Consider the following 72,089-nt stretch of genomic DNA (forward strand, 5'->3'; position numbering starts at 1 on the left):
TCACGCATTGCACGTACGGAGATAGAGAAGAGAGCAATAAGTGCAAAAATAAAGTTTTGAAAAAACGGGCTCAGAAACGTATGACGGGAAAATTTCGTTGAAAGAGCCCTCGTTTTTTGTCAAATTGCCACTTATCATCCGAATCCCTCGCACATGCAACATCTCCATTATGGACGTGCGTCTGGCAACGCGGCAACTCGCGAGGGCCGAAACTTTGAGAGCCGGTCTGGGAAAGTCGTGGGAAGCCAGCGAAGCTCCAATCTTCAAACGGCTGATCCAATCCCCTCCAACTCGGAGCCTGATAAGAAAGTCCAAGTCCGCAACTTGCCCGTCCGCAGCCTTTAACCTGATCGAACTTAATCAACTCCGATGGCCGGATTTCTCCTGAATCTAAAGCGGTGCATGCTGCGCGGTGCAACGGTAAAACGTCGTATGCGCATTCAAACGTTGCCGAATTTCCTCCGGTAAACTTGAGTACCTTTATAGACAGAGTACGGTCATTCGTATCTTTTCACTACACAAAAACTGTGCCGCTTTTTGATTGGTCAACGAGTTTTTAGGCTTCATGATGCTCTTACTAGAGTCCCTTTATACTGAGAGTCAAGACAATGTGAATCCATTTCTGATTGGTTCCCGTATTTTAGGCCTTCACAGTGTCACAAACGGGAATAAAGATTACATTTTCACCGATTGCAAAGATTATAATCTGGAATGGACCAGGGAATTGCGGGTTCGGCAAGGAACAAACGGAATGAGAGCAGGAACGGAGAAAGGAATTTGAGAATGGACCGATCAAAGATTACAAAAAACGTTCAATTTCTGTAATCTTTATTCCCGTTTGTGACTCCATGAAGGGGTGTTGTCTCGACTCTCAGTATAAAAGGACTCTAGCTCTTACGGCCGTAAATAAACAAACAAGATGGCGGCTTACCGTAACATTGCTAAGAAGCTAAAATTTGACAAAAATTTCAATTATACGGCAGTAACAATTTAAACTAGCATATCTACGAATAACACATGAAAAACACAAGAAAACCCTATTAAATTGCCTTTCGCCTTTATCACAGGAGGATGTAAGATGTGCATAACCTCAAACTTGCTTGCTGATAACAGCCACCTTGTTTGTTTATTTACGGCCGTGAGAACGTCGTGTCAGCCTAGTTTCACGCAACCAATGAAAAACCGGCACAGAAATGGTCGTACTCTGTCTATAAAGGTACTCTACGGTAAACTATTTCTTATTTCTGAAGAGAGTTACTGACACTTTCCGTTGGGATTTCGAAATAATTTAGATCAAAATGCGGCCAAAGCTTCATAAAAAATTAGAGGAAGAATGTTCATAATATTTCTAGAAAATTTAAGGTTTGTTTGAGTAAATTTTGCAACATTCGAAAGTTCATGCGACAATCTTCTTCAGTACGAACAGAAGGTGCGCGAAAGTTTCACCGTTGGAAGTTTGGTCTTTTGTTTGGCTGAGGAATATGTCGTCCTCGCAATGTGTCGTTTCCTAGACCAAGCGACTTAAGTCCGTTCCCTAATTGCAAATTTGACTCAATTTTTCACGAGAACGTCAGTTGAGGGTTGTACTTAAATAATAATTCTTTCCCCACTCCCCCCCCCCCAAACAAAAATCAGTGGCGAGGCGTGAATGATCGGTTATCAATATCTGCCCATTAGAAACTGTGATAAAAAATCAATTATTGAAGTACTTGTTGCAAACACCCTGTCTATCGATACTTTTCCATAGGTTTAAATGGGGGATCGATCGATGCATCACAGAACACGCCACGCGATTGGAGAGCATGACTGAGCAATCTCTGTCCGAGATGTTGCTGATTTTTTCGAGCAATCAGATGAAGAGAATCAGTAAAACGTTTGGTTGGAGATGCTCAACGATGTTTTCATTTGGGAGAGGGAAGGGGAACTTTTTGCAGTATGACACCTAATTACGTTGAAATGTGATATGCGCATATGAAACAATACCAACAGATCTTATTTCGATGGCTAAAGTGCGAACATAGGCGGATCCAGCAAATTGGCAACATTGTTTTTCTCCATTTAAACCTACGGTAATATATCGATTCTTGGAGGGGCCAGGTGCTCAGACCAGAATCGATTATTCAACATAGGTTTAAATGGAGAGAATTCGGTGTTGAAAAATTTCTGGATCCGCCTGTGTGCGAAACCACGTATCTCCGTTTGCGACATTGTAGACATCTAGTCTTACTCTACTTTTTCTTCGGAGAACCAGTCAAAGTAATTTCTTGAAAACTTCCATGATTTTTCTGCCCTGTTAGGAAAATAGTTTATGTGAATTTCAAATTCCAAGTTCGACTTATTCTTCTTCGGATAATAAACCAGGAGCGGAGATTTTGAAACGCCGCACAGTAGATCCAGTCAATAGAAAAGGTCGGACAAAATTTGGAAACTTTTAACGCATATAACTCCGTTTATACAAAAATTTGAGGATCTGAAAGTGGCTTCATTGGTTTTCTCGTAAAATTTTCTTCTAGATGTACCCCTAAAAATTTGAAACGTGACGATTTAAACGTTCAAAGCAGTTTCAGTTAAAAATGACATGTCCGACCTCTCTCATCGACTCGATTCACTGAAAGCCGTAATGGAGGTACGCGCTTTATCCATCAATTTGTTCCGGTTTTTCATTTTGTAACTTACGGTGATTCAATGGAGGCCATTTTTTGCGTCAAAGCGATGTGCTATATATCGCATCGATTAGCTCCATAATTTTAGCTACTTGCCATTTGCTTCAAATTTTGAGATTGCACTTCTGTTGTCATGAGACTGAAGAACTCATGTACCAAATTTGACAAAGAAATTCAACGTATTAAATGTGTGTTTTTTTAAGAGGAAAAATATCGCATTCGATACTGATATCGAAACTGCACTCGAATGCGATATTTTCCCTCTAAAAAAAACCACGCCTATATCACGTTGAATATCTTTGTCAAATTTGGTACATGAGTTCTTAAGTCTCATGACAACAGAAGTGCGATCTCAAAATTCGAAAAAAACTATAAGTAGCGGAAATTATGGAACAAATCGATGCGATATATCGCACGTCACTCTGACGCAAAAAATGGCCTCCATCGAAACACCTTAAGAATACAGCGTCCAAAAAGTTTGCAAGGTGTTATGCGGTATCCGAAAGGCAACAATGCGCAGAGCAAGGAAATCGTTTCTATAGAAATTCAATAAATGTCTCGAGATTAAGAAAAAAGTTCTGCAAGAGCGAAGTTAAACAAGAGGAATCGGTCAATGCTTTATTACAGACGCTGTTGTCAGATTTAACGCTAACAATTTCCCATTTGCCGTTGGGGTGAGTAAAATCGCAGCATGAGGATGCACCTTCGCACATCAAAATTTCATGCGTCAGGGTAGAGCACTTACGTACGTTTGAAACTTTTAATTCAATCCGTGAGTAAGGCATTGATCCGTCCCATAGAGTACCAACAAACAGAGAGGAGGCACCGAAATACGGGCTCAATTTCTCTTCTCAAAATTTCACCAACGAGAGTTTACACTGGAAAAAAAAAACACATCGGATCTAGAGTCCAGACTCTTGAAAACATTGACAAGAAAAAGGACTCGACTATTTCGATAAAGAAAGTCTGAAAATTTCAAGAAAAAATATTCATGCACTGGAAAAAAACACATTGGATCTAGAGTCTAGACTCTTGAAAACATTGACAAGAGAAGGACTTATGATTCAAGCAGATTTAAGCTGAAATCAAAAGGAAATCCGCTAAAATTAAGAGGCTTGGTTCTTGATTTAAGCTTAAATCTTATTGAATCAAGAGTATTTTTTCTTGTCGATGTTTTTCAGAGTCTGGACTCTAGATCAAATGTGTTTTTTTTTCCAGTGAGCCGAATATTTTGTATGAATTTTGATAGGCGGAAAATAGATAGGCACGTGGTTTCACGCTTTAGCCGCATCGATATAAAAAATTAGGTACTACTCACCAACGAGAGTTTACACTGGAAAAAAAACACATCGGATCGAGAGTCCAGACTCTTGAAAACGTTGACAAGAAAAAGGACTCTTGATTCAATCAGATTTAAGCTTAAATCAAAAGGAAATCCGCTAAAATTAAGAGGCTTGGTTCTTGATTTAAGCTTAAATCTGATTGAATCAAGAGTATTTTTTCTTGTCGATGTTTTTCAAGGTCTGGACTCTAGATCCAATGTATTTTTTTTTTCCAGTGTAACGTAGAAGAATTTAAACTATAAGTGGCTGAGTTCTATCAACCGTAATCTGATTTGACAGGTTCGCATGAATCATGATTAAAACCTCCTCAAACAGGAAATCGACGCAGGAAAAAAAATCCAATAAAAAGACCACGCGTGGAAATTTCAAAAACACTATTTTGATCAGTAATCGAATGAAAACCGAAAGTACGACAGAAAGTTGCAACGTCGCAAACCAAATATGCAGTCCCCTAGTTTAACGATTGAAACGTCACTTGGCTCTTTCCTGAGACTCAGTTTAAATGAAATTTAGAGATTAACCAGTAAACGTCAGTGGTGCGCGAGGCGTGATAATCGACTATCGATATTATCCGATTAAAAGCCATGGTAAAGACTCGATTATTGTGGCGTTCGTTGCGGACGCCCTGAAAATTGATTTTTCAGAGGTTTGAATGGTATATCAATCGATACATTGCAATCGATATATCGTCGCGCCACTTTTAACCAGTCAGCGTCATCATGTTTTGTCGAGATTGTGCTAAGGTTTCTCCCATCTATTCCTACATTAAATTCTAGTCTCTATTTTCTATTATATTATATTCTTTAGGATAGAATATAATAGGAAACAGTGGAAAAAACAAAATTAATAAAACCCGAGACGTTTCGACTCAAGACTAAGTCATTTTCAGTCGGAAACAATAAATTTTTTTTTATTGTTTCCGACTGAAAATGACTCAGTTTTGAGTCAAACGTTTCGGGTTTTAGTAATTGTGAATTTTTAGCCGTTTTTCCTCCTTGTTTTTTTCCACTGTTTCCTATTATATTCTATTCTTTTCTTATACATAAATTCTATTTAAAGGAAAAGTCCCGGTCACAATGTTTTGAAACGAAAGCATGATCATTTTGCGATAAGAAAGAATCATGCATTATTTTAGTAATGCCCGAAAGCACTTTGAAGGTGTTGAATTTCCACTACCTAAAATTCATTACGTGTGAACTCAACTATTTCACAACAAATTGGCAGCAGAGTATTCCAGTTCTTCGAGGCGTCATAAGCTTTCCGAACTCCAACTGAACTGCCAAACGGAACCATGTACATTGAGACAAGAGCCCTGGGACCCATAAGAATGTATGCATAACAAGGCTCACGTCATGATGCACATAGTTCCGCCTGGCAGGAATGCGTCCAACTAGTCTGAGGAATGAAAAACTTTCCATGGTGGGGGTGGGGAAAAAGACGAGGTGTGAATCGATTTGATATTTTACGTGTGATTCCTGAGGATGCTGCCTTGCTGAGGAAAAATGCCGTATGAACCTTCAGAAATGCCACATCTCCTTCCAAAAATGCACGTATTTTCAGGATAATGTCGATATTTTTTCGACGGTTTTTCAGGGAATTTTGTTCGTTTTTGGATCTGGAGTGTCTTGCCGGAATCACATGCTGAATTTGGCAGCTGAATATGGAAGTCAAGAGGCATCGCTCAACGGATGAAATTTCGCAAATTCAAGTTTTTTTTTATCCAGATTTGTATCAAATGGACCGAGGAAAATGTCGATATTTTTTCGACGATTTTTCAGGGAATTTTGTTCGTTTTTGGATCTGGAGTGTCTAGCCGGAATCACACGCTGAATTCGGCAGCTGAATATGGAAGTCAACAGTCATCACTCAACGGCTGAAAATTCGCAAATTCGAGTTTTGTTTATCCAGATTTGCATCAAATGGACCGAGTTTATATGGAAGGAACCAACCTACATCAAGTTGAAACTGAGAAAAAGAGGTTCGAAGTTTTATTCCTCCATAAGACTCAATGTAGAAAGGAAACTTTCAGGCAGCTATTCACTAACGAATATTTTTTTTTTTTTTTTTTTTTTTTTTTTTTTTTTTTTTTTTTTACTTTGAATTTTAGGCAGTAGAAAATATACAACTGGACGCATTTCTGCCAAACGGAACTATAAGCATTACGGCGTCAGCCCTGTAACGTATAAATTCTTATGGGTCTCAGGGCTTATGTCTCGATGCACATAGCCCCATCTGGCAGAAATACGTCCAACTAGAGGAACTAAAAAACGTTCTTAACTTTTTCGAAAACGTGGGTTGGTTCCTTTTTTAATAATACGGTCTCAATCTATTCGAATAGTTGCCGAATAGTTGGCTATTTGGTTCCTTATATTTTCTCTTGTTCTGCACATTTTGTTTTTTCTGTTAGTTTTGGATTTCCTTTTTGGTTGGCGTTTTTAATTTTGGGTTGATTTAACTTTAATAGTAAATGTTTTTCTCATTTAGTTCCTTTGGGTACTCCCCTAATCTTAATTTCTTTTATAGTATTAATCGAGACAAAAGCAACAAACTACAACTAGTTGTCAGCTTTTTTTTTTGAAAAAAAGCTGTAAATAAAAATAAACTGCCAAAATCGAAATTAAGATTATTAATCTTATCAAAAACTTAAACCCAAGATACCAAAAATAGTTAATTACCAATCATTTAATTAGAAACCCAAGAAAGGGAGGAAATCCAGAAATTCTTAAACCATAAATAAAAATTATAACTTTTGTGGATAAATTTAAAGACCTAAATTTAAGTTGATTAACATAAAAAATGTTGTACTTTATCAAAACATTAATTAATCAACAAAGCATAGCTACATATCTTGCAAAATATATTAAATCTGTTGGTTCTGTTCGAATAGTTTTTTTTACAAATCCGACATTATCCGATGGTTGCTGAGCCTCGTTGCTGATTTCGAGCCTGACATCGGACCGATGACTTCCACATTCAAGCTACATTCAGCTCCCACATTCAGCGTGTGATTCCGGTGTCTTGAAATTTCACTGGAAAAAAAACACATTGGATCTAGAGTCCAGACTCTTGAAAACATTGACGAGGAAAAATACTATCTTGATTCTTAAATTTTGAAGGAGACTCGATTTCGACAATTTGACAGTTACTGTTCTCTTCCCTATCACGGCAGGACAACGGAGTTAGGCTCATAATGACTGATCATCAAAAAGTTTTAAGAAAAAAATTGGAACACTTACGAATTGATCTGAAAAGGTATACATGCCGATTTCGAGTGTTTTAAGGCAACTTACCTGAAACAGAAACAGATGAAACTATTAAGAAATTTCAATGATTCAGAGTAAGAGAAAGTAACCAACATTTCGGGTGATTTCGATTAAAAGAAATTAGACGAACTTTAAAGGCGACTCGATTTCGAAAATTTGACGCACTTACTGTTCTCTTCGCTAGAGTCCCTCCATACTGAGAGTCAAGACAACCCTCCTTCATGGAGTCACGAACGGGAACAAAGATTACACAAATTGAGAGTTTTTCGTAATCTTTGATTGGCTCATTCTCAAATTTCTTTCTCCGTTCCTTCTCCCATTCCGTTTGTTCCTTGTCGAACCCGTTATTCCCCGGTCAATTTTAGATTATAATCTTTCCAATCGGTGAAAATGTAATCTTTATTCCCGTTTGTGCACTGGAAAAAAAACAAATCGGATCTAGAGTCCAGACTCTTGAAAACATTGACAAGAAAAAATACTCTTGATTCAATCGGATTTTTGCTTGAATCAAAAGGAAATCCGCTTAAATTAAGAGGCTCGGTTCTTGATTTAAGCTAGATTCTGATTGAATCAAGAGTACTTTTTCTTGTCGATGTTTTTAAGAGTCTGGACTCTAGATCCAACGTGTTTTTTGTCCAGTGTTCAATGAAAACTAAGGCCGGAATTTTAAGACGTTACTCGAAACTTCCTCGACTCGAGATTTCCTTGAGTACGCTTTTCGAGTGTCCTCGAGAATTGACGGTATTTTAAGACGCGACTCGAAATTTCCTCGACTCGAAACGCGCTTCGAGTCACCTCCAAATTTCCTCAAGTGAATTTCGTTGAGTCAATCTCGAGATTTTCGTGAGTGAGGTACTGAGGTCCCTCAAGGGAGTTCTGAGGAAACTTGGTTGAAAGTGATTTGTTTTGTTATGAAAGTGAATTTGAATGAAGTGAATTTTTTTATGAATTTTATTGCTAAAATTTAATTTTACCCACTTTCCCTTGTTTACTTTAGATATGTATGCTATTTTTCCCTTCAAAGAAAAAAGTATACTGTTTTTCCTCTAGAACTTCTCCTTCTCAGTTGCAACTACCTTACAACTTCGGTGTTTTGAAACGGTAGCTGAAGGGCGATTTTTGGGGGTCACGGACATTGAATTTCAACATTTTATATTGTCATAGAGGGTTAATTTTTCAGAGTAAAAAAATCCTTAAATCCACCCCCGTGCGAAGAGCATCCCCTCCTTTCCCTCAAAGCTTCATCAAAGAAAGTGAACCTCAGAAAGAGCCACTGAAGAGTACAGCGCCACGGGTACTACGCATCCCAAGTAGCACAGTGCAACGAAAATATTGAAATTAAATTGCAGTTTGATTTCAATACAATTGTAATTTTTTTACCATTAAATTGCAACATTTTTACATCATTTAGTCGATTTATGCTGATTTTAAACAATCAACAAAATGAGTTCCATGTGTCAGAAAGATAGGCAATATGCGATGCATTGAAAAATTGCAACAAGTTTCAATAAACGGGACCCCTTCAAATAGGAGCTAGGCAACATACACAACACTCAGTGGAATTGCAATATTGTTACAATGTAATTGCTACTTATGGCAATCTGTGCACTTGGGATTTTGGTCATGCACTTTACGAAGCTACTTTCAAATTCAAAGTCCTCATCAAATAGTGATCCTAATGCAATTCCAAGGGCATTAATGGGTTTCATTTGACGTGGAGTTGATGTAATTGATGTTCAAAAAATATTTTTATGATAGTTTTAAAAGTTATTCCCGTTTTTTGTCATCTAAGACATTACATCGTTTGTTTCGGTGAAAAAACATTTGGTTCCCTAAGGTATTGTTTTTAATCAAAAATAATAACTTGCAAAAGTCTATCTTGGTTTTTAACCTAATTTACTTTAATTTAAACATGAATTTTCCACGAAATAAAGAAATAGCTTTCATCCTGAATTCATCTTCGTCCCCCGCCCTCCCTCCTACTCCTCCAAAAAAACCTGAAGAACCTGACACTGAATTTTCAGTTTTTCAGGGAGAAAAATGTTCGAGCAACTCATTATTCCCCCATTCTTTGCTAACACTCCTGTAGGTAACTCCCTAGAAAATCAACATAAAAATTGACAGATTGGATTAAAAATGGCCTCATTTACTTCTTCAGTAAAGTGAAGAAAAATAATGATAAATTTGGGGCCTCAGATTTCTAACAACTGAGCGCCGAGTCTCAGAGAAACATACAAACAATTTCCACTGGTTAGGCTTCCCGAGCAATGAATTCCTTAAAAAATAGAATTTATCAGGGCGATTTCTAGTGACGCCATGGGTGCCAGGTATTGCAAAAATAGTGAGAGCATAATTAAAAACATACAAAAGGACACGAGAAAACACATGAACATGCTCACTCTAACTTTTTGCACCTTGGCCTCTCCCTCCTTCCCCCCAAAAAATCATCATAAGAACTAGAGGAGAAATGAAGCACTGAGAAAAGATCAAGTTTGTCCCATCAACAAAAATAAAGCAATATTTGAGTGAGGAATTCCAATGTTTCTGAGAAGAGAGAATCAAATCAGTTAATTTATGAGCAGCTTCACCACTTCACTACAAATGTGGACACTTGGTGACGAAGTAATTTTAGCTAAGCATGTAGTCAAAACAAAATGGGCATTTCAGGTCAAGGTTAATAGCCGAACTTAACAGAAAAATACTGTGTGCTGAAGGAATGAAAGTTATAGAACATGATGTCATGAATACTCACAGAAAATCAAACTCTCTGCACTATATGGTAGAAGATTTGAAGGATGAGAGGGTACGTGGATGAGTGAATTCAGAGGCTGATGAGTTGCGTTGAAATTGACAGCTGTGGACAATCAATCCATGGTCTCCGCAAATTGTTGAATATCAAATCAGCGGAGAACCATGATCTTTGAATGAGACAGCCACTAGATACACAAACTGCTGAGGTAGGTTGCTCTCTTAAATGCTGGGCAATGGCCATCTTGGAAACTCTTGAGTCTGACACTTTGATGAGAATAGCATTCGAGCTGCCCATGTGCTGCAGTGTGTCGGGATAAGTGAATATTATGACTCAGTAGAGATTCCTTTGGTTCAGGATTAACTTAGGTAAATACCTGAGGGCCAGGAGACCGCACACATTGTAATTTCAAAGAATTATGAGCACTTGACATACCAACCCAAAGAAAAGCATCATGATAGCAAAGTCCTCTAGATTGGACAATCAGTTGCGCATCGCTGTTAGAGCTTGCTCATCGCATGTTGAGACGAATGTCATTATCTGATCAGCTCCAAGTCAGCAGCAATATAACAGGTTGATACATGCTTTCAGACAGCACCATTGGTGAGCAGTGACAAGAAAATACTAGACTTTTGTCTCAACATACACTCAGTGAGCTCTAAAACGCTTATTAGGTAGAATAAGATTGATAATCATGAGAGATACGAATCGCGTAATGTGGCCTATGCTTGTGCTTTCAGAGGCCAAGTAGAAAACTTCTATTAAATCATGTTCAGAAAATGGAAAATGAGGAAAAACCTGATCTCTAAAGTCACAAATCTGCTTCATAGGTACAGTGTTTAATGTTCAATGTTGACTCGATAGAACTTGTGTTTGTGAAAACCAGCTGACAACTTGACGAATCACAATCTTAACCAAAGGGCTTTGAAAGAAGATGCTTTTGAGTGAGGGTATGGTTTGTAATTTTTGATAAGTTACCTGAGAGAAACGGATATTCCTTTGCTATAAATCAGATGTAGACAATATAAATGAAATAATAAAGCACAGGGTTTCATAATTGGTACGTATTTGAGACGCTGACGCTTGGATAAGGGCTACACTATCAACTTTTCTCCGGAGAATAAATCACGCATTTCCGAGAAATTTCAAAGAGAATTCATGATGGAATACATGTATGATGAAAATAAGTACTGAGGAGAAAAGAAAGGTTCAATCACCGAGAAATTCACTTCCATTCAATCGCATGAATGTTAAGCATCTGTGGTGTGGGTTTAGCCGTGTTCTCAAAGACGATTAGGATCTATTGAACGCTTGAACTATGACACAAAGGGCTATATCACATAAAGAAACACAAAAACCACTAAGAAATCGAATTATTAACTTTGAAACAATTAATTAAAAGGATTACTGGTCTGGCACTGATAAACAAACAAACAAATACAATGAATGGCCGGGGCCGCCTTCTCACCAGTCACCATCTCACGAATGCATACTCAAGCGGATGAATCAGAAATTAACTCATGGCCCGGGAATTTATGAAAGTAGCCGCTAAAGTTTAATTTGACGCACTTTTCCATGACTATTATTCCAAATAAATTCCTAATCTGTTCTTTAATTGACGCTGAACGTCATTCTCTCACCTGGAAGCCATTTTTTTTTTTTGGACGACGGAGTTTCGAGTCGAGTAGATTTTCGAGTGGAGTAGATTTTCAAGTCGAGGAGTTTTTTCTCGAGTCGAGTGAGTTTCGAGTCGAGGCCGTTTTGGAGGTTCCTCGAGTCGAGTAAATCTCGAGTCGAGGAAGTTTCGAGTAACGTCTTAAAATTCCGGCCTAAGTACCTATAGAGGGAGAGTGCGGACATCGAATAAATGGAACTTCTTGGGCCCAGAAGGGCAGCCAACCTTCCAACACAAAATATGTCGCTGTCAGTATCCAGATTTTAGTATCAAACCTAGATGGCCTAGAGGGTTCGTAAAAGAGCGTTCTTCCGCAAAATTGAGAACACTTGTGCAGAAACTCAGTTGAATAAGTGCTTTACAAACGCCAAATCGTATCAACTGTATTTATAAATCACTCGTGATAATTTTAATTAACTCGAGGTTGGCTGCACCTTTGGGATCTAAAAGCTCCGTGTCCTCACCTCAAAATTACCGACACGCCCATGCTCCTCCCATATAGGTAGTCTCGGTGGAACAAGTAAACAGGCGAAGACAAATGGGACATTAGCGACTAAAACTAGCAAATATTAATGTTTGATTTGTCAAATGGACCAGAGTGGACGAGGTGCAGAAGGGAATATTTAATGATGGAGAACGTTGACAAAGAGTGGGAAAAACTTTCCGAGAAAATTTCCATGATCCTTCGATCCTACGATTGCAGGCTCGCGGTGTCCAAACACTAGTCAGATATTGCATTGGAAAAAAAAAAAAAAAAAAAACACATTGGATCTAGAGTCCAAACTCTTGAAAACATTGACAAAGTGAAATAATCGACACGGTGAAATAATCGACATGGTGAAATAATCGACATAGTGAAATAATCGACAAGTGAAATAATCGACATAGTGAAATAATCGACATAGTGAAATAGTCGACATAGTGAAATAATCGACATAGTGAAATAATCGACATAGTGAAATAGTCGACATAGTGAAATAATCGACATAGTGAAATAATCGACAATGTGAAATAATCGACAAGGTGAAATAATCTACATAGTGAAATAATCGACATAGTGAAATAGTCAACGTACTGAAATAATCTACATAGTGAAATAATCGACAAGTGAAATAATCGACATAGTGAAATAATCGACAGAGTGAAATAATCGACAAACTGAAATAATCGACACGGTGAAATAATCGACATAGTGAAATAATCGACACGGTGAAATAATCGACATAGTGAAATAATCGACACGGTGAAATAATCGACATAGTGAAATAATCGACATAGGGAAATAATCAACATAGTGACATAATCGACACGGTGAAATAATCGACACGGTGAAATAATCGACATAGTGAAATAATCGACATAGTGAAATAATCGACACGGTGAAATAATCGACATAGTGAAATAATCGACATAGTGAAATAATCGACTTAGTGAAATAATCGACAAAGTGAAATAATCGACAAGGTGAAATAATCGACACGGTGAAATAATCGACACGGTGAAATAATCGACATAGTGAAATAATCGACATAGTGAAATAATCGACACGGTGAAATAATCGACATAGTGAAATAATCGACATAGTGAAATAATCGACATAGTGAAATAATCGACTAGGTAAAATAATCGACAAGTGAAATAATCGACATATTGAAATAATCGACATAGTGAAATAATCGACATAGTGAAATAATCGACATAGTGAAATAATCGACAGAGTGAAATAATCGACAAAGTGAAATAATCGACACGGTGAAATAATCGACACGGTGAAATAATAGACATAGTGAAATAATCGACACGGTGAAATAATCGACATAGTGAAATAATCGACATAGGGAAATAATCGACATAGTGACATAATCGACACGGTGAAATAATCGACACGGTGAAATAATCGACACGGTGAAATAATCGACATAGTGAAATAATCGACATAGTGAAATAATCGACACGGTGAAATAATCGACATAGTGAAATAATCGACATAGTGAAATAATCGACTAGGTGAAATAATCGACTCTGTGAAATAACGGACACGGTGAAATAATCGACACGGTAAGTAAAAAGGACTCTTGCTTCAATCAGATTTAAGTTTAAATCAAAAGGAAATCCGCTCAAATAAAGAGGCTTTCTTATTGATTTAAGCAAAAATCCGATTGAATCAAGAGTATTTTTTCTTGTCGATGTTTGTAAGAGTCTGGACTCTAGATCCAATATGTTTTTTTTCCCAGTGTAGTCAGATATTGATGTAAATTTTTGGTTGTTCTGACACGTGAAAACACGAATGTTCAACGATTAAAGTGCGCAGTGATGTGGTTGCGCAACGCGAGAAGTATTTCTTCAGTCTTGTAGGCGCTTATATGCGTGTCACGTCAAATCAGGGTGGCATGAAACGTAAGAAAGGAATGAAAAGTTGCGAATATCAGTGAAATATTTCATATTTTTCAGGGGCTAGAGTATGCAACCTGCACTTAAACACACAAAAATAGAGGATAGTCACTGTGTTTACATTTTGCGAATCATGAAAAAAACCCGGTGTTTTTCGATATCATTCATAGGTTCTGAAATTTCATGAAATATTTCACGTGGAATTTCAAGATTGTATTTTTCATGGTAATTTGCCACCCTGCGTCAAATGCACTGTGTTGGGCGCAATGCGTGAAGTATTTCTACGATCTTGTAGGCGCTTTAGTATATATGAGTTTCACGCTGACCGCACTGCGATTGGCGCGATTATTCCAATTCGCGTTAGAGTAATCGCTCAGCCTTTAAGCTCTTGCGCTTAAGCCTCGTATATGCGGAGCTTTAGTCGAATACGTGTTTTACAAACGACGGTTCGTAACGATAATTGTGATGACGAATCACTCTGGATAGTTTTAATTCATAGGTTTTAATCCCTTTTGGGCCCTAAAAGCTACACGACCTACCCTCAAAATTACCGACTTGTTCGTACTCTCACTATTTAGGGCTCTAGTGAAAACTTTTCACAACTTCCTACAAATATGTATATTCCTTGAAAGAAAATTTGACAACATCTGAATGCTCATAAGACATTTTTCCCTGGCACTGCCGTATTAAGAAAAAACACCGTAAGAACCTTCAGGCGTTGCCACATTTCCACTTCTAAAACACAAATTTCCTGATAAACTTATAAATACTTTTCTTCCAATTTTTCAGATAATGTTGTTTGCAATGTCACACGGAGTTCCTGAAAATTTCAAGGAAGAATATTCATAACTTTTCTCAAAAATAAACATATTATTGAAGGAAAATTGGCAACTCTCGAATGTTCATACGGCGTTTTTCCTTAGCACGGCAGAACGCTATTTTCACCGACTGTTGCTCCAGTAAAATCTCACCCTCCGCTTTCCTGGAAAGACTTAAGCTGGCTGATCCTCAAAATTGCAATAGCACGGTTTTGCCTCGCCGCCTTTTTCGTTTTCACCGTTCGTGATATAAGTTCGCAAAATTGAACGATTCGTACCGGCTGCTTGTTACTACACGTCGCAAGTGTCGATGTCTTAGTGACAAATAGGGCTGCTGCAAACTTTTGATAGAGCTGCAGGGAAAGCTATTTATTTATTTAGTTTTTCACCGTCCTCGCCTCTATTTAAATTTACTCCGGCTGCAATTCATTTTTGCTTTTTTCCAGACAAAAGACCGTAACAAAATTCAACGTTGCAAAATTTCGACTCCCAAATTTTATTTTCACTACGAAACTTTCAAGCATTTCTGACTGAAAATGTCGCAATTCAACTGTGAAGGTCGGCAATCACATAATTCACATGACTCGGTTTGCAGCGTCGCAGACTTCCTGGTATACTTTATTTTTTAAACGGGAAACTACTCACCGGCAATTCTTTAGAACTGCCGTGAGTTTCCTTCTCTGTACGAAGAAAATTCTGAAAAAACTTCAAGGAATGATGTCAATTTGTTCTTCGTTAAAAAAAACAGCATAGAGACGGAAACTTTCAGACACCGCAAACGAGATATGTGATTGTGGACTTACGCCGTCAAACCGCTCTTTTGATTTTGAGAGAAATTCGTAGAAAAGTTTGCCAGTCACATTTTCGTAAAAAATCGACTTATTTGAGCCAATTTTGCTACCGTATAATGGAGTTAAATTCCTCCGTCAAGAAGAAATCGACGACACACACCTTTACAAAATGCAAAGTGCGAATATTCAGACTTAGAGTCTTGGTGCAAGAGCACAAAGCAAGTATGTAATCACCATTGGCGGCTCCAGGAAATTGGCAACATTGATTTTCTCCATTAACCTATGGAAATGTATCGATTCTTGGAGGGGGCAGGTGCTCGACAAGAATCGATAGTTTAACATGGGTTTAAATGGAGGAAATCCGGTGTTGCCAAACTGCTGGATCCGCCTCTGGTAATCACCGAGAAAACATTCCTTTCGCCATGTAGGATCTTTTTGCCGTAAAATTCCACCTAAAGCCCAATATATTTCCATTGAAACGCCAATCTGTAATTCGAAGGCAGATCAATTGGACTGCATTTTGCAATTTGGACCTATAAATTCTGGCTCATCTGAAAAAACACTTATGTGCATAGGGAAACTAATGGCACATACGTTGTTTTTAAACCGGGCCGGAATTTATAGGTCCAAATTGCAAAATGCAGTCCAATTGATACATCGCAAAGCACACTACGCCACTGGGAACGACTTAAAATTTTCGGTAGAATAATTCAGATGTTCGACTTCTTTTCAGTTCTAAATGCATGGGCAAAGTTTACTTAAAAATAGAAAATTAATCAAAATCGCAAATCGAGTGTTTGTTTTCTGCAGCTCATTTCAAAATCACCCTCTTCACTGCGAAGTTCCGGAAGAAGAGATTACAGCCTATTGAGTTAGTAAGTGCGCAAATTAATCATCCCAGTATCCGCTTTAAATTTATCCAACGTTGCCAGACCTATAAAATATTATTAAGTTGATGTCCCCTTGTTGGTTTCGACGGAGGAGTTGAATTGTTGATTAATTTCATTATATAGCGGCATCACTGCTATCAGGAAGTCAATATATGTCCCGTTTTTACTGATCACAATCCGAATTTTGTTTAATAGATTCGTGAAAAATTTACAATTTATCCTAAAAAACGACAAACGTGGATTTTCATGAATCACAGACGCGCATGCATAGACTTATGGAAAAGCTCTTGACTTTGTCAAAGTCCAAGTTGAATCAGACATTGAGTGGCTGATATCGTTTTGGCGTATCGGATATGAAGATCTGGAGGGGCTTGAAGATCGGTTTTCATCAATATAAGGTCCATAAACACAATTGGGGACAGTTTTATTCTCGTCCGCAACACAGTTGCTCCGTTGAGTTGGTGTGGCGATAGAGGTGCATTATCGTTGTTCTCTCTCAGTTCTTTCGCGTAAGCTTCACGTAAGTGTTTACAAAGATAAACCTAATTCAAAAGCTCAAATGGACAGCGTTGAACAGAAAGGAAAAAAGCCACATCAGCTATTGCCAAATTTAATTGGGCAATTTAATTTTTTACATGAGACGGTTGTGTAGATTTTCGTGCAAATAGTGGATTTTCTGCTTAGTATGAAGCGAATTCCTTAAAATTTTCAAAGGATTTCACACAAACGTTCTCTCGGAAAAAATTAAATTGCCCAATAATTAATTGGCAGTAGCTGATGTGACTTGGTTCCTTCTTATTAAAGGCGGTCCGAATAAAGTCTCGTATACCCCAGATCAAAAATGTGGTCATATTTCAACACAGTAAACTTTATATTCGCATACTGCACTAATTCTATGTTCTATGAAACTATTAGGAATTTCTAAGTAAAAGTTAAGTGATTTTTTTCACTGATTGCGCGCCAAAATTTCCCTTACGGAGTGACTTATACTATCACGAAGCGGGACTATACTCTTTTTGCGGAGTGTCATACGCTTTTATGGTGCTAATGGGCCTGTTGCATGCAAGAGATACAGCCGTGCGAATAGACTTTTTAGAGGTTAAATGACACGAAAATTACGATGGTCACATTAAAAAAGTCTGAAATACACTCCTTACTGCGCAATTTGTGTTGTTAGGAACGCGCTTTTTCAAATTTCCCGCGTCTGGGGGCAGTTTTCTAACGGAAACAATCAACGGCAACTCGCGGTTATTTCCGGTTAACTAAAACTGACAACATAACCTAAAAATCGGAGCTCGTGACATCGTGAAATGAAATGTAGAAGGATTGCGTTGGATATTTAAAAGTTGATCGATTTGGTTACCGCATAAAGCGTATATGGACCACAATATGAGATCACGTTGGGTTTGTAAACAAACTGAAGGAAAAAATAACAACAACAACAACAACGACTCGGCATCTTCCGGAAATCACCGAGCCCGCCGCTTGCTCGTTTCCGGTGATTAGAAAACTGCCCCCAGACGCGGGAAATTTGAAAAAGCGCGTTCCTAACAACGCAAATTGCGCAGTAAGGAGTGTATTTCAGACTTTTTTAATGTGACCATCGTAATTTTCGTGTCATGTAACCTCTAAAAAGTCTATTCGCGCGGCTGTATCTCTTGCATGCAACAGGCCCATTGGACCGCAACTAGCAGAAAGGAAACAGGACACATCAGCTTTTGTCAGAAACTGGGCACTTTAATTCTTGACAAGAGAACATTTGTGCGGACTCGTTTGAAAATTTTAAGGAATTCACTTCACACTGTGCAAAAAATTCACTGAAACTTGCATACAAATCCGCTAGACCCCTATCATGTAAAAAAATAAAATGCCCAATCAAATTTGGGAATTGCTGATGTAGCTTGGTTTTTTTCTGCTTAGCGCGGTCCCAAAATAAGATAAATAATAGAGATAAATAAAATTTTAATGATTTTATTAAATAAAAGCTTTATAAAATATAGCTTCTAACTATATGAAAGAAAATAGTTTACTGAAGTTATGGACTAAATAAAGTACAATTTGTGGCTCACACTATATCACCCATCGCATTCATATAACACGGGTTTTTGGACGATTTAATAGACTCCAGCACCGAATCTCACTCCGCTCTATTTAACATTATACGAAAACTTTTTCTTATTATAATTTATTACAAAATTTTTCCACGTTAAATCCTAGCGCAACGCAAAGAGGACTAATTCAACACCGACACCTTCCTTAACTATTGTAGTTTTAACTCCATCGCCTTGGTTTTCTTTCCAGGATCTCAATATGATGATCAAGCTGGCAGTAACATTTTTCGTTCTCGTCGCCGCGGCTCAGTGTGACGTCACGAAACATGCGGAAAATTACGCAAAACACAGCGCACACAAACACGAACCAATCGTTCCTCCCGCGGGTCTCATGCAGATGCAAGGAGTTCAGGGAAACAACCATTCTCTCATCTTGGGACAGAGGAGATACGGAGACAGGTATAAAGCGCGCATTACTCTCTTGGTTTGATGAACAATATTACTCGGTTTCGTCGCTTTTGAATAGCGTGTAGCAAAGAAACGTACCTTCGATTCACTTACCCTACTAACAGACCAAGATTCAAAATTTCCCGCTTACTTCAATTTTCCGCTAAATTTGGAATTCCCGCCATTGTTCATTGGCGGGAATTTCAAATTTTGCCCCCCTTTTTAAGCTTTCTGGTCTCCTCTAGTATAAAAAAACCTGGGACCTATTTTCAAATTCTGATTACAGCGAGCTCATTCAAGAACTATCACCTGTCGATAACCGCAAAAATCATGAAAATCGGCCCAGCAGAACGCTCAAACGAACTATGACAAAAAATAAAAAAATAGATTATTTAAATGGGAGAGTTTGCAACTTAAATATAAAGAAACCTGGGTTATACTTTCAAAATCTGAATAAAGCGGGCTCATCTAGAGACAATTGGACATATTTCTATCAAGCGGAACTACGCGCCAATTTGAGTTCCTTTTGAGGAGTTTAGAATCCCGGATAGCGTGCTCTGTCAAACGGACCTAAGCGCCATGGAAAAGCATTGCGAGTATAGGACGGAATAAGCCGGACGCCCGATTCCGCCGCCAATCCAAGCCCCCTTCTACCTTCCTCACCCTATGGCGCTTAGGTCCGTTTGATAGAGATACGTCCAGTTGTCTGTCGATAACCGCAAAAATCATGAAAATCGGCTCGGTAGAACGCTGGAACTAAGCGTTCCCAGACACGCAAATTTAGGAGGTCTCGGAGCTTATAGGATAGATTATCTGGAAAAGTTGTCGATTCCGGGATTGAAAGATAGCCGGAGCACCACACTATTGTGGTTTCGGATTCGGTGAAACTTTTCAGGGACTGCAGGAGTGAAACGCGACTGCCTTTGAAAGGGATCGACTAATCCTGGCGGGAGCGAAACTTTCCTCTCAAAGAGAGTGACCGAAGGAACCGCGTAGACACAATAAGAGGATGAGAACTTTGGCGAGCTTTATCTTCATGCAGTTCGCCCCATCCTTGCCTTAGCCTGATACACTCAGATGTATAAAAAAAACCCTTGATTTTAGAATTTTAAATCTTTAGAACCACTCCAGGGTGGCATGAAACGTAAGAGAGAAATGAAAAGAACTTTGGCGAACTTTATCTTCATGCAGTTTGCCCTATCCTTGCCTTAGCGTAATACACTCAGATGTATAGAAAAAACCCTTGATGTATTTTAGAATTTTAAATCTTTAGGACCACCTCAGGGAGGCATGATACGTAAGAAAGAAATGAAAAGAACTTTGGCGAGCTTCATCTTCATGCAGTTTGTCCCATCCTTCCCTTAGCCTAATACGCTCAGATGTATGGAAAAAACCATTGACGTATTTTAGAATTTTAAATCTCTAGGACCACCCCAGGGTGGCGTGAAACGTGAGAAAGATATAAAAATTTGGAAATTTCAGTGTAACATTTCATGTTTCACGAGGCTGTGAAATATTTCATATTTTCCAGGGGCTGGAGTATGCAGTCCGTACTCAGAAATATGAAAGTAGGAGAAAGGCAAAATTTTTACAATTTGCGGAACATTAAAGGAACCGGTATTTTTCAATATAGAGAGAGAATGAGTCGAAAGTGACTTTCAGTGGCGCGGCGTGTTTTACGATTCATAGATTGATCTGCCATTTAAACCTATGGAAAAGGATCAATAAACAGGGTGTTCGCACTGTGCGCTAGGAATGAAAATTTTAGTGCCGTGACCAGGATTCGAACCTGGGTTACTGCGGCCACAACGCAGGGTCCTAACCACTAGACGATCACGGCTTGATGTGTCCTCAGTGCGAGGTTTGAAAGAGTAAACAAAATTTGATATTTTTCACAGTCGGTGAACCGACTCCCACCAGTGGCGTGGCGTACTTTGCGATATATCGATTGATCTGTCATTTAAACCTATGGAAAAGGGTCGATTAACAGGGCGTTCGCAGCGAACACCTTGATAATCGATTCTTTACCACGGATTCAAATATAAGAATATAGATAATCGATCATTCACGCCACGCCACTGACTCCCACGGTCAGCTGATCACACTGGTCAAGAAATCAGCAGGCGGAACAAATCCCAGTCTAGCCAACATAGAAGAGTCGCCTCAGTCAGGCGTCTCAAGCGACAGTGTGAAAATGGACTAATTTCGTAATTAGGAACGAACAATTCCGGATTGTTTTGGAGACAACATATGCACCATTAGTTTCCCTACGCACAAAGTGCCTTTACGGATGAAACAGATATTTTAGTTCCTGATTGCAGAACGTAGTCCAGATGGCGTGCATGTCGTCGCTCCTTTGACGAAAGCGCGTATCTCCATTTCCGCGTAAGTCCTAAAACACACGGAGTTCTATAGAAAATAGGGCTCAACTCAAACAGCAGACACGTCCTTTTGTCAGAGGAGAAACGCTATGGAGTAACAAGCTTCCAGGAAGGAAAGAGCCTCTTACTACCGATAATTTTACATCACATTTCAGATAAGCCAGTTGTCTTGGAAAGGTATATTTTAGCACTCTGACTTAGAAATAATTGTTTTTTTTTCCATAGTTCACTAAAGCTATCTCCTGGGCCGATTTCAATTATTTTTGTGGTTATTGACGGATACTGACTTATAGAGCCTTCCCTCTACACATAGATCTTCACAGACGCAGGTGGTAATCCTCTGGAAGCTGGGTCGCGTGGTGACCAGAAAATTGGGAGGCAAAGTTATAGACAGAGAATACAAAGAGAAAAAGGAGCAATCTAATTGGCGGAACCGGGTGGATGCAATCGACAAATGGACTACATTTTGCAATTTGGAACTATAAATTCTAGCCCGGTTTAAAAACGACGTATGTGTCATTAGTTTCCCTGCACATAAGTGCTTTTCCAGAAGAGCCAGAATTTATAGTTGCATATTGCAAAATGCAGTCCAAATGAGGTTAGTAATGGGCCAACTGACGATGAACTACGAGAGACCCTGTAGTTAGTCCACCAGTGCCCTCTCAGTCCATACCAACTACTCGTTTCAACCAATAGGGTCACTCCATTTTCCCTGCGCGTCTATTATGTCTATATAGCTTTGTCTATCAATTTAAAAAATCAGCCTACACGAGGCAGGCGCTCTACGAATCAAAGTATGGCCCAGACTTCTCATTCCAGCATATTGGTGCGAGGGTAATATGGATCGACTTTAGCAAAAAGGAACCAACGCGATTACATGCAGTGTTTTCAAAATCGTAAAATTCTTATTTCCTTCAACAAATAACATTTACACAATTATTTCCCATTAAAATTAACAATTTTTTGGTGGGAAGCAAACACTTTCTACTATTTTGGGAGATTTTTTTGATAATTATGAAGAAGCAACATTTTTACAACACTGCAATCGTGCTGTTTCCTTTTTGCGAAATGCGATCCGTCACTGGAAAAAAACACATTGGATCTAGAGTCCAGACTCCTAAAAACGTCGACAAGAAACAGTACTCTTGATTCAATCAGAAGTTCAGAACCTAGCTTAAATCAAGAACCAAGCCTCTTAATTTAAGGGGATTTTGTTTTGATTCAAGCAAAAATCCGATTGAATCAAGAGTATTTTTTCTTGTCAATGTTTTCAAGAGTCTGGACTGTAGATCTCATGTGTTTTTTTTCCCCAGTGATATTGAAATGAGTACAAGAGAGGCTTTCCTCATTTTCACGACGGGTTTTTTGCTTACTTTGTTCCAGCCTGATCCATACAGACGTGGCTAAGAAGACCAGTAAGTGGTTCCGAATCGTGGAAACTGACATCAAATTCCCGTCCAACGGCGCCAAGAACACCAAGACCATCAACTACCTGCAGGTGCTCGATCGGAAGGCCAATGGCCACAGCGGCTGGCCGTATCTCACCCAAGGCGGCATCGGTTTCAAAAATGTCTCCCTTCATTTCACATCAGAACGCGGCCACGGATTTGACTTCCTAATTTACGTATACGGATATAATGGTTAATTGTCTAAGGTTGAAATAAAGGAATCACCTGAAAAGCGTGTTCGTTTTTTCCTTACATATTCGGACCTACACTGAAAGAAAAAACACATTGGATCTAGAGTCTAGACTCTTGAAAACATTGACAAGAAAAGGACTCGTGATTCAATCAGATTGAAGCTAAAATCAAAAGGAAATCCGCTCAAATTAAGAGGCTTGGTTCTTGATTGAAGCTTAAATCTGATTGAATCAAGAGTATTTTTTCTTGTCGATGTTTTAAAGAGTCTGGACTCTAGATCTTTTTCCAGTGTATACGATGCCATGCTGAAACGTCCTTCATGCCTTCAGATGTTGCAAAATTTGCTTTGATAAAACACGAATGTTTGGGAAAAACTTGTGGATATTTATTTCTCAAGTTTTCGGAGAAATTTGTTCGCATTTAGATAAAGAAAGTCTGAAAATTTCAAGGAAAAATATACATGAGCATCTTTCAAAATAAATATTTTTAGAAAGGAAATTTGGCAAATTTCGAAAGTTTCTGAAAGTTCTGAAAAGCGTGCTCGTTTTTTCCTCATACATTCGGACCTATACGATGCCATGCTGAAGAAAAACGCCCTTCATGCCTTCATATGTTACAAAATTTCCTTTGATAAAACACGAATGATTGGGGGAAAACTTGTGAATATTTATCTCTCAATTTCTCGGAGAAATTTGTTCGTATTTTGATAAAGAAAGTCTGAAAATGTCAAGGAAAAATATTCATGAGCATCATTCAAAATAAATATTTTCAGAAAGGAAATTTGGCAAATTTCGAAAGTTCACGGCATATTTCCTCAGCACGGTAGTATGCATTCTTTTTGTCATGATCCAATGTCCAATGTCAAACTTCGATTTTTCTAAAAAATTATCCCTCATTAAAGTGAGCATGGAGTCCAAGATCTTGGACGTGATGAGCAACCGAACATTATATGGACGTATTCATGCTAAAAGGACCTATGTAACACGCAATCCCTACGCACATAGTTCCTCTTAGCATAAAAACGTCCATATAGGTGATCATGGAGTCCAATATCATGGACGCGATGCTACATTACCGTGAAGAATGCGGCAAAGTCACTAACTAATTTTCGTCAAAATGGACCACTAGACAAGGTACGAATTTCAGCACTCTGATATATGATCCGTAACCAAAATTTCACGTAGAACACGATGCGCACAATGAAAATTGTCGAAATCAACTCCTCACAACGATATTTAATGATTCTTGATGCGTGAATTCAAACCACCCGCTCATGAAAACTCAATGCTTTACGTGATTCACATCGCGCGCTAAACGTTATCATGACAGTCTCTGCGCGATGTAAAAATCTGGCAACCTCAATCCTGACGCTTTGGCTCAGCTATAGCAAATTGCCTATAGTTCGAACAACACATGGTGGGAAATGAATATTGCTCGATTAAGAAACTTGCTGAGACCGTTGTCGTGCGCGATTTGACTCACGTAGAGCTTTGAGTTTCTTGTGAGCGGGCAGTTCAAATTCCTCGTAACCAATGTGAAATGAAAAGGTTAATATCTTCGTTAGGAGTTGGTTCCAGTAATTTTCGTTGCGCGAATCGTATTCTACGTGAAATTTTGGATAAGAAACATGTACCGGAATGCTTAAATTCGTACCTTGTCTAGTGATCCATTGTCAGTCAGGCGCTATTGTTCCTCAGCCCTTGATAAGGGATCCATAAAATCATCACCAAATTTACGCCCTACCCCCTTGAGAGGTGGCTTATCCCTCTCAGCTCCTCGCGAAATTTGATACCTAAGTTTTAACTTTATCTAGGGATCCATTTTCTAAAATATCTTTCACTTAGAATATTGCGCACTTGGGAGAGGAACTTGAAAGAAACGGAGCCGAGGTGGGAACCGGAGTAAGTTGGGAGTAATAGTAGGCTCCGACGCCGGTGTCATTCCTTCCTTCTCCATTATACTTTACTTTATTAATTTTTCGCCTCTCAAGGAGTGAGCTTCTCATTAACCCGGACTTGCCTCCGCCGTGTAATTATTCGCAGCTTTTGAAAGTTGCGGAAAAAGGCACAAAGTCGCTCCGAAGGAACTTTGAATCCTCGCGGGGTGACTGCCGTGCCGGGGAAAAGCGCCGCGCCGCATAATGTAGAGGTGCTGCCAAATTTTTGCAGGCCCCATTTTTTCAAGATTCATTTTTATGTTTCATTAACTGGACCGAGTTTATCAGAAAGGAACCAACCCACGTTAAGTTGAAACTGAGAAAAATTGATTTGAAGTTTTATTCCTCCAAGAGACTCCCTGTAGAAAATAAACTTTAACCCCTCTTTTCATAAACGAATTTTTTTTTCAACTTTGAGTTTTTGGCAGAAGACAATATATACGACTAGTTGAAATCAAAAACATTCTTAAGATGATTCGATGGACGCCATATTTTGTGTGAGAACGGCATGCGATATATCGCATCAATTGGTTCCATTTTTTCAGCTACTCGTCATTTTTCTCCAATTTTGAGATGGCAATTCCATTGTCAGGAGACTAAAGCACTCACTTACCAATTTTAACAAAGAAATTCAACGTAATAAAGGCGTGGTTTTTTTGGAGAGAAAATACCGCATTCGAGTGCAGTTTCGATTTCAGTGTCGAATGCGATGTTTTCTCTCTAAAAAAAAACCATGCCTTTAATACGTTGAATTTCTTTGATAAAATTGGTAAGTGAGTGCTTTAGTCTCCTGACAACAGAATTGCGATCTCAAAATTCGAGAAAAATGACGAGTAGCTGAAAAAATGGAACCAATTGATGCGATATATCGCATGCCGTTCCAACACAAAATATGGCGTCCATCGAATCAACTTAACGCTTCGGAATTTCCACTCTTGAGTCGTACTTTTTTTCCTAGAAAATTGTTTGGCGTTTTCAACTGCAAACTCTGATTCTGCTTTTCATTACATGAAATTAATGTTCTCCTAAAAATTAGAAAAGTTTTGGACAGCAACTACGCAGTCGTATTCTAAAACCAGTTCAATTGCTCTATGTAGTCAAGTTTGTAGCCTCAGAATGGAGTTACATTCCAAATATTTATGGCATTACAATACTAGCAGTTTCTTCTTGCAAAATTAAATCAAATTATTATGTACCTAATTTTTCATATCGATGCGGCTAAAGTGCGAAATCACGTATGTATTTTGCGGTGTTTCAAAATACCCGCAACCATTTCATTTTTTCGAGGAGAAACGAGTAAACTTCACATTTCAAAATTCATACAAAATATTCGGCTAACCGAGAGGATAAATCAAAGAAGTTTCCAAGCAATTACATTGACTAGATTTTCAAAGAAAATGTGAAGTATGAAAGGAAGTCTACAAACGCAGGTACGCGATTCTGCACTTGGGCCATTGATATACCGACCCCTTCCGGCCAAAGTATATCACAAGTTCCATGTACGCGATTCTGCACTTGGGCCATTGATATATACCGACCCCTTCCGGCCAAAGTATATCACAAGTTCCATGCGACGTTTAAACATTTCTACCGCCATTTTATTTTTTAACAGAGAAATTGGTGGTTGAATCAGCTTGAAAATTTCACTGAATTTTATCGGCAGCACGAAATACAATTCAGTAAAATTTCCGGGAAAGCATCAAGCAACAATTCCTCCGTAAAAAAAAAATCAATTTTATTGTATTCACGATTTCATTACATCCGTCTTATTTTCACTTCAAATAAAAATAATGATACATTTTCTCGGAAGATAAGATTTTGTTGGAGGAAATTAGGCAACGCATGGAGATCCATACGACGTTCTTTCTGAGCAAGGCGCACAGTGGATCGAGCCAATTGGAGAGGTTGGACGTGGCATTTTTGACTAAAACTGAAATTTTAATGTTTATTCCGGAACAATTTAAATTTCAAGAGTTGTTTAAAGAAGAAAATAGAGATGTTGCAAATGTGAGGAATTTGCGATTAGACTGTTGATTCTTACGTATATAAAAGTTTGCGAGAAACACGATGGTGCCACTGGTTTTCTCTGAAATCAACTCCCAAGCTCAAAAAAGCTCTCAAGTTAAGGCCAAAATGGAGGGGATATCCCACGCTATCCTGAGAGTCCACCTCTAAATCAAGACAAACTCTCCATGCAAAGAAAGGGTGCAAATACATTAGCAGGGTTGCCATTTTTTTTAGTTTAAGATTCCCCGAATAAAGTGGCAGCCCTGTCAATGTATTTGCTCCCTATCTTTGCATAGAGAGTTTGTCTCGATGTAGAGGTGGACTCTCAGGATAGCGTAGGATATCCCCTCCATTTTGGCCTCAATTTGAGAGCTCTTTTTGAGCTTGGGAGTTGATTTCAGAGAAAACCAGTGGCACCATCGTGTTTCTCGCAAACTTTTACGTAAAAATCAACAGTCTAATCGCAAATTCCTCACACATGCAACATCTCCATTTCACGAGGAAACCAATGTAACCACTTTCAAAGCATCAAAGTTGTATAAAAACGGAGTAACAAGCGTTAAAAGTTTCCGAATTCTGTCCGACCTCTCCTACAGACCCGATCCACCGTGCGGCGAAAAGAGGACGTCGCAGATTTTCATGCCGGATCCCACCCGTTCCATCTTTTTCTTCGTTCTTTCTTTTTTTTCGCTTTTCTCCCGGTTGTTCAAGTCACTCTTTAGGAATGAATAATAAGCCGGATGCAAATTGGAGTGAAAATGAAATTTATAAAGGCAGATTAGGGTCCAGAGGGAGGAATTAGGAGGCGGAGGGAGGGGAGGAGAGGAGAACGCGTGAAAAAAGACAACAAGAAGCTTTTTTCGTACCGCGAGGTGAGCAAAAGATGACATCATTGAGATACAATAAAAAATATACAAAGCTTATGAAAACAATTTGTTCGTTCCGAGAGACGAAACCTTAATTCCGAGACCTATTCGTGAGAGAGCGGAGAGCTCGACTCTTGTTTCATTCGAAACTTTTAGTTCTTCATATAATTTAATGAATGACTTGTATTCATGACTTGCTTTTCGCTCTAATTTTAAAGTATGAATAATAATCGGTTAAAAGGGTTTCGTTGAAATCGAAACTGAGACCTAATTTAGATAATAATGCAAGAAGTTATCGTGAGTTTATTTCTATTATTTCGGATCTGGGAATCTTCATAAAATCGAGCATAGACCATGTTTAAGTATTCCAAGCATCCTTTTGGGTTGTAAAAACAATTCTTTTACCATAGGTTATAACTACGGCAAAATTAAAAAAAAAGAACTACACTGGAAAAAAAAAACACATTGGATCTACACCGAAAAAAATAATATGCTGTTTTAGCATCTAGGATGTCAAAAATGTGTCTGGTGATCCCAAGATGCTGCCTTTACTGCCCCCGCAGTTGAATTTGCATTCACAGGATGTAAAATTAACTGCGGGGGCAGTAAAGGCAGCATCTTGGGATCACCAGACACATTTTTGACATCCTAGATGCTAAAACAGCATATTATTTTTTTCGGTGTAGAGTCCAGACTCTTGAAATCATTGACAAGAAAAAATACTCTTGATTCAATCAGATTTAAGCTTAAATCAAAAGGAAATCCGTTCAAATTAAGAGGCTTGGTTCTTGATTTAAGCAAAAATCCGATTGAATCAAGAGTATTTTTTCTTTATCCAGTGTGTTCTTGTTTTCCAGTGTAGTACTCGATGGCGGCATTTCAAGTTCTTAGCTCATATTTTAAATATTTAGGAGGGCATTGCCCTTAATTTTTGCATGAATTTATTGGATGATATTCTTGAAAGGGCACAGAAAACCATGAGAAATGAAACGGTGGTTTTCCACTGGAAATTTTAAGAGGAAATAGGACGGATACGATACGCCTATGACTAGTAAACCAAAAAATACGATCCGTGCATTAGTTATCTATTTGGAGATTGGGTATTTTTATGTATCTCATCTTGCCTCTCAGTGAATAATGTCAAAAAGTCAGCCAATGCTTCATGCTCCATGTTCAGCACCGTTCCTATTTTCGGAGTTTATATGTTTGATCGCATCTGTCACTAAATAGAGAAGTCTTCTGATCCGCGAAAAAGTTAGGGGAAGTAGATCTACCGTAGATTTTTAGCACTGATTTCAAATATTACCTCAATTTTTCTTTCAGTTTGGTTCGATCGGAGATATTGACATTTTCTTAAAAAATCGGGGGTTTCCGAAGAAAAAAGGTTCCAATAAATTGATGAATGATAGAAAAAAGGTTCCCGTTTCAGCAGTAAAACATGCATACAATACCAGCATCTATTAAGGGTTTCTTCGCTCTCTCTCGTAACGGATTTTTCCGGTAGTCGCATAGTTTAATCCACACCATAGGTACCATACCGATCGCAAAATTATTCGAATTTGATGTTCAGGAGAACCAAGGGATACTATTTTATTTGGTGGCTGATTAGGTGGTTCCAACCTATTTTTTCTGCTAAAGCGGGAAATAACTGTAGTTTTTCCAAGCAACCGACTCTCTTTTTTTAAAAAATAAGAAAATCAAATTTTCTTGAGAAAAAAAAGTTTTCCGAGCAAAAAAAGGCAGTGCACAGGGAAAGACCAATTAAGATGCCTGTCGAAAAATATGTCCCGTCCGTTTACTTCTTTCAGAACCAAAGACACGAATAAGTTTCGGGTGGGTCAATCCATTTTTTCACCCGAGACAACAAGGACAATTTTCAGACAAGTCTTATATCAATTCATACTTGTGTATTATTTGTGACTGAATTCGCAAAATACCTTCATTCTTGTTTGCCGTGCATCAGTGTTCAGCAAAATCAAAGATTCATCGTAATAGTCCAAACTTAGAGGACAATTTTGAAATTTCAGGGCAAAATCAAACTGACTGCCTTAAACTGAGGTCATTTTTTTTAATTAAAACTGAAAATCTACAAAAAACTTATTTCTAAGTTTCTGAAAAACAAATAATATATAGAAATATAGAATAATAGAAATAATCTAGAAATTCTCACTGAAGTTCATTGGCGGAACAGTATGTCCGTGCCGCCCCCCACCCCCACCCCCTACGCATGTACATAGAAAACTCCACTGAAAATATGTACTTAAAAAATGTCGTCCAATTTAACAGAATTGCGATCTCAAAATTGGAGAAAAATGACGAGTAGCTGAAAAAATGGAACCAATTGATGCAATATATCGCATACCGTTCTGACACGAATTATGGCGTCCATCGAATCACCTTAAAAGTTTTACCTTTTTAGGTGCGTGACGGCAGCATTGGTTACAAAAAAAATCGAAGACGTCATAGATGCGATATTATATAATGAACATACTACACAGGCGAAATGTCAAGCCTCGTTGTGAATCATGCTCGGTAGCAATAGACGAAAAGTTCTCGAATGTGTTGAAGTGCAAGTTGAATCAGCGATTGTCGAGTGCCTGATATCATCTTGACGTATCAGACGTGAGGATCTTGGGAGGTTTTGTAGAGCGATTTCGATCAATAAAAGACCCGATCAATACAGCAGAGGTCAGTACTGTTTCCATTCTCAGAATAGTTACAACGTTACAGTGATCATACTAATTGTTCCTAACTTAATTTCCTATCAGCTTCTTTCCGGCTTTTTAGCGCCATCTTTCTTTGTAAGTAATCATAATGATGGGCCTCATTGGAAAAAAAAAAAAACAACACATTGGATCGAGAGTCCAGACTCTTGAAAACATTGACAAGAAAAATACTCTTGATTCAATCGGATTTTTGCTTGAATCAAAACGGAATCCGCTTAAATTAAGAGGCTTGGTTCTTGATTTAAGCTAGATTCTGATTGAATCAAGAGTACTTTTTCTTGTCGATGTTTTTAAGAGTCTGGACTCTCGATCCAATGTGTTTTTTCCCAGTGGATCATGAGCCAACTGATCAATTTATATCTAACTAACAAATAGGTTCTTGACGATTTTTGTCTTAAAAAAAAAAAAAAAAAAAAAAAAACTTGTATATTTTCCTCCGTTCTTTAATTTTAGTTTCATAAATGATATTGACTTCACTTGATCAATTTGAAATTAAAATTTGACTGCCAATCGGCTTTTAAACTGCCTGATCTCACGCTAAAGGCCGTCATTTTTGACGAAAGTGTTGACGCGGTCAAAATTGGTAATAAATTGTTTCATCAAAATAATAAAAATATTTTAAAATTGTACCAATAATGTAAATTGTGTTCTGAAATCGTTAGAGAGAGGGGTTTTAAAGATTTACTACATTGAAGTTTTGAATTCCAAACCAAAAATTGTAGGAACTTGTCAAAGGGAATATTCATCAGCTTATATGTCGCATTATTTTGTTATGATTATACGTATCTTCCAAATTTATGCAAAAAAAAAATCATTTTCAGAGTTTCCTCGAGGCCTGAATGACTTCAGTTGCCTGCCTCTGTCCTCTGTGCAAAATTTCTTAAAGACAGACTCGTTGTGTGAATTGTCTCCCTAAATAAACTCAATAAGATCACGTGAAACCATCCAGTTCGAAAATGTAATTAACTAGATTAACTCTTACTTCATAAGCATGGTTTTTTTTCCAGGATCTCAAGTAATCTCAAAATGATAACGAAACTAGCATTGGCATTAGCGTTGACTCTCGTAGCCGCAGTTCAATCTGACGTCACAAAACATGCAGAGGACCACAACATAGACACAGCCTACAAATATGAGCCAATCGTTCATCAGCATGCAGGACTCAAGCATATGGAGGAGGTCCAAGGCAAAAACCATTCTCTGATTTTGGGACAGCGGCGATACGGAGACAGGTATTGCGCATTTATCACTGTATTTTTCCTCAAAATTAGTGTAAACAGGCTTGTTATTATGATAAAAACGGATTAAACTAGGTATTTACTCCAAACAGTGCACGATTCAAAGACTTTAGCGCAAAGAACGGACGGATTTCATACAAAAAGAGTCAAATATTCTAGACGGTGCGGTGTAAAGTTACGGTGATTTGATGGACGCCATATTTCGTGTCAGAGTGGCATGCGATATGTCGCATCGATTAATTCCATATTTTCCGCTACTTGCCATCGTCATCAAATTTCGGGATCGCTTTTCTGTTGTCGCGGGACTAAAGAATTCACTTACCAAATTTGACAAAAAAAACTCAAAACAATAAAGGTAGGGTTTTTATAGAGGGAGTACATCACATTCGAGTGCAGTTTCGATACCAGTATCGAATGCGATACTTCTCCCCTGAAAAAAAACCCTCCCCTTATTACGTTTGGTTGGTTTGTCAATTTTGGTGAGTGAATTCTTCAGTCTCGTAAGAACAGAAACGCGATTTCGAGATTCGATAAAAATGACAAGAAGCTGGAAACAAGAAACGAATCAATGCGATACATCGCACGTCGTTGTAACACAAAATAGGTATGGCGCCTATCGAATCACCGTAAGCGTTTTTGGTCAAAATCTTAAAATTAAAAATTTTGACTCGACAGAAGTTACTCGACTGACAATGTCTCCACTGTCATGCACGCAGAGAACAAACAGTGCTTTTACAGTGCTCATACTTAGACACCGGCGCGGCGTCCACCGAATTGTCAATGTCTAGTCGTGGTTACAATTGGACGCATTTCTATCAAACGGAACTATGTGCATTATGAAGTGAGCCCTGTTATGCATATATTCTTGGGGGTCTCAGGGCTCATGCCTGAATGCACATAGTTCCGTTTGACAGAAATACGTCCAATTGGACGTATTTCTGTCATATGGGACTAGGCGCCAATTTGAGTTCCTTTTGAGGAATTTAGAATGCCGGATACCGCGTTCTGTCAAACGGAACTAAGCGCCATCGAAAAGCATTGCGAGTATACAGGACGGAAAGAGCCAGACGCCCGGTTCCGCCGCCAATTCAAGCCCCCCTCTACCTCAACCTTCACCTAATATGCAGTTTTGTGTGTGTCTTGATTATTTTCATTTTTCGAGTTTGTGCGTTTCCTTTCTCACTGATTCAATTGGACAAAAATAAAATCTGCTCATTGGACATATAAGTATGTATGGGTCAAAGTAATAAGGAGGACTAAAAAAGGTAGGACAAATTTTCTTTTGGACCAAACTAACTACTGGACAAAAATGTATAATGGACCAAAAAAAATTGGACACAAAAACATTGGACAAAGATTCTTATAACCATCCAAGCCCCCCTCTACCTTCCTCACCCTATGGCGCTTAGTTCCGTTTGACAGAAATACGTCCAATTTTACTTTCTTCGTGGTAACACATCTTTCCGTCCCAGGAGCTATATGTGCTAACTGGGACGCCATTGTAAATCGAAATTATTGGTACCGAAAAAGTAAAAAAAGAAAAGCAGGTAAATCCTGGCATACATGAGCATTATCAGAGCTATGTCAACGAATCTATTTTTTTCCTGGTGTTATGTCGGAATAAGTTCTCTTTTCCAAGTCACATCGATGACCATAGTGCATAAACACGTATCGACGGTGAAACTACCAAACCACGTATCTCGGTTTGCGACGTCGCAGACTTCCTGTCATACTTTATTTTTTAAATGAAAAACTACTTAACATCCAGTCTTGAAAATTTCTGTGATTTTTCCTCTTTGTGCGGAGAAAATTCCGTGAAAATTTCAAGGAATGATATTAATTTGGTCTACTTCAAAAAAACAAAATGTGAGCGTAGATTTTTAAACACCGCAAACGAGATACAAGGTTTGGTAGTTTCACCGTCGGTATGTCCTTTTGCAATGTTGCAGACTCCCTGCCATACTAAACTTGACACTTTTTTAGAGAAACTAGTCAACGTAACTTCTTGGAAACTTCCTTGACCTTTTTTTCTCTGTTCGGAGAACATGCTAAAAAAATTTCAAGCTATAAAATTTAAAATAAAATTGCTAAAAATTTGAAAACTCAATATTTCCTTACTTAATTATTTGCCCGAGTGACGTTTTGGAGGGTTCGCTGCCCTCCCTCTTTAGCGGCGATAGTGCGACTAAAGTTTTTAAATTTTTAGCGATTTTATTTTTAATTTAAGTCTACTTTTCTTTTACTTGGCCTTGCTTTCATTATCATTTCGACTATAAAGTTGGCTTGTTTATCTTCGAAAAAATAAATTCGTGGTTAAAATGTTGAAACACCGCAAAAATGATACGTGCTTATCGTATTGGTATAAAGGATTCGAAAGGTTGTGACTTAAGGTGATTCGATAGACTCCGTATTTTGTGTCAGAACGGCATGCGATACATAGCATCAATTGGTTCCATTTTTTCAGCTATTCGTCATTTATCTCTAATTTTGAGATCGCAATTCTGTTGTCAGGAGACTATTAAAGCACTCACCAATTTTAACAAAGAAATTCAACGCGACAAAGGCGTGTTTTTTTTAGAGAGAAAATATCGCATTAGAGTCCAGTTTCGATATCAGTATCGAATGCGATTTTTTCTCTCTAAAAAAAACCACGCCATTCTTACGTTGAATTTCTTTGTTAAAAGTGATGAGTGAGTGCTTTGCTCTCCTAACAACAGAATTGCGATCTCAAAATTGGAGAAAAATGACGAGTAGCTGAAAAAATGGAACCAATTGATGCGATATATCGCATGCCATTCTGACACAAAATATGGCGTCCATCGAACCACCTTAAGTCTACTTTCCTTCTTTTTGGCCTTGCTTTCATTATCATTTCAACTATAAAGTTGGCTTCACCCGAGAAAAAAAACATTGGATCTAGAGCCCAGGCTCTTAAAAACATCGACGAGAAAAAGTACTCTTGATTCAATCGGAATCTAGCTTAAATCAAGAACCAAGCCTCTGCGGATTAAGCGGATTTCCTATTGATTCAAGCAAAAATCCGATTGAATCAAGAGTCCTTATTCTTGTCAATGTTCCAAGAGTCTGGACTCTAGATCCACCGTGTTTTTTTCCAGTGTTTATCTTCGAAAAAATAAATTCGTAGTTAAAATGTTGAAACACCGAAAAAATGATACATGCTTCGTGTATTGATATAAAGGATTCAAAAGCTCGCTGACTTAATTCCATGTTGTTTTTCTCCCGCTGTTCCAGCCTAATCCACATTGACGTCGCGAAAAAATCTGCGAAATTGTTCCGAATCGTCGAGATGGACATTAAGTTCCCGTCTACGGGCGTGAAGAACAACAAAACAATCAACTTCCTGCAGGTGCTGGACAGGAAGGCCAATGGTCACGGGGGTTGGGCGTACCTCACCCAAGGGGGCATCGGCGCCAAGAACGTCAGCATCCACTTCACATCGCAGCGGAGTCACGGATTCGACTTCATTGTTTATATTTATGGATATAATAATTAGATAGTGAAATAAAGGAGTTGACTCCAAAATCGCGTTCTTTCTCTTCGTCAATAATCAATTAAGAATTGGACTTGCACTGATAAAGCTCGAGGTGCGAAATTCGGTCCCAGAGTCTACGTAGCGCCCAAAAACCCCGACAGTGATATGAATCAATGAGTTCGAAAACACACCAACTCGGAAAAAAAAAATTGTTCACGAAACACCTAAAACTGCGCACAGCGGGTGAAATAGTTAGTTTAAGAAAACCCTTTTTGGTGTCAAAGGACAAGTTCTTAGACTTTGTAAAGCACCAAGTTAAAATCGATCCACCATGTTTGATGACGGAGAATTAAGCGTTTAAAAATTTCCGAGTTGGTGTGTTTTCGTTATCTTGCCGACTTTCAGATACTGATTTTTCATAGTCTGCCCTAGAAAATTTATATTTTTCGACCTGGATAACGCTTGAATATTTGTGTAACTTGTTGGTACAAGGTATACTGAACCGAAAAAAGAAAACCGCAAGATCGGATGGTCACCCGTTTCCCTTGAAATGGCCAAAAATTGGTATTTCCAATGAAATACTTCGATTTTTCCCTTTTCCCGTCGCTGTTTCGAGCACTTTCGATTGCAATTTCGAAATTTCCTTTTGCGTGCAAATGCTTCAATCCATACGTGTTACTAAACCGCAAAAAAGTGAAAATCGAAAAAAAACCCGAGTTGGTGTGTTTTCGAACTCACTGATTCAATTAAGAATTGGACTTGCACTGATAAAACTCGAGGTGCGAAATTCAGTCGCAGAGTCTCTGTAGTGCGTAAAAACCCCAAGAGTGATATATTTGAAGTGGTATTGCTAACACCATAGACCTGCCGTACTAGAGTAAAACGCCGTATGAACATTCGAGAGTTGACAAATTTCCTCCAACAGAATGTTTATTTTTGAGGACAGTTATGAATATTTTCTCTTGAAACCTTCAAATGATGCAGATCTAATTACGGAGAAAATTCTCGGAAAAATTGGACGGAAAATACTCTCAAGTTTCCCTGAAAATTCGTATGTGATCAATAGGAATTTGGCAACTGTCGATTGTTCGTACAGCAAATTTCCTTAGAACGGCAGAAAATCGCATAACACTCTAAAAAAAGAGTTAGATTCTGCCCCGCAATAAAGTTGGTCATTCGATAAGGAGTATATATTCCGCTCCGCGCGCATATCACTCAAGGATTTTAGGCGCAATAAAGACTTCAGCACAGAATTTTACTCCAAAATCTTTAAGTGTGTTTTGGAATCCAAAAAAGGGCATGTATCAAAAAATTTCAGATGACTCATCAAAGTGGCTAGCCCCATTAATTATCTCAGCTGAATTCAGCCATAACTTCGAATATTTCGAAATGTTAAAGGGGAATTTCAGAAAGTCCGAGAGGTGACCAAGTTTCTTATCTCAAAGAATCCAAGACCCCCTAAAATCATTTCTTTACTTGAGATTGTAGTATACCCATGAGGCCATGGATGGGTTCAGCGTAAAAATTTATGGGGCAATTTTCTAAGAATTTTAGTCCATAATTGTCGCTAAAATTCAGAAATGATAATTTTCTTGAAAATTGAGAGGCAGTGCCTCCGATTGCGGGAATTTTTGAAAAACTTTCAAAGAGGAATTTGATCATGGAACCTGTAGCGCGGCGTGTGCTTTGCGATACATAGATTGATATGTGTTTTGAGCTCATGGAGGGATCGGACAGGGTGTTCACGACGAACACCTTAAAAATCGATTCTTTACCAAACCTTTCCCGCACGAGATAACGTAACTCCATCTCAATGCTGCCAAATGTACCCTCGCAAATTGCATATTAACTAGGAGAATTTCGAGCATTTCTAACTGAAAATGTAACTGATTTTCCCTCAGATTTTACACGAAAATCAGCAATAATTTGGATGAAAATGCACAGGTACATTTTTGTAAAATTGTTCATTTTTTGTGTAAAATTGTTCAATTGACAAGCTAGGAATTGAGTTACCTTCCTTCGTCCAAGAGACGACGAAATGTCCTCTTCAAAATCGTATATTAACTAGGAGAATCTTGGACATTTCTGACTGAAAATGTCTCAGATTTTTCCTAGGATTTTATGCAAAAACCAGCAACACTTTGGATAAAACTTGCACACTTACAGGTGAATTTTTGTAAATTAATCAATCGTTTGAGTCAATTTGACGCTTGGAATTGAGTTATGTTTCTTAGTCCTACAGACGCCGAAATGTTCTCTTCCAAATGGATCAATAGACAAGGTACAAATTTCAGCATTCTAATACATGCTTCTCAACTAAAATTTCACGTAAAACACGATGCGCACAACGAAAATTACCGAAATCAACTCCTTACGAAGATATTTAATGATTCTAAGTGCGTGAATTCAAACCACTCGCTCATGAAAACTCAATGCTCTACGTGATTCACATCACGCGCTAAACGTTATCATGAACGTCTCTGCGATATAAAAATCTGGCAACCGCGATCTTGACGCTTTGGCTCAGCTACAGCAAATTACTTATAATTTGAACAACACATGGTGGGAAATGAGCATCGCTCGATGAGAAGCTTGCTGATGCTGAAACCGTTGTAGTGCGCGATTTGACTCACGTAGAGCTTTGAGTTTCTTGTCAGCGGGCAGTACGAAATTCCTCGTAACCAGTGTAAAATAAAAACGTTAATATCTTCTTTAGGAGTTGGTTTCAGTCATTTCCGTTGCACGAATCGTGTTCTGCGTGAAATTCTGGTTAAGAAACATGTATCAGAATCCCACAATTCGTACCTTGTCTAGTGGTCCATTTTATGCTAACCAGGAGAATCTTAAACTATTTTACCTAAAAATTTCACTGATTTTCCCTCAGATTTTATGCAAAAATCAGCAAAATTTTGAATAAAAATTGCACTGGTCGTTTTTAAAAAAAAGAGAAAGTTTGAGTCAATTTGACAACCCTGGAATTGATTTACGCTCCTTCGTTCGGGAGACGACAAATTCTCTAAAACCGGCAAGCCTATCTGCTCTATTTTTCCTCCTCTCCTTCGAGCTAATTCTATTTCTGAGAGTGGATGGGACTCGGCTTTTAATCCGGGGGATGCGTGTTTTATCTGCGCTCCATTGGTTTAGCTCCGGCGCTCCACGCACCCCCAACCCTCCCCCTCCACCCCTTTCGAACTACCCTCGTCGGCGCTGCCTCCCCGTGGCTCGGGCTGCATTATCAGGGCATGACTCCGCGGAAGGGGGCAAACATCAAAATGATAATAAACTCCGAGGAGCTCTCGTGAATCATAAATTCATATTGGGAGCGAAAGCCCCCCCCCCCCCCTCCCCCCTTCGAGCAAAAGAAGTGGTGTATTTTCTCGGGTCAAGGGTGCGTTTAGGAGAAAGCGACGCTGTCACTTCCGAATGAGCCCGTACTGCCGTGCTGAGGAAAAACGCCGTATGAACCTTCAGGCGTTGCCAAATTTCCTTTGATAAATTGCGAATTTCCTGGTAAATTTATGAATATTTTCGTCCCCATACTTTAGATAATTTAGTTCGCAATTTTACCTAAAGTTCTTGGAAAATTTCTGGAAAAATATTATAAAAATGTAAGATTGTGCAACTTTCTATACCTTGCAATTATAAATTAAGCACCTAAACAAGTTTTATCTTCGCACTCTGAATAAACAAGAAATTCAAGAAGAAAATTACCTCCGTAAATTTTATAATTTACATTATTTCAGTGACTCTATTGCAAAGAATGTATGTTGCACAATCCTAGCAACGTTGTAATGATCTTGGTTCCTATTTGCAAAATACAATCCAATTCTCTGGCGAACTCACGAATATTTTCCTTCCGATTTTTCAGATAATTTTGTTCGCAATTCCACCCAAAGTTCCTGAAAATTCCAAGAAAAAACATTCATAACTTTCCTCAAAAATAAAAATTTTATTGAAGGAAATTTGGCAACTCCCGGATGTTCATACGGCGTTTTTCCTTGGCACGGCAGTACTGGTCCATTGAACGTAGAGGAAAAATGGAGACTGTTTGTGAATTCACTTCCGCGGTCATTTTCCGCGTCATTTTCAAATGTTACGACACCGCCAAACTCTGAACGCAAATATGTCTATCGGTGGATTTATTGGGAAGGCGTTACGTCACAAAAATTAATTAAAGTTTAAATCACTCCTAGAAACATTGACGTAACTGATTTTATGTATGTCAGTGGCGTGGTGTGAATTGCGATGTATCGATTGTTATGCCATTTAAACCTATGTAAAAGGATCGATAAACAGGGTGTTCGCAGCGAACACCTTAATAATCGATTCTTTACCAAAGGTTTAAATGGCATAACAATCGATATATCGCAATTCACGCCACGCCACTGATGTATGTACATAGTTCAAAGTGAGTATTGGGGGCATGCGTATAAACCTCAACCAAACAAAAATCCACTAAATTCCATAAATGTTTTGCATACGCGAAGGCTAGTCCGTTGAGCGGCGACCAGATCCTGGAAAACCGAAACATAGATTTCTTACTCTTTCCTCTCTCAAGCATCAGAAAACGAGGCAAAAAATTCATGCGGCACACTTTTATTCTGAGTAAAGTAATTCAAGAATAACTCTTACACAGCACAGTAGAACGAACCAATAGAAGAGGTTGGACATGAACTTTTTGACTGAAAGGATGTGTCCCACTAAGGAGCCATATGTAGCCATTCGAGCCATACGTAGAGCGGAGCGGCACGCGCACCGGCCCCTACAACCCTAACATGGATACTTCACGCATTGCGCAATGCGTGAAGTATCCCTGTTAGGTTTGTAGGCGTCAATGCGCGTGTCACGCTGATCGCCCTCGCCCGCCATGGCGCGGCGCTTCAAGCAACTACTTCACAGCAGAGGTGTTGCACAGTATCGCGTGGACGTAAACTACCAGAAGAAACAGGTGCGCAGACGAAAATCGTTGACGAAATGTCCTATAACTGCCGAAAAAATTCAGGGACATTTTAAAACAGATTCAACCAACAATTTCTCTGTAAAAAAATGAATGACGGCGGAAAGGATGTGTACCATTAAGAAGGGTAATTTGGCCCTAACTTTGGTCGAAAATTGAAACAGCTTAGAATAATGTCATGTATGGTCAAATCGGCTCTTAATCATCTACTCTGTGAGAACTTGCCTTATTTTAAGTGTTTTTGAAAGGTTTTTGCCTGATTTACCAGCGCAAAGTAATGAAGTTTTGCAGTTTTCTTCAAATAATTGCTCATTTTCGGTCCTAAATTAGATGGTTTATGTATTAGCACAAGCGACTACCACTTTCTCCTTTAAATATGTTGTAATGGTTGTACTAAAGATTAACATATTCGAATATGAAAATGGTAGTCGCTTGTGCTCATACATAAAAAATCTAATTTAGGACTGAAAATGAGCAATTATTCGAGAAAACTGCAAAACTTCACTATTTTGCGTTGGTAAATCAGGCAAAAACCTTTCAAAAACACCTCAAATAAGGAAAAGTTCTCACTGGGTAGATGATTAAGAGGCGATTTGACCATACATGACATTATTCTGAGCTGATACAATGCTCGACCATAGTTAAGGTCAAAATACCCCCCTTAATGGGACACATCCTTTTTAAGTTTCCTTCGTCACAAATTCCATTTTAACACGTGTTTTAGAAAGGCGATTTTTCGAAAAAACTAATGGAATCACTCTTAAACCATTTTATTTCACATTTTCAAAAAATACGCTTTCAAAGTTCCCAGATTTCGTCCGACTTCTTCTATCGACCCGGCCCTGTGTGCGCAGGCCAGAATTTTACATCAATCCTGCGACCATTTTTTTATCCGAAAGGACGAGACAGAAACAACTTACTTCCGCTTGCGTAATATTTTTCGTCCTAATTTTTGGCCGCCCCCCCCCCCCCTCGTCGTTCAAACGCCGCCCCCTGTGCCTGCTTCCGGCGAACTTTTAATTCGCCGGTTCATTACTGCGCAGCGCGATGATCCATCATTTCCGGTTCCAGCTCCGAGTTTTTTTCTTGAGCGATGAGTTCCGCCCTTAAAATCCGCCTCAAAAATCCCCGAAACGAGGTTGCCAGGTTGTGTGATACAAGGTGTAACGTTTAAATGGATTGGAGTGGAGATGGGTTAAAATGCCTGATTTTTAGCACTATCCGGCAACCATGTCCCGGACGAACCGCGCAAGTCCGGCGGCCGGCGACGTCAAATGCCGTTTCAAGGAAGAACGCCGTATGAGCATTCAGACGTTGTCAAATTTCCTTCGACAAATCACGAATTTTTAAGGATATGTGTTAGTATTTTTCTTCTAATGTTTCAAAGAATTTCATTCAAAATTTGATGTAAATAATGAAGATAAAACTTGTTTAGATGCTTAATTTTCGTTTTGAATTTATCGTTTATTCAGAGTGAAGATTCAACTTGTTTAGATGCTTACTTTATAATTGCATGGTAAAGAAAGTTGCACAATCTTAGCGACGCTGGAATGCTCTTGGTTCCTTTTTGCAAAATGTAATCCAACTAGTGTTTTATCAAAGGAAACTTGACAACGCCTAAAGGTTCATACGGCGTTCTTCCTTAGCACGGCAGTGTGTAATAGTGTGGTGAAATTGCGAAGAAAATTATCTGAAAAATTGAAAGGAAAATATTCATCAGTTCATCAGGGAATACGTGTTTTATCAAAGGACACTTGGCATTGCCTAAATGTTCATACGGCGTCCTTCCTCAGCACAGCAGTGTAGTAGTGTACTACACTGGAAAAAAAAAATTCTTAGCGTTTTTACCAAGGTCCGTTGGTACCTTTATCATCTCACTTTTTTTTACCAATTATTGGTAATTTTACCAAGACAGACTGGTAAGCTTATCTAAAAACCGGTATTTTTACTGTTTTTTGTCAGGTAAGAATACCACTTTTATTAGTAATCAATTCCTGGTAACTTTGCCATTTTATCTCGGCAATTCTACCACAGTTGATAAAAAATATCGGCGTTTTTACCAAGGTCCAGAAAAATTACCAAGAAAGTTCAATAATTTTACCGAGATTTCTCAGTAAAATTATACCGATTCCATAAATGGTAATTTTACAAAGAAAAAACTAGGATCAAATAGAACCCTGAATTCTTGGTAATTTTACCCTTTTCTTGGTAAATACACCGAGATTTTTTTTTTCAGTGTAGTATTCTGTACCAGGCATCTTCTTCTTCGAACTGTTTCGGCAACTCGGCTCTCTCGCACCGAGTTTACGTCCACCGCAAGACGGATGCGTTTTTAATGTCGGCTGTTTTATCTTCCTCGTAATATTCCACAAAGTTCAATGAAAAGCCCAAGTGGACTCTTGCTTTATTCGGACGAATTCCTGCCAAACGAAACTATGTGCATTGACGGCATGAGCCCTGAGACCCGTAAGAATATACGCATAACAGGGCTCACGTCATGATGCACTTAGTTCTGTTTGGCAGAAATACGTCCATTTGTCACTCGTAGCTCTTGACCCTTCAAGTTCGGACACATTAACACGGGCCACAGTTCCAGGACATTAAGATACTTACAAGTAGATAGAGTTAGAGAATAGAATCATTCTCATACACTGGAGGGTTTGAAAGAATATACATGTACCTCCAATGCGCTAAAGAGAGAAACCATGCATCTCCATTCCGGCGTTTCGAAATTTCCAGTGTACCAAGAGCACCTGTGAAATGGACCGTGTTCGGTTTTAGGACATTTCGTCAACTATTCTTTGTCCGCGCACCTGTTTTTTCCAGTAATTTACGTCCACGCGTTTTTTCGGCACGGGAGTTTTGGTCCACGTGCCAGTTGAGACCCAAAGTTAATTGGCCCACATGTAAATACAAACGACAATTGCTCACGACGCTTTTGGATGAAAATGTAAAATGTCTTGGAAGAATGAGGGTTTGCTTGTTTTTTTGTTTTGTCTGTTTGGTCCAACGGAGAATAATACATAGTTGAGAGTTTTGGTAAAAATGGGGGAGCGTCAATTCCATGAGACAAAATTCACTAAAACTCTCTACACCTCTTTGGTGTAACAGGACTTAATTATCTTTCAAGGAATTCCCACCTTGTTATACCTGAACCGGATAAACCTCTATATTTGCCTCAGCTAAAGGCTCTTAGATTTTTCCAGTGTACGATAAGTATCTTGATTTATTTTGCGAGGAAAGATCTGTACTTTTAAAGGATGCCTGTCATTCTTAGTACGTTCAATTTCGTATAATACTGTGCAACACCTCTGTTGTGAAATAGTTGCTTCAGGCGCCGCCGCACGGCGGCGGCGCGGCGGCCAGCGCGTAACGCGCAATGGCGCCTACAAACCTAAGTGGATACTTCAAGCATTGTGCAATGCGTGAAGTATCCACTTAGGTTTGTAGGCGCCAGTGAGCCTCTCGCGCTGGCAGCACGCCGCTCCGCTCTGTTAGGCTTTAATATTTATAATACTCGCATAGTCAGCGTTTTTTAACTCATGATTTTGAAATGTTAGCACACTCTGCATTGATTATTCTCATTTAAATTGATGGGAAAAAATATGTATCAATTTATCAAAGGAGAATAATAATATAATGTGTGTTTTTTAAATATTGGTGGTTCCGTGTCAAATTTAATGATTTCCAAAGCACTTTAATTTTTTCTTTTACATTTTGTGCTTTTATTGTGCTGCAGCGAGGTGTACGCGCAACAAAACGCTCAAAATTTGACGTATTTGACTCTAAAAGATCGATGTACAAATGGGTTAAAACTAAAGATTGCGTGCTTCTTGGTTTTTTCTTCCTCTTTTATTCATTTTTGCAGTTTCTGTCGGCACAACTGCGGCTCATTGAGATTAATGTCGCTTGGAAAAGGTTTTACAAATATTTGTCACGTTTTAAAAATATAAATGTTTTCAAAATGAAGTAATAATGTCTTCTTCTTCTTTAAAAAAAATCAAGAGGTTGATTAAACATACTAATTTTTTCGGTAAAGAGGGATGGAAATTAAAATTTGATTCGTGGATCTGGACTTCATCCCCACTGGCAAAAGGGAGCGCAAGAACTGGTGCAAAAGGGTTCATCCGTTTACAGCAAGGGTGCGCAGAGCGGGCGGGGTGCGGGTCGGGGAAAAGGTGCGTCGGATGTGGGTATAAATAAAACATACGCTTTTAGAAATCTAGTTGAGCATTCCTTTCCGTTCCCAGCAGCGGTGGGCTGTGAGCGCAAAAAACAGAGCACACCTTCGCACAGCTCGGCCCGCTTGACGATGCCAGAGTGTTTTCACGGATTCCGATTTCAATTTAATTGGCTAAATATCATACAATATTTTATAACTTAGCAAACCAAACACAGGGTAAATATGGATTGCTGATTTAACAGTTAAAATAAAAGTAGTTAAGTAAAGTAGAATAATGCCGTGCTAAGGAAGCTATACTACCACAGCTTAGTCACTGAATTAACTGACGAATATTCACCAATAGACAGACTTTTCTCGAGGGTTGGGGGGGGGGGGGGCTTATTATAATTCGTAAATCTATATGCCTTTTCTGCAACTCACCTGTCTTTGCTTCAAAAAAATGTACGTGCCGAAATCCATACCGAGCTTACCTGCGAACAGAATCAAAAAAGAAAATAAACATCGAATATTGAAACATGTATGATTACAGCTAAATGTACCACAAAATGAGCCAAAATCTAAGCTCAATACTCTCTAAAACTTAATTCAAGGAGTGAAATCTCACGACTGCATGAACAGCAAGCGCGGATTATAGTACTGACGTACTAAGGAAGAACGCCGCATGAGCCTTCACACGTTGCCAAGTTTTCTCCGATAAGAACCGAAATTACTAGAAAATTGTGAATATTATTTTCCAAAATTTTCAGACAATTTGTTACGCAATTTAACCTGAGATATCTGAGGCCTTGTCCACACGAGCGCGGTTCGCGGAACTTATCCCGAGAAACTTGTTCCCGGAACAAGTTTTAGCTGAGCTAAAAACTTATTCCTCCAAAACCCGGAACTTCCCCCATACTTCGAGCTTCAGCAGCCTGATTGTTGAAATTTATGTCGGCACGACAAGAATCGAAAATCGATATATTACACGGTGCAGATAGGGCTATGTCTTGTCTTATCGTGCCGACTTAGCCAGTTAAAGTTTCAACAATCCGGCTGCTGTATGTGTATCTTTTGATGTGAATTTGTTTGTTTTTGTTATTTACGTCCTTTACATGTCTTGACATTTATTTCTGTTACTTTGGCAGCCGTTATGATCTATTATTTTGCTATAATCATACAGTTTTATTGAAGTTCCGGTTCCAGTTCAGGCGAACTCGTGTGGACAGCATGCCTCGTTTCATGGAATAAGTTCCGGGAACTGAGCAGTTCGAGGAATAAGTTCCGCGAACTGCGCTTGTGTGGACAGGGCCTGAAAATTGCAAAGGCAAGTATGCATGAATGTTGTCAAATATACATTTTTTATCGAGGGAAATTTGGCAACTCTCGAATGTTCATACGACGCTCTTCACGCAGAATACGGCTTTCCTCGAACAGTAAATGTGAATTACGGCAGAATGAAAACGTTATTTTCTCACGAGCGGGTTGAATTTTGAAAGTTGGAATGCTTTCGTCGTAAGCTACGTATTTCTTAAAGGAAACATTCATGGTGGTTCTTCATTTTGTACTAAGTCTGGTAGTCCATTGCTCACGCTCTGGGACCTTCCATTGGATTGCATCTTGCAAAAAGAAATCACTAGCATTGCAACGTTGCTAAGATTGTGCGACGTCTTTTGTCTTGGAGGAAAAACCCGATTATCCCTTAATAGTTTCTATTTTACTCGCTAAAAACTGTAAAGTTAAGCGAAAAAATACCATCTAAATTTCATAGTTTTTCACAATTTCCGCAATTTTATTGCAAAGGATGAAGTTGCACAATCATTGCAATGCTGGTGGTTCCTTTTTGCAAAATGCAATCCAATTATGATATATATATATATATATTATATTTTTACGATGTGCGTGGAACTCACTAATTAGGATACGTTTTAAAATTATTTCGGGTAAGAAGATATAATTATAAGCGCAAATATTAAATAATCAGGTGTATGCATACAAAATTGCCAAAAAAAAAGTTTATTAGTTTTCTTTGAAGCGATAAAACATAATCAAAGATGCTTGAAAATTGTAATAGACGAATGCTTTTTCCGCATTTAGCCATCGATATCTGATAACGGGGGAAATTTCCAAAACACATTATCTTTCTGAAAAAAAATGATTTTATCGGAAAAAATTTGGCAACGTTAAAATATTCATTCGGCTCCTTCCCTTTACAGGAGATGTTTGGGTGAAAACACCACCCGTGTTGTATGGTGTTAGAGTGAGCGAAGATCCCAATTTAATTAGGGTTAAGTGACTTATTCATCTTTACATAAAATTCGTTAATAAAAAGTCCTGTGATTCTCATTCATTGGCGGATCCAGCGACTTGGCAACATTGTCTTTTCTCCATATAAACGTATAGAAATGTATCGATTCTTGGAGGGGCCAGGTGCTCCCTCAAGAATCGATTATTCAGCATAGGTTTAAATGGAGGAAATCTGGTTTTGCCAAATTGCTAGATCCGCCTCTGTTCTCATTTTCTTATCTACCAACGCAGATTAATCTATAAAGTAACGACACAAGTCAACCACCATGCGAAGGAGAAACGCGGAATGAAAATTTAGATGACATCTTTCTTTCACTGCGATTTGCGATTTTTGAGTAAAAGTCTAAGTTTCCTTTTTTTCCAAGTAAGCGGTTGAGAGGGCGTCCAGCCTAACGGTGGGTAGAGGGCATCCTTGGAGAGATGGAGAGATGCCAGCTTCCGGAGGATCTCTACCATGACAGATTCCTGTGGCGGGTAGGCGTCGCAGAGCGCTCTAGTGTGCTGTAAAAGCAACTCCATCATACCTACTAAATGGATCGCATGTAGCAAAAAGGAACCAGTGCAATTACAGTGTTGTTAAAATGTTGCCTCTTCATAAGTATCTAAAACATATCCCAAAATAGCAAATAGTTTTTGCATCCCATCAAAAAATTGTTAATTTTAAAGGGAAATAATTGTGTTAATTTTAATACTGCGCATATATTTAGTATTTTTAAAAGAAAAAAAAAAGAATTTACAAGATTTTGAAAACACTGTAATCTTGCTGGTTCCTTTTTGCTGAATGCGATCCAAATTTCTTCCATGACATCGTTTATAATTAGGAATCGCGTACCCAAAAATGTCAAGGAAATATACTGACAATTTTTGCAAAATTGAATATTTTATCCCCCCAGTCCCATGGGCAACACTTGGTGAAGAAAATGAAACATTTATTAACCCCTAGATGCCAGATGGTGGGCAAAACCCAAGGCTCATTACAAACATGCCGCCCATGGGTTGTTGCATGAGGCCGGTACATACAAGCTTTAGATATGAGTTTGAAAACAAATCCTAAAAAAGAATCTGACATCATCAAAGTGAGGAAAAAAATAAATAAAAAAAGAGGACGTCAACACAGCGGATTTTATAGGAAGGTCGTATTCGGGTCTCTTCTTTAACTTGTCTCCTCAATGGAAGCGACACCTCATTGGAGCGGAGCATTGCGAGTTCACGCCTCGCGTCAAGGCGCCTTCAATTCTGTAGATGCATCACGGACATCCATCAAACACGAATAGTTGTATCTCAGCGCCTGACGACGGCGCGTCCTTCCCTCATTCTATACTACTACGTTGTGCTTGAGCCGTTAGGCCTTGTCCACACGAGCGCGGTTCGCGGAACTTATTCCGAGGAACTTGTTCCCGGAACAAGTTTTAGCTGAGCTAAAAACTTATTCCTCCAAAACCCGGAACTTCCCCCGTACTCCGAGCTTCTATATATGTTTCTTTTGATGTGAATTTGTTTGTTTTTGTTTTTTACGTCCTTTACATGTCTTGACATTTATTTTTGTTACTTTGGCGGCCGTAATAATCTATTATTTTGCGATAATTGTATAGTTTTATTGAAGTTCCGGTTTCAGTTAGGGCGAACTCGTGTGGACAGCATGCCTCGTTTCAATGAATAAGTTCCGGGAACTGAGCAGTTCGTCGAATAAGTTCCTCGAACCGCGCTCGAGTGGACAAGGCCTAAGTCTTCTTTTTATAGTGGTGCCTCAAAGATTACGTGAGTAACGAAGCCGAGGATGGGAATGACTTAATTCGGCCTCGTTTTTTAAACTTTTCTCTCCAACTTAGGAATTTGTATAAAAATAAAAGCTTGGGAATCTAAGGGTTAAATAAAATATGCATTTTTCACACGACAAAACGGACGAATGCATACTAAAGCGTTAAAACTGAATATTTTTACACTATTTGATTGTTGGTTGTTTATGAAACTTATGATAAAATCGACTTGTCAGGTTTCAAAATCCACCCATCCAAGTCCATCCCTCAGATAACGGCTAAAACCTTTGATGGCAAGGCCATCGTCTGAAAGAGATGATGATCATAATCACGACACATAGTATGATACATCCTCTATGATTTTTAAATATTTCCTTCTGAAAATTGCTTTCAATAAAATTGTACTGCTAAAATGTCCCTTAAAGTACAAAGCTAACACATTAAAAATTCTAAATTTTTATTCCAAAAAATGTTTCCGTAAATACAATACTTTAGAAAAAAGTGCGATCGAAAATATGTCCATTATTTCGGCGACGCACCCCACCGTTTGACTCTTGATCTCAAATATCTGATGCTTCTGAAATTATCTATTTCATGACTGAGTAGTGCCTTTGAGGAAAAAATAATTTTAATGCGTTAAATCAAGTTGAAAATGATGAAGTAGAAAGTGAAGTTCCTCACAGAAATGTCAATGAGTCCACATTTCTCGCCCCAAAATCCTTCTGAAACCAATGTAAATTTTGAAAACAGCTCGCTGCACGTAACAGCATTGAAATCCACAGGGTTTTTCCGTTCGATAACAGACTGTAGGGCCAACCTTGTTAGTGGTCCCTCGTAAGGAAAAAAGGAATAAATAAATAAATAAATAATTAGATGAATAGATAGATAAATAAAAAAATAAATAGAAGAATAAATAAATAAAATAATATAACAAAAAATAAAAAGTGACCCTTTAGACGAGAAGGGCATGTAATAGCATTGAAATCTACATGGTTTTTCCGTTCGATAACAGACTGTTAGGGCCAACCTTGTTAGTGGTCCCTCGTAAGGAAAAAATAAATGAATAAATATAACAAAAAATGAAAAAAGGCCCTTTAGCTGAGAAGGGTCCTTAAGATACATCAATCTGACGGGAAATCCCCCCAATCACTGCACGATTTGGCAACGCCACCGAAGCCTCGAGCTTACAAACTCTCGCAAAGCCATTTTTCTCCCGTCGGCAATAAAGCTCTCTCCTTCTCTACTTCCCACCAGCAAACAGGTGCCCTAGCCACGAGCGCGGGAGGGGGGGGGGGGAGGAACAAATACGCACTTTTCATTTAGAAGAGTGAGATTTGTTGAGACCCCTTTCGGCCCCGGTCGCGGATGCGGAGCGGGGGATCTATTTAAATAATGACACGTGTTTCCAGGCGCGGACAGGTTTCCGTGACCAGTAGACCGGGTCTGTTGCCGATTTGTTGAGTGTTTATCGAAAAGGAATCACGGGTTTGGACAAATTTTGATTAGTAGATGTTAAAACCATGGTGTCTAGAACAGAGACAAGAGACTCTCCACTGGCCTCTTGGCGACAGGTAGAACTGCCGTGATAACGAAGAGAGCCGTAAGTGCGAAAATGAAGTTCTGAGAAAACGGGCTCAGAAGCTTCTGACCGGAACATTTTATTGAAAGAAGCCTCTGTTCTTTGTCAAATTGCCAATATTCGTCCGGAAGACTCCTAGAAATCGTATGGATGGTTAAAAATCGACCGATTTTATTTCCATTACATAAAAAGGGTGTTTTTCATTTTCATGCTAGGTTTTTGTTAGGCAAGACAGCCGTAAGTGCTATCTTCTGCATGCTTTCGTGGTTGCGTTTTGGACGCACAACAAGCACATTTTCAGGTTAGAAATTGGCAGAAGAGGGCGGCACTTTACTGGAAAGCACTGTTCTCATTGGCTCTCATGCATCTACGGCTGTATTGAAAAAAAAACTGTGTCATTTTTTGTGCACTTACGGCTTTCACATAAGTCTCGTTTTCGTTGAATTAGGATGAATTTTGCTGTTTAAGCTGTCTCAGTAATTTCATCTAAAAGAGTTTAGACGAATTTTGAAGAAAACTCGATTTCGAAAATTTTGCACTTACGGCTCTCTTCGCTATCACGAAGAGAAGCTTTTACTTTCGGGGATTCAACAATTCCTTATGGACAATTATAAGGGAGCAACAGTTATCATCCTAATTTCGGCTGTTGACCTACCTACATGGTGGCTGATTGGTGGCTGACATGGAGCTTCGGGTGACGTCATGAGCCAAACAAGTTTCCCAAACTTCAGCCATTATTGGCTTGTTTGCAAAACGGAGCTGCCAACACGTTGTCGCACATCAACCACGTAAGTAAGTCAACAGTAGAAAGTTGAAGTCCCGAAAGTAAAAGCTTCCACCATGGCCATGATACTAGTGGAAGGTCTCTTGTCTCTGATCTAGAATTCTTCACAATGCTAGTTCCTTGATTTTTGAAATTTAGAGTCTATAAAAAGTTGGATTGGATGAGATTAGTTTAGGTTTAGGTTAGTTTAGGTAAGGTTAGGTTCCGTGACCGATCGACCGAGCCAGTTACCGATTACAAAAACTGATTGTGGAGGGCGCACGAATCGTCAGACAGGATGTTGAGATTTTCAAACCAATGTGCGTTAAAAATCAGCATAAAGCTGAAAAACTCAGTGCAGAGGGAAACAGCTCACACACAAGCACAATTTCCCGAGATATGCTGTTTGGTGCAACACTAGTTATGACCATTCAGGAAGACAACTGCAGACGTGTTTTGGCCTTGTTGGGTTTTTATGATCTCTCGAGCTTGGTGGCAGAAAATTCAGGAGGCTGCACTGCACTGAGGATTGGTCCAATTGGCCGAAACGCGTCTGCAGTTGCCTTCCTGAATGATCGTTACTAGCCAATCGCTACCAAATTTCTTATTATAAAATATTTATTTTTTAAGAAAAATATAAATATATCTCGTTGAAAATTTCAGACTTTTGGGATCAAATTACGTACAAAATTCCTACTTTCCGAAGTTTCTAATTTTGATCTAAACTGTCTGAAAATTTGTAAGTAAATAAGAACCAAGGTGTTATGTATAATATATTTTAATCACTGAGGTACATTTCGGCTTACGCCATCTTCAGAGTACAAATTCTTTGGAACATAAAAAATATATCACACTTTGTTTTAACACAGTTTCCAATGAATTTATGTTCCAAAGAATTTGTACTCTGAAGATGGCGTAAGCCGAAAGGTGCCTCAGTGATGAAAAAATATTAAACACAACACCTTGGTGGTTCTTATTCACATACAAATAAAATGGTGTTGTTCAAATCAAGCCTTTTTAATGCCTGAAAATGTCAAGGGCATACATTCATAACTTTCTTCAAAAATAAATATTTTCTGAGAGAAAAAGCAATGTTGGAATGCTCACGGCAATGGTATGCCGTATTGCTAACTTGGCACTGCTAAGGAAGAAAGCAGTATGTGCTTTCGGACGTTGTCATATTTTCTTCGGTAAATTATGAATTCTCCGGGAAATCTGGGAATATTTTTCTTTAAATTTTTAGAGAATGTCATTCGCGATCCAATCTAAATTATCTGAAAATTTCAAGAGGAAGTAATTATAATTTATTCAAAATAAACATTTTTTCGAAGGAAATTTCGCAACATTTGAATGCTCATACAGCGTTTTTCCTCAGGACAGCAGTGGTATGGTTCTAAGCTCGATAGATTCAACTTCCACCCCTTAGACTCGGAGTATTTTCGATGCACGGTTTTGAATGAAAATGGCACGTCGTGCATCACGCCGAACCAAAAAGTGTATTCCTTTTTTTCTAAGAAACCATCAGCGACAACCTAACCTAGTTACCGTCATTTGGTGCGGCGCCACACCATCACCGAATTGAATATCGTCCTCGTCTTTTCCTTCGTGCCGCACAGTGGATAGGGTGCATGGCACAGTTCCATGAAAAATAAATTATTGAAACACGTGGAACGTTTGACGAAATTTCAGATTTAAACGAAAGATATCGAAAAATACCGGCTCCTTTTCGTGTTTTGCAAAATGAAAAAATTGTGACATTCATCTAGTTTTGTCTTCGAGTGCGGGTTGCATACTCTAGCCCCCGAAAAATAGGAATTATTTCACAGCCTCGTGAAATTTCATGAAATATTTCACTGAACTCAAATTGTCAATCTTTCATCCCTTTCTTACATTTTATGCCACTCTGACGGTGGATCGAGTCAATCAGAGAGGTCCAGGGTGTCCACAAGTCCGGAATTTCTGGAAAGTACGGAAAAAGTACTGATTTTTTAAGGGCGGTCCGGAAGTACTGAAAAAAGGCGGAAATTCGGCAAGAAGGTCCGGAATTTTGTTCATTTTTTGGCATTTCTGTCTCAATTTGAGCGAGAAATTGAAATTTTTGAAAGTTTTCGAATTTCGTCAATTGGAGGTACGGAAAAAGTACTGAATATTTAATGTTGAGGAGGTACTGAATTTCTTGGGAATGTACTGAAAAAGCACTGTAAAAGTACTGTTTTTTTGCCAGCCCGTTTATTAGACACCCTGGAGGTCGGACATGAAATTTTTGACTAAAATTGCGAATTTTGATGTTTATTTCGTCACAAGTTAAATTTTAAGGGATGTTTTTAACAGAAAATTTTACGCGATAACCCATGTAACCACTTTTAGAACCTCAAAATCTCTTATGTGCGGAGTTATAAGCCTTTAAAGTTTTCGAATTTTGTCCGACCTCTCCTATCGAGTCGATCCACCGTGCGCCGTGACACCGCGCGAAACTCGATCCAGGAAGAGTTAGCACTTCCCGAAAAAAGGGGGGCGTCCGGGCGGGTGCCCACGTGAGTCGACTTCGAAGAAGGCGTCGCCGGGACGCGAAGGGCCCGGTTTCCGGGAACGGGCCGGGATCAAAGGGATCTCGGAGGCTCGCCGTTTGAGGAAAGGGTTGCGTTCCTTTGAGTTACTTTAAGTTCCGCGCTCATTAGATTAGAAACTGCCTTGCTGAATCTGAATACCCCACCGCGGCTCGATCGTCGAATCGCTATCGAATCGATTAATCCCTATCTTAGCAATGCTTTATATCGATCGAGGTCGTTTGATATCGATTCGATAATCGAGCCTGAGTTATCTTCGCCGTCGAGTTAGCCGTGAGGAGGCTGTCGGGTTTGATGCGATTTCAGACGCGGCCTCGGGAAAAATCAAGATCACAGGGTCACCTTTGACACTTCACGTTTCTCCACGAAAGAACGTAGCTTCATTTCGATGTTGCCAAATTTCCTCCTGGAAATTGCATGTTTGCTAGAAGAACCTTGGGTGTTCCTAACTGAAAATTTTACAAATTTTATTAAAGATTTTTTTGCAAAAATCAGACAAATTTGGGATTAAAATCGGACCGGTACATCTTATTGAAATCAATTTATTTTTTGAGTCGATTTGGCAGCCTTGGAATGGAGTTACGTTCTTTCGTTCGAGAGACGGCGACTACGTCGAATCCGGAGTCTAACGTGACGATCTCGCTAACGTTAGGATTCGACTCAAGATTTGGCAAAGGACTTGTGTTCTGTCGACGCGCGTGTGACTACATGGGCGGGCATCGCGTGGGCCCGGAAGAAATGAGGGCTGAAATAAAAAATCGAACCCTCCTTTTCATACTTTCTCCTCATTTTGCGTCTTCTATTTTAATCTAATCGAATTTATTCTAACTTTCTTCAAACTATCAGTTTTGAAAATCGGGGAACTTATACAGTCAAGAATTATGGACACCATGATTTCACAATCCACCAATCAAAAGTCCAAACGCGTGATTCCTTTTCTATATAAACACTTACCTAATCGGTACGCTGGAAAAAAAAAACACATTGGATCTAGAGTCCAGACTCTTAAAAACATCGACAAGAAAAAATACTGTTGATTCAATCGGATTTGTGCTTAAATCAAGAACCAAGCATCTTAATTTGAGCGGATTTCCTTTTGATTTAAACAAAAATCTGATTGAACAAGAGTATTTTTTCTTGTCAATGTCTTCAAGAGTCCGGGCTCTAGATCCAATGTGTTTTTTTTTTTTTTTTCTTCAGTGTAACCTAGTATGTTGGAATTTTTTAGCCAACGTGCGTTAAAAATCAGCTTAAAGCCGAAAATCTCAATACAGAGGGAAACCGCTTACACACAAGCAAAATTTCCCCTCTAAGAGATACGCTGTTTGGTGCGATCTGGTGTCTTTGGTGTCGAATACTTTTACAGCGTTTTCACTTAGCACAACAGTACAGTAAACATTCTTTGAATAAATGTAGGAAAGTAGGAATTAGGCACGTAATTTGATCCCAAAAGTCTGAAATTTTCAATGAGATATATTTATATTTTTCTTAAAAAACAAATATTATACAATGAGAAATTTGGAAATAGTCTAATACTTTTACAGCGTTTTCACTTAGCACAACATATACTAAGCTTTCTTTGAATAAATGTACCCAATTCTTCTTGAACTATTCACGAAGCACACTCCGCCCCAATAAAATAAATACCCCGAATAATTAAATTCAAGAGCGTTGAAATTACGGGGAAACGATAGGCGACTGATAAGCAGCCCCTCAATCAAAGCGGAGAAACGACCCCTCTTGAAACTTCCTCCAACTCGGCTATAATTTACGAGCCCCATCCCTTAATTTCGGTACCATCTTCCGCAAAACCGCGTATCTATACGATGTTTTCCGTTCGAGAACGCGGTTCTTCCCGAGAGGGAACGTTATTACGTTCGCGGTAATTAACTTTGTATTCAGATCGGTCATGTTGAAATCTACTCCGTCCAATTTTGGAGGAGCCCGAGTCTCATGTACTGCTGGGCTGAGGAAAAACGCCCTATGAGCCTTTAGGTGTTGTCAAACAGTGTTCGAAACTCACCTTTGAGTTGGCGGTCTCCTGGCATGAACACTATTCTACCGTGCTAAGGAAAAAAAGTCGTATGAACCTTCAGGCATTGCCAAATTTCCTTCGATAAAATACGAATTCATTGGGGAAAAGTAAATATTTTTCTTCCAATTTTTCAGACTATTTTATTTGCAATTTAATCTAATATATCTGGGAATTTCAAGGAAAAATATTCATACATTTCGTCAAAAATACATGTTTTATCCGATGAAAATTGGCAACTCTTGAATGTTCATACGGCGTTCTTCGCTAGAAAAAAACACATTGGATCTAGAGTCCAGACTCTTAAAAACATCGACGAGAAAAATACTCTTGATTCAATCAGATTTAAGCTTAAATCAAAAGGAAATCCGCTCAAATTAAGAGGCTTCGTTCTTGGTTAAAGCTTAAATCTGATCGAGTCAAGAGAATTTTTTCTTGTCGATGTTTTTAAGAGTCTGGACTCTAGATCCAATATGTTTATTTTTCCAGTGCAGTATTCAAAACTCACCTTAGAGTTTTAGGAGCCGTGTGGCGCATCAAGCCCGATTTTTAGGCGCCATTGAGGATTTTGTAGGGGCTAAATTGACCTTTTGCCTATACATTATGGCGTATTTAGTGAGAAGTCAGACGCAAAATGTTTTCGTAACAGAATTAGTAGATAACTGTAACTTGGAGAAGACAAAAGCACTAAGAATGAAATCGTGAAGAATAGAAAACGCAAAGAGCCTCGCCAAGTTTCGCCCCTTTTTTTTTATACCCGAGTTGGTCAACCGGACAGTGCTCAAATGAAAGCCTATGGTAAGGCAAACTTCCATGCAAAGTTTCAACTTGAAGTGACCCCTGGTTTAGGCTGTACAGCGTTGCCAATTTTCCCGTTTCATGTGCTAAAATCAAGGATATTGGACTATTAGTCCGGTGCATAAGTAGACTAGTACACCCAAGTTGGTCAACGGGACAGGCTCAAACGAAAGCTCATGGTAAGGCAAACTTCCAGGAAAAGTTTCAACTTGAAGTGAAACCTCGTTTAGGCTGTACAGCGTTGCCAATTTTTCATTTTTATGCGCTATACTCACGAAATACTGAATCATCATGGTTCAACAGACTATTATACCCGAGTTGGTCAACGAGACAAGGCTCAAACGAAAGCTCATGGTAAGGCAAACTTCCAGGAAAAGTTTCAACTTGAAGTGAAACCTCGTTTAGGCTGTACAGCGTCGCCAATTTTTCATTTTTATGCGCTGTACTCACGAAATACTGAATCATCATGGTTCAACAGACTATTATACCCGAGTTGGTCAACGAGACAAGGCTCAAACGAAAGCTTATGGTAAGGCAAACTTCCGGGAAAAGTTTCAACTTGAAGTGAAACCTCGTTTAGGCTGTACAGCGTTGCCAATTTTCCATTTTTATGTGCCAAAATGAAGGAATTCGGGACTAATAGTCCAATGCATCATAATTAAACAGACTAGTGCATCGGTCTACGAGCTGAATACTACCCTGAGATCGAATAGAAGGGTAACTAAAGGCCATCGTGAACTTTTTGAAGCAGTGTTGCCAATTTATTATTAATTTTTTTAACATAAAATTAGGGTTTTTCCGAGATTTTTGGCGGAAAACGTACCTTCATGGGCTACAACTTTGATGAGTATGGGCTAAACATTACGACTCGATAGTAAATGAACGCTACAGACGGAGAAAATTGAATTCCGAACGCAATGTTGCCAAGTATATTTTAATTTCTTACAAAAATTAAAGATTTTCTCACGTGAATGCTTCGATAAACGTAATTTCCAAGGCATTCATGTCATTCTGATGACTGAATATCACCATGGCATAGTACATGATTTCTGTTCAAGGCAAAAATGGAAAGTTCAGAGTAACGTTGCCAAATTGTGTGCATTTATTTTACGACGAGACGCCTCCCAAAAAGAGAAAACCACTAAAATCACGTTTTGCCTCTCAAAAATATCTTCAAATTGGAGCTGAAAAACTCATCATTTTATCGTAAAAATGCCTTAAAATGGTAATATAGACTTAAAAATTCGTCTTCTCTTTTAAAAATCAATCCGATATTATTGAATGGTAATAGTTTGCCTACCTTGTATGGTGAAGGAACCTGAAAGCACGATTATTCGCACGAAAAGCTCAAAAATATCGGCGTCTCGTCGTAAAATAAATGCACACAATTTGGCCACGTTACTCTGAACTTTCCATTTTTGCCTTGAACAGAAATCATGTACTATGCCATGGTGATATTCAGTCATCAGAATGACATGAATGCCTTGGAAATTACGTTTATCGAAGCATTCACGTGAGAAAATCTTTAATTTTTGTAAGAAATTAAAATATACTTGGCAACATTGCGTTCGGAATTCAATTTTCTCCGTCTGTAGCGTTCATTTACTATCGAGTCGTAATGTTTAGCCCATACTCATCAAAGTTGTAGCCCATGAAGGTACGTTTTCCGCCAAAAATCTCGGAAAAACCCTAATTTTATGTTAAAAAAATTAATAATAAATTGGCAACACTGCTTCAAAAAGTTCACGATGGCCTTTAGTTACCCTTCTATTCGATCTCAGGGTAGTATTCAGCTCGTAGACCGATGCACTAGTCTGTTTAATTATGATGCATTGGACTATTAGTCCCGAATTCCTTCATTTTGGCACATAAAAATGGAAAATTGGCAACGCTGTACAGCCTAAACGAGGTTTCACTTCAAGTTGAAACTTTTCCCGGAAGTTTGCCTTACCATGAGCTTTCGTTTGAGCCTTGTCTCGTTGACCAACTCGGGTATAATAGTCTGTTGAACCATGATGATTCAGTATTTCGTGAGTACAGCGCATAAAAATGAAAAATTGGCGACGCTGTACAGCCTAAACGAGGTTTCACTTCAAGTTGAAACTTTTCCCAGAAGTTTGCCTTACCATAAGCTTTCGTTTGAGCCTTGTCTCGTTGACCAACTCGGGTATAATAGTCTGTTGAACCATGACGATTCAGTATTTCGTGAGTTTAGCGCATAAAAATGGAAAATTGGCAACGCTGTACAGCCTAAACGAGGTTTCACTTCAAGTTGAAACTTTTCCTGGAAGTTTGCCTTACCATGAGCTTTCGTTTGAGCTTTGTCCCGTTGACCAACTTGGGTGTACTAGTCTACTTATGCACCGGACTAATAGTCCAATATCCTTGATTTTAGCACATGAAACGGGAAAATTGGCAACGCTGTACAGCCTAAACCAGGGGTCACTTCAAGTTGAAACTTTGCATGGAAGTTTGCCTTACCATAGGCTTTCATTTGAGCACCGTCCGGTTGACCAACTCGGGTATAAAAAAAAGGGGCGAAAAAACACCACTTTTTGGCGAGGCTCTTTTCACTTGTAGTGCTGGAAATTCTGAGATTTTTCAATTCAAATAGATTTGTATTTCTTTCTTTATGTGACTTCCTGTAAAAATCCAGATTTTTAGGGGCCACGTTGGCGCAGAGCCTTCATTTTTTAGGCGCCATGGCCGATTTTTCATCCGGCGTTCTTCTTTAGAACGGCAGTATTAGCGAATGGAAATTGCGTTAAGTTGAAATGCAGTATCGTTCTTTCGTTTAGGAAACTACGAGGTGGGACTTGTATGTAAATAAACTAGTCTCGAGGAGGCTGTGAGGAGTTCAAGTTGATTTTCAGGTTCTTTGATCGTGGGAGGCGTGGCTGAATAATTAAGTCGAGGCTCAGGCAAAAGTTGAAGAGGAGAGCTTAGAGGCCTCTGCACGTGCTGAAAACCCTGCATCAGTATTTTGTGATGAGGACGTGAAGTAAAAGCAAAGGCGCCTCGAGTTGCTGTTATCCAAAGTTCGTATCAGCTAGAAAAAAAGATTTGCATCTTACGAGGATCGTACGAGACTTACAGATAAGGAAAAGAATATCGTCATATTCTGGCCAAAGTATCACAAACGCCATGCGACGTCTACAAATTTCCGTCGTCATTTCATTTTTTTATCAAGAAATGGAGATGTTGCATGTGTGAGGGATTTGCAATTTGACCATTGATTCTAATGTAAAAGTTCGCGAGAAACACGATGGTGCCACTGGTTGTCTCTGAAATCAACTCGCACGCTTAAAAAAGCTCTCAACGTTAGGCCAAAATGGAGGGGATATCCCACCTTACCCTGAGAGTCCACCTCTACATCAAGACAAACTCTTCATGCAAAGATAGGGAGCAAATACATCAGCATTGATGCCGTGTTTTCAGTTTTGGAGTCCCAAATAAAGTGGCAATCCTGCTAATATATTTGCTCTCTATCTTTGCATGGAGAATTGTTTAGATGTAGAGGTGGACTCTCAGGGTAGGGTGGGATATCCCCTCCATTTTGGCCTCAACTTGAGAGGTTTTTTTGAGCTTGGGAGTTGATTTCAGAGAAAACCAGTGGCACCATCGTGTTTTTGGCGAACTTTTACATAAGAATCAATGGTCAAATCGCAAATCCCTCACACATGCAACATCTCCATTGTTCAACGAAGCTGTCCGAAAATTTCACTGAATCTGTTTTCTGCTGCCAATGAGATTCGGTGGAATTTTCAAACAGATTCAAACAACAATATCTCCGTAAAAAAGTAACGCCGGTGGAAAGTTTGAAAAGTCGCAGAGCGCTTGTGATACTTTGGTGGGAAGGTGACGATATATCACCAGAAAATTTGTTCCGCCGTCAAAATTGAATCATCTCATGCAAAAAAAGCTGATGTCCACGATCTTTTAATGAAGGAAACTACGTGGGTGCGTGGTGTCATGGAAATATAACCATATGTCTGCCGCAGGCAAATAGTCGAATCAGGCACTTTGTCAAATGCCTAGGCGAATAGTCGGATATTTAAACTTGGATAGAAATCCTGATTATTTTCCTTTTGGATACAGTAATTCTTTGATTTCTTTGAGAACGAATTCCCTGTAAATATGTGCATCACGCAACTATTCTTAGCTCCTGAACGTAAATCGAACGTAAACTCGAGGTTAGTATGTCATAGAACACGGAACTTCCAGAACTCAAAGATCTTTTATGTGTTTCCCTAGAAAACTCATTTTTCTTTGATTTTAAAGTAATTATAAAACTAAAAATTCTTCATAAGGGATTTATCCTCTGAATCAATCATGGGCCGGTCGTGCAAAAACGGCATAAGCTTAGAAAATTTAGGCAAGAGTATAAAGCAGTGGCGCGGCGTGGCGTGAATGATAGATTATCGATATCTCGCCATTTGAAGTTATGGTAAAGAATCGATTACCAAGGTGTTCGCTGCGAACACCCTGATAATCGATCTTTTTTCATAGGCTTGAGTGGCGTATCAATCGATATATCGCAAAGCACGCCACGCCACTGGTATAAAGCCACAAAACACCGTGATTGAAAATCCAGCGGCGTGGTGCGAATGATCGATTACGATACTTCCCCATTAGAAGCTATGATAAAGAATCGATTAGTAAGGTGTTCGTTGCAAACACGCTATTTTCGATCCTTTTCCACGGGTCTAAATGGCGGATCAATCGATAGATCGCAAAGTGCGCCACGCCACTGATCCGGAAGTAATTCAAGTGAGGCGATAACTATTCCCACTACACAGTCATCATCTTTAATTTTACCTCTCATGTGGCCTACTCACCACGCCATCACTTCAGCAGCGTTAAATGCGGAAATAAACTGTCCATGAGTACTTAGCTCGGTGCAGTTTACTGCCATGCCAAGGAAAAACGCCGTATAAACCTTCAGATGTTGCCAAGTTACCTTTGATAAAATGCAAATTTACAGGTAGGAATTTCAGAATTTGTTCCCTCCAACTTTTCAGATAATTTCATTCGCAGCCAGACCTAGATTATGTGCAAATTTCAAGAGAAAATATCCATAAAATTCCTAAAAATTCATAATTTTTTCGGAGGAAACTTGGCAACTATCGGATGTAGATACGGCGTTCTTCCCTAGCGCGGGAGTGTAGTCCCTCGAGCAGGCCTTGTTTTGTAGACAAATATTTGAAACGAATCAAACAGCAAAACACGCGAGTACACACTTGATGTTGGATCAATTTCGAGAACTAAACACTTGAAACTTTAATCCGTCACTACTGGACTCGATGTGTCATTTAGTGCTTAACTTCATGCTACAGGTTTAACTGATGTTTTTAGGTATACTTTATTACACATCGTCACCCATTTGAAATTTTGACCCATCACCTAAAACACCAGATTTTGTGACCCATTATAAATCATGCAGAAAGTAATCACTGCATAAACGTCAAAATGTTACGTCCACCGTTAACACACATCTACACTGGAAGTAAATAAACTTGGAGATATCGAACAAATTTTGCTAAATTTCTTGACTCACTTCAATTTTTGTTTCTTCTCCAAAAAATCTTTTACGCTAACCCTAAAATAAAGCTGGAAGTAAAAGAATGCAAAAAACGCTTCCAATCTGTCAAATCAAACAGTCACCGGTAGCAGTCCTACGATCCTCATTGGCTGTCTCGCGGTCAATTTCGTGCAAAGGCAATTTTCAGCGTGATGAACAGGGAGAGTGCGGCAAGCCTGCCCTCATTTCGGAAGGATGTCAAGTGCTGAGAAAACTGGAGACGCCAATGCTTCCAGGAAATCCTACGCTTTTAATTTATAAAAAGGCTACGAAAGTCGCATCGCCTAAAAATCTGACAACTCGACGATGAACTTGCTTGGCGGGTTGCATATACTCTCGTGTCGAGCTTGACACATCTTGACCCTTGATATCCTCTAGACCTCTTCTACTTCATATACGTATACAGAGTCGCACCAGGTTACGGACTCTGTGATCTTAATTAAGCACATGATTAAATTATTTACCTATGCTGTATTTTAGCTGATACCACCGCAGCTCAGTCACTGAATTAACTGACGGATATTCACCAATAAACAGCCTTTTTTGGCGGGTTGGGGGGGGGGACATATTTACTACACAACACGGTTTGCCGTTTTCATCCTTGCAAAGCCAATTCGTTAATCTGTATGTCTTTTTCGCAACTCACCTGCCCTTGCTTCAGAAATGTATACTTGAGGAAATCCACACCAAACTTACCTGCGAACAGAATCAAAACAGAAAATAAGCATTAAATATTGAAACGAGTATGATTATAGCTAAATGCACCACAAATAAGTCAAAATTAAATCAATTTGAATCAGACGCACAGATGAAATAAGCCCTGGTTGCTTAATACTCTCCTAAACGAAATTCAAGGAGTAAAATCTCACAACCGCATGAACAGCAAGCGTGAATTACCGTAGACTACGTCACAGAGATTAAGGCAGAATTGTAGACTGTCCTCTTTTTACCCTTGTTTTGCTGCCATGCTAAGGAAAAACGCCGTGTGAACATTCAAATGTTGTCAACTTACCACTGATAAACCGTATACTTCCGAAGAGAGTTATTCATTTTCGTGATTGAACTTTCAGATATTTTAGATTAAACTGCGGATAAATTGCCTGAAAAATTTGAAGACAAATATTTACAACTTTCCCAATAAATATGCAATTAACAGGATGGTTGGCAAAATTTCATTTTACCATTCCCCGACTTCTTCTAATGAAACTCCCTGACTTTTTTACGATAACGTAAGGCCACTTAACGAATGTGGTCAAGACGTTGGCATAACAACGAACAACGCGATCAGATGGCCCGTCACGGACCCGAATTTTACATGGAACCCAGCCACAAAAAATTTCCTGTCCGTTGCCAAATTCTCCGAATTTTTCCTGATTTTTCCCGGTCAAGTTACAAATCCTGCAGCCTGATTGTTGATATTTAGTGTTTGTCGGGTAAACATAAATGACATGGGTTAAAAGGCGGAGCGTGATTGGTCGGCTATGTCTTATCTCTGCCTTATCGCGCTTTCGTCGGGTAGAATGGACGACAAACTTTCGGAAACTCAAGAGGTGCCTTTAGCTTGTCAAGAGTTCCACCCCACAAAGGCACAATAAAGCAGCGGTAAGACATAGCCGACCAATCACGCTCCGCCTTTTCACCTATGTCATCTATACAAACTGATTGCGGTAGACGCACTCAACGACAGAATGTTGGAGTTTTTTTGCCAACGTGCGTTACAAAATTCAGCATAAAGTTGAAAAACTCAATACAGAGGGAACAGCTCATTCGAGCACAAATTTCCCTCTAAGAGATATGCTGTTTGGAGCAACACTAGTTATATGTCATCTATGTTTACCCGACAAACAAAATTTCAACAATCAGGCTGCTGACTTGTCCTGGCTTTTCCGGTCGCCAGCCATGGTGAATTTATTAAAGGAAACTTGGCAACGCCTGAAGTTTCATACGGCGTTTTTCCCTAGCACGGCAGTATGCAGCATTGACTTTTCTAGTGGAAAAGAGGTTAATATTTCTCCCGAGATTTGCGAAGCGCCTCATGCATTCGCAAACGCCTTTCGCAGGACTTAATGGCAATCGAGTTTTGCATCATAAAAATGTTCTCGGACCCTTTCTGATGACATCGCAAGCCTTTGGACGCCACGCCGTTGCTGATGTCGGTGACCCGCCTTGGACGATGAAGTCAATTTGTCCCGTGGGATCGGTGGCAACGATGGTAGTTACAAGGCAAAGATTAGGGCTTTACTGTAAATCGTCCACATAGGAATAAAAGTGGTGACAACTTCAGGCTTCAGGGTTGGATAGGATAGGAACTCTATTTTCTTTCAAAAATGTCCCGACTGAAAGACGTACATTAAAAAAGAAAATTCGGTCGTATGTACCAAAGTTCGGTGTTTCATATCATCCCAAAAAATTCGGTTTGTCAAACTAAATTTTCCGTTCGTCAAACCGAACTTGTGCGGTAAAGTGAGCTGACGAACTAAGTTTGGTCATAATATGCCCAGCGTTGAGTTACACGAACCGAAAGTCCAGTTTGATAAACCGAATATTTGGGATAATATGGAACACCGAACGTTCGGTTCACATCATCAAAGTTCAGGGTCTTTATATCAGATTATCATAAACGCAAAAACGAGCTGATAATATTACCGATTGGTCATTCAGTTTGTTTCGGTGCTTTTTTTCTTCAAAGACTACAAATTTCGGATCAGTTTATGTCCGTTCGAAGTTTCCTACTATATCTTTTTTCCCCCGTTTTAACGAAAGCGTAAAAAAATACTGAATGAAAGAGTAAAATAATATTTCTCATCTTATCTCGGAAAGATCATGGCAGATTTTAGAGTTTTCTTATTGTTTTACCCGCATAAAATTGCAGCTAAAAACTTGCAACGTCGCAAATTAAAGTATAAATGTTACCCCTCCGACAGCAATGAGAAATCGTGTAACTGCGCACGAGATAGAGTAGAATTTCAGAGGTGATCTTGATCCTCTGACTTCAAGTCGAGGCAATACCGTTGAAGGCGCTCTGAGCAACTATTCCGCCTCAGAAGTATTGCACAGTATCAGACGAAAATGAAGGCGCTCTTACGTGCAAAAATCGACTGGCATTGCTTACCGCAAGGTAAAGTCTTACTGATTCTCTGATGTGCAGGTCGTGTTCAATCGGCTTTTGTGAAAATTTTTATCAGGCAGCTTTTTTTTTAAGGGAAACTAAAATTTTAAGCTCAAATTTTCAAAATTCGAAAATTCAAGACGAAAGGTGCGGCCAGAAATGCTATCTAGATTCCTGTTCCATCGATTTTTGAGGAACTTGGTGCCAGGAAGCGTTTTTTGACCTGGCTGTCGATTTTTAAGTAAGATTTTAAAGTTGAGCAATCAGTGCAAATGTGAATACCACACACACTATGTGTGACCGCTAATTGTACTGCATTTTGCTATAGGAACTACAACATCTTGCTAATAAGGAGAAACACTTATGTGCATAGGAAAACTAATGGTGCGCACGTTGTTTCCAAAAAGACCCAGAGATCGAAGTTCGGAATTACAAAATACAATTCAATTGATGAATCCAAAGTGCACTGGAAAAAAATACACATTGGATCTAGAGTCCAGACTCTTAAAAACATGGACAAGAAAAAATACTCTTGATTCAATCAGATTTAAGCTTAAATCAAGAACCAAGCCTCTTAATTTGAGCGGATTTCCTTTTGATTTAAGCTTAAATCTGATTGAGTCAAGAGTCCTTGTTATTGTCAATGTATTCAAGAGTCTGGACTCTAGATCCAATGTGGTTTTTTTTCCAATGAATATTTTTCTGGGTAAAATCTGGCAACTTCGGAGGGTGGTTCCTAGCGGGCGCGGCTGAAATGAGGGATTTATCTGGGCCGCGTTGCAGCGGTGGAATGCGCCGGGCAGCCAATAAATATTTATGAGGGCGAAAGGCGAAAAAATGAAGCTCTCCAAGCGTGGCGCGGCGGGAGCGGCGTGGGTGGGTGGGTTCTTTAACTTTTTCCGGCGGGCGCGAGTCTCGTTAGCCGCCCGTTTATTAGGCTCCGTCCTTGGCCGCCGAGCTGACAATGAGTCCGGCTCAGCGGTTAGCGGCGCCCCGAATCCTGCTGTGTTTAAGGAAGAACGCCGTATGAGCCTTCAGACAATGCCAAGTTTCCTCTGAAGAAAAATAAATTTATTGGGAAAATTGCGCGAACATTATTTTCCAAAAATTTTAGACAACACTGGAAAAAAAAACACATTGGATCTAGAGTCCACACTCTTGAAGACATTGACAAGAAAAAGGACACTTGATTCAATCAGATTTCAGCTTAAATCAAGAACCAAGCCTCTTAATTTGAGCGGATTTCCTCTTGATTTAAGCTTAAATCTGATTGAATCATGAGTCCTTTTTCTTGTCTATGTTTTCAATAGTCTGAACTGTAGATCCAATGTTTTTTTTTTCCCCAGTGAATTTTGTACGCAATTCATTACGAAATATCGAAAAATTTGAAGTAGGAACATGCATGAATGTTCTCAAAAATACATGTTTTATCGAGGGAAATAAGCAACTTTCAAAGGTTTAGAGGTTTCAAAGGTTTTCAAAGGTTAGTTTCAGAGGTTCATTAGGCTCCGTCCTTGGCCGCCGAGCTGACAATGAGTCCGGCTGAGCGGTTAGCGGCGCCCCGAATCCTCCAGTCCTAAGGAACAACGCCGTATGGGCCTTCAGACCTTGCCAACTTTCCTCTAATAAGAACTGAATTTATTGGGAAAATTGCGAATATTATTTTCAAAAGATTTTAGCCAATTTTGTACGCAATTCAATATGAAAAATCGAAAAAAAAATTTCAAGGAGAAATATGCATGAATGTTCTCAAAAATACCGATAAAAACCGAATTCATAAGGAAAATTGCGAATATTATGTTCCAAAATTTTCAGACAGTGTTGTACGCAACTCATTATATAATATCGAAACATTTCAATGAGAAGTATGCATGAATGTTCTCAAAAATACCGATAAAAACCGAATTCATAAGGAAAATTGCGAATATTATTTTCCAAAATTTTCAGACTATGTTGTACGCAACTCATTATATAATATCGAAACATTTCAATGAGAAGTATGCATGCATTTCTCAAAATACATGTTTCATCGAGGGACATTTGGAAACTTTCAAAGGTTTATACGGCGTTCTTCCTTAGAGTTAAGGTTAGCGGCGCCCCGAATCCTGCCGTCCTAAGGAACAACGTCGTATGAGCCTTCAGACAATGCGAAGTTTCCTCTTATGAAAACTGAATTTATTGGGAAAATTGCGAATATTATTTTCCAAAGATTTTAGACAATTTTGTACGCAATTCAATATGAAATATCAAAAAATTTCAAGGAGAAATATGCATGAATATTCTCAAAAATACATGTTATATCAAGGGAAATTTGGCAACTTTCAAAGGTTTAGAGGTTTCAAAGGTTTTCAAAGGTTAGGTTCAGAGGTTTATTAGGCTTAGGAAAATTGCGAATATTATTTTCCAAAATTTTCAGACCATTTATTACGCAGTTCAATATAAAATATCTGAAAATTTCAAGGAGAAATATGCATGCATGTTGTCAAAAATACACGTTTCATGAAGGGAAATTTGGCAACTCTCGAATGTTCAGCCGGCGTTCATCCTTCGCACGGCAGAGTAGAACGCATCACAGAGATTGCCTGAATCCTGCCGTCGTAAGGAAGAACGCCGTATGAGCCTTCAGACAATACCAAGTTTCCTCTAATAAAAACTGAATTTATTGCATGTGACAAGGAATTTCCGATTGGAGTACTGATTCCTAAGTGAAATTTTCCGAATGGTCCCACTGGTTCTCTCTAAAAAAATAGTCCTCCATACTCAATTCGCTAGCATACTAATGATAGCTGTCAAAATATCTGTACCTTGGAAGCCAACACTGGTAAAAAAAAAACCTCTTGGACCAATGCCGCGGTGCATTGACTTAAGAGTGCAGTTTCTTGTCGCCGGATTTAAGAGTCTTGAACTCTTATTTCAAGCGGATTTTGCATTGATTCAAGCGGATTTCGCATTGAAATAAGAGTCCAGACTCTTAAATCCGGCGACAAGGAACTACACTCTTGAACCAAGAGGTTTCTTTTACTAGTGAAGGTTTCAAATCATACTTGTATTTTCTTTTCTTTTTGAAATGAGGAGAAACTACGAGAATCTCTTGAAATTGTTACTTAATTGTTTCCAGAAAAACATTTCCATAGGAAAATGAAGCCCTTAGTTTCCTTTTATCGTGATTGGCATTTTGAAACGCTGCAATGGCGATACGCATCTATCTCTCCACTCGAACCATCGGTGTCATCCTTTTGGAAGTCTGAGTGTGATGCAAGTGCATTATAGCCGTGAAATTAATAGCCTTTGAAATTATCTCATGCACGATCATTGCTGCCAATTATGATTTCCACCTGCTCTCTCACTGTCCCGTTTTGCCGTGTAAGTGCCGCCAAAGTTCCTTCGATAAAATACGAATTCTTTTGGAAACTTTTGGATATCTTTCTTCCAATTTTTTAGAAAATTTCGTCAGAAAGATGGGGGAAGAATGTGGAAATTTGAAGGAAGAATAATCTCGACTTTATTTTTTTCTCTTCTTCTTACACTTCAAATATTCCTACGGGGATAATCTCATGATTACTGTCCCTGAAGTCCCGCATCCTTCTTCAGTCCCTAATCAAGCCCAGCCCCAGGTAACCGTCACCCGAGACCATCAAACTCGGGTAACCTGGCCAGAGATCAAACCCAGAACTTTCTCAATCATAGAGCAAGTGCTACAACCACTACACCACAAGACATTGACAACAGGGTTACCATAGAGTTAAGAAAATAAAATTTCCTGACATTTCCCTGATCTCTCTGACACAATTTGATGGAATTTCCTGACAACTGAACAAATGCCAGACTGTTAAAAAGACTTAGAAATAGTTTTCATAAAAAAATTTGTTGTTCGAAACGGCAAACCCATTCGAGAAATCAAAGGAGGGTACAATTTGAACTGCATATTGCAATTTGGAACTATAAATTCTAGCCCGGTTTAAAAAAAAAGTATGTGCCATTAGTTTCCCTATGCACATAAGTGTTTTTCCAGAGGAGCCAGAATTTATAGTTCGAAATTGCAAAATGCAGTCCATTTAACACATTTTCCCTAACATTCTTGTCATTTTCCCTGACATTTCCAGATTTCCCTGACTTTTTAAAAAGCTCTGACCTTTCCCGGTTTTCCCGATATTCCGAAACTGTGGCAACCCTGTGACAATCTTTAAATATCTTCTTCTAAAATTAATGTTTTACATACATATAAGTCGCTTTACAGCACTCCCTCGCGCTCTACGACTCTTAACCTCCAGCTCTCTTTCAAACCACAAATCTTGGGGCATTGAGCACCTTAACATTTCCGCTTCAATACCCTCCCTCCAACCTTTCATTAGAGCACCTGTATAGCGAGAGTATGGACAGATCGCTTCATGGAGGGCTTAGGGCCCAAAAGTGCAGCCACCCTTCTAACCAACTTCTAACGCACAAAATTTCACTGCCAGTCTGCAGATTCCAATGCTAACCATGGTGGCCAAGAATGTACAGAAATGAGCGTTCTTTCACAAAAATGAGTAAATTTATGAAAAAACTAAGTCAAATACGTGCTTTATAAACGATGGTTCGTGATAATTGTATTAATAAATCGCTCTGGATAATTGAAATGCATAGGTTGGCTGCATTTCTGGGCCCTAATTTTATTCGCGGAGGCATCGGTGAAGTCCTGATGGATTTTCGGAGTTTCATATCAGTATATAGTCTCGCTTTACAGGTACTCTACCTTACATTGGGCGCCCTCTACATGTTTTATGTTGCCCTTTCATGTTTTATTAGAGGATATTTGGCAAGTCCGGAAAGCTCATACGGCGTTTTCCCTCCGCACTTGAGCATAGGTGGGACGGTAGATCTCAAAGGGTTGGCGGAAAAGGCAACGCGGCCGGGTGCATTTATATGATGTAATTGACAATTTCTAGCCGTTGGTTCGTAGCCGTCGTTCACAGTGTCAATTTCCCGTTCTTTTGTCTCCCCCCGCCCCCTCCCATTAGCCGCCCCCGCCGCCCCGCGGATGGTTCCGTTCCCCATATTGATCGGGAACCTGGAAACCCGCGGACCTGCGGAGCTTCGAGCGGATTTTGATATTCAATTAGATGTTCCTTCCATGCGCGTAATCTTTGCTTTTGTCTCGCGCGTTATGGCTCGTGAGCATTATCTCCTCGTCCTTCCTTGGGCCCGCCCTTGGTGCCAGATGGGCCACTATAACATTAGCGAATTTTGACTTGCAATTGGACCGCGTTAGGCAGACAGGAACCAAGACACATTAGCTATTGCCGAACTTAACGGGGCAAAAAAAATTGCGAAAATGCGAAAAAATTGCGAAATTAAACTTGGCAATAGGTAATGTAGTTTGGGTCCTTTCTGCTAAACGCAATTCAATTACACCCCCAAGTTCACAATCTGCATAAGAAATATGCATTTTTTTAATAACGCGGTCCGAGACTCTGTCGTCCGTCGGCCGTCCCGACGCGGATGCGACGGGTGTGCACAATGCACGGAGGCCACCGAGACGGACCCGGCATGCAAGATGCTGGCAGGACTCGTTCGGGCGAGCCCGGTTTACGTCCACGTCCTGGAAAGATGCCGAGGAAGAATAAGAAGTAGAAGAAGAAGTAGAAGAAGAAGAAGAAGAAGAAGAAGGATGAGGCGGAGGAGGAGAAGAGGAATGAGAAGAAGAAGGATGAGGCGGAGAAGAAAAAGAAGAAGGAGGAGAAGAAGAAGGAGAAGAAAAAGAAAGAGAAGGAGAAGAAGAGGATAAGGAAAAGGAAGAAGAAGGAGGATAAGGCGGAGGAGGAGGAGAAGAGGAATGAGAAGAAGAAGGAGGAGAAGAAGAAGAAGAAGAAGGAGGAGAAGGAGAAGGAGAAGAAGAGAATAAGGAAAAGGAAGAAGAGGAAGGAGGAGGAGAAGAAGAAGAGGAAGACGGACAAAAGGAAGAAGAAGGAGATGAAGGGAAAGAAGAAGGGGACAGGGAAAACAAGAGGAAGTGGAAAAGGAAGAGGAAGAAGAGGAAGTAGAGTAGGATGAAGAAGAGGGGTTACTTAAAGCAACTAATACAGCTCTGGCGTAGGTCATGTTGCCTTCTCTCCAATTGAAGGAGCACCGCGAATGCGAGTTTTCCGAGACTCCGTCGTTCGTCCGGATGCGGATGCGACGGGTGTGCACGATGCACGGAGGCCACTGAGACGGACCTGGCATGCAAAATGCTGGCAGGGTTCGTTCGGGCGAGCCCTGTTTACGTCCACGTCCCGGCGGGCGTCCCTGCGAGGGCCACGTACGTTTTATTATCGCCGGCACAAACGAAGGTCGCCGGGATCGCCTTTTCAGCCGGGCGCGGGCGTCGCTCTCGTTAAACGAGTTTTTACGAGCGTTTACTCTACTTACGGCCCGTTTTACACCCAATTTTCGCCAACTCCACAGTCGGCCCCGGCACGTGACTCCGCGTCCGTGATTTACTTCGTCCGAGCGCGTTGTCGGTTCAGAAAACTCTGCGAGAATCTATACGAATTGAATCGAATTTAGCAAATAGGGACCAGCGCGATTACAGTGTTTTAGAAATCGTGCAACTTATTCTTTTCTCCTAAAAATACTTAATATATGGACCGCGTTCAGCTGGAAGGAACCAAGCCAAATCAGCTAATGCAAAATTTAACTGGGCACTGGAAAAAAAAAAACACATTGGGTCTAAAGTCCGGACTCTTGAAAACATTGACAAGAAAAAATACTCTTGATTCAATCGGATTTTTGCTTGAATCAAAACGAAATCCGCTTAAATTAAGAGGCTTGGTTCTTGAGTTAAGCTAGATTCTGATTGAATCAAGAGTACTTTTTCTTGTCGATTTTTTTAAGAGTCTGGACTCTAGATGCAATTGTATCTTTTTTCCAGTGTATGGGTTCGATCAACATAAAACAATCAAGAAATAAAAACAAGAACCGCTCGACGTGATTGGATCGACATGACCCGACCGAAAAAGAAAAACGTGAGTCGATCAATAACGAAAACCGATTGAAACCGATTCGATCGACGAATAATGAAAACAACGCTGTCGATTCAATCGACATAAATCGATCGAAAAATAAAAAATGTGGACCGATCGACACCGATT

General features: G+C 39.2%; 2 protein-coding genes, 1 long non-coding RNA gene and 1 other non-coding gene across 5 annotated transcripts; 2 read left to right on the plus strand and 2 right to left on the minus strand.

Moving 5' to 3' along the window:
- Window positions 1-16,945: 16,945 nt before the first annotated feature.
- LOC109030920 (probable salivary secreted peptide) lies at window positions 16,946-23,142 on the plus strand. Its single transcript, XM_019042149.2, has 3 exons — window positions 16,946-17,103; window positions 18,885-19,093; window positions 22,846-23,142. The coding sequence occupies exons 2-3, from the start codon at window positions 18,894-18,896 to the stop codon at window positions 23,105-23,107; spliced, it is 462 nt and encodes a 153-aa protein (XP_018897694.2). The 5' UTR covers window positions 16,946-17,103; window positions 18,885-18,893; the 3' UTR covers window positions 23,108-23,142.
- On the minus strand, window positions 20,850-20,921 carry TRNAH-GUG (transfer RNA histidin (anticodon GUG)). Its single transcript has one exon. It is a non-coding gene; the product is annotated as a tRNA-His (tRNA).
- On the minus strand, window positions 22,995-24,214 carry LOC140225369 (uncharacterized). The gene is made up of 2 exons (XR_011900485.1): window positions 23,669-24,214; window positions 22,995-23,173 (listed from the first exon to the last, which is right to left on the minus strand). It is a non-coding gene; the product is annotated as an uncharacterized lncRNA (long non-coding RNA).
- A 6,252-nt stretch (window positions 24,215-30,466) lies between these two features.
- Window positions 30,467-35,418, plus strand: LOC109030919 (probable salivary secreted peptide). 2 transcript variants are annotated; one of them, XM_072304000.1, is made up of 3 exons: window positions 30,467-30,599; window positions 31,645-31,869; window positions 35,128-35,418. In XM_072304000.1, exons 2-3 carry the CDS (start codon window positions 31,664-31,666, stop codon window positions 35,387-35,389), a joined length of 468 nt encoding a protein of 155 aa, XP_072160101.1. In that variant the 5' UTR covers window positions 30,467-30,599; window positions 31,645-31,663; the 3' UTR covers window positions 35,390-35,418. The 2 variants fall into 2 exon arrangements, with proteins under 2 accessions (XP_072160101.1, XP_072160098.1); XM_072303997.1 differs by having other exon boundaries at window positions 30,555-30,712.
- Window positions 35,419-72,089: the final 36,671 nt, after the last annotated feature.

The sequence above is a fragment of the Bemisia tabaci genome, chromosome 9 (genome assembly GCF_918797505.1).
Source record: "Bemisia tabaci chromosome 9, PGI_BMITA_v3".
In the NCBI taxonomy this organism is placed as follows: Eukaryota; Metazoa; Arthropoda; class Insecta; order Hemiptera; family Aleyrodidae; genus Bemisia; species Bemisia tabaci.

Coding starts and splice junctions, on each gene's coding strand:
- LOC109030920 (XM_019042149.2), top strand. CDS start 18,894: ATGATGATCAAGCTGGCAGTAACATTTTTCGTTCTCGTCGCCGCGGCT. Junction 19,094..22,845: donor CAGAGGAGATACGGAGACAG/GTATAAAGCGCG, acceptor ACTTTGTTCCAG/CCTGATCCATACAGACGTGG.
- LOC109030919 (XM_072304000.1), top strand. CDS start 31,664: ATGATAACGAAACTAGCATTGGCATTAGCGTTGACTCTCGTAGCCGCA. Junction 31,870..35,127: donor CAGCGGCGATACGGAGACAG/GTATTGCGCATT, acceptor CCGCTGTTCCAG/CCTAATCCACATTGACGTCG.